The following is a 72089-nucleotide window of genomic DNA, read 5'->3' on the forward strand; positions in this document are numbered from 1 at the left end:
TTCAATGAATGCTCATACCTCTGACCCCAGTAATAAATAAGGCACCAAGGGGCTATTGCTGGCTGTGATGCTTAACTGAGGAACTAATGGGTGTATTCTCAAAGTTCTGCAGCTTGAAACACTCTATGCTCAATAACACTCTGGTTATTGGTGGTATAGTTTGTAACATTATATTTATTCAACCCTGACGACTGAAAAATTAAAATAACCCTAATCACTTAGGAAATTCTAGGCATGGCTTTTCATTTGTCACTATCAATTATTCAAAGAATAGTCTAAAAGAGCTTTTGGTACTCTTTCTTCAGGGGGGTGGTGGTTATAGTTATTTAGGTAGCGAATGTGAATTGAAAGATCTCCAGCTTTTCAATCATACGGTATAAAAATAATGTATGAAACAGTCACATTGCCATCTACTGACAGCTTTTTATAAGAGACCCAACATTTTCTCATTAGTCTAACTGACTGTGCACTTAAAACATCTATTACTTGACACGTGACGGCATAAAAATGGGGTGTGTGGCATATCCCTTCCTCATCACATCTACTTGAAATAATCTCGACATTCAGAGAAGCCATTTCAAGCTATTCAATGCTTCACTTTTATATACTGCAATTAGACACATTTATTAATGACATTATTATATAGTATTTCATAGCTGGTAAAACTGTTTTCAGCAAAGTGACTACAGAGGGTATGTTAATAAATCTGCCCTGCATGTACAGCACACTGAGACTTGCTAATAGGATTTTCATAATAACAGCATTTCTCTCACAGTACTTTCTATAATACCAATCACTGTATTACAGCAGTTGTTATTACATTATGTGAAAAATGGGATTTGTGTTAAGGACATGCATTATACCCCAAAACACAAAAGTACAACTGTAGCTGCAGCACCTGCTTGTGAACGATTTCACTCTCATCTTCTCCTTTGGAAAATTTTTCTATCACCTTCCAGAGATAGTATAATGTAAATATATAGCACATGTTTAAAGGGATCAAGAATTCATATCAGCACCACCAAAGAACTACTAGTTCTAAAGCACAGCATCCTGCTAACCATGACTGTGAGCTATAGAGGGTCTGAATTAAGACATCTCAGGGCCAGGGATCATCAGCTAATGCATGCAGAACCGTCATGTTTCCAGCTTGCTGCCACAGAACCAACCATCTTTTATATTTATCATCTTGACATGTTCTAGGAGGAGTTTTTCTTCCAGTTAATGTTTAGTTTTGGGTGCTATCTTGCCACAAGGGAATGCTCATAAGTACTTGTGCCATTTTTTCTCAAAGAACCATGTGCAATGCATATTTAAATACATGAAAATAGGAAGTGAGGAAGCATAAACAAAGTTTGTAACCAAAGCCATAAGACTCACTTGCAGTATAATATACACACGAAGGTCTGGATACTAACTTTGTGAAACAATATTGGAGCAACCCAAATACTTATACTTTCTTAAAGAACGAAGGCATTTTTCACTTATAACTGGTATGAAAGAGCTTTAAAATACAAAAAATGATGATGAACTCACATTGAAGAGTCTAGAGCTGTATACTCTTCAAGTAAGACATGGAATCACATTGTTTGTTCAAACTTTCTCCGTTCAGATTTATTGTGAAGCACAGTGAACGAAATGTTTCCCTAAACAGAGATCTGAGGAAGAAGTATGCTCTGTTCTCAGAATGCCGGTGGACTATGAAAGAGAAATCAAGGAAGAGAAGATGAAAGGCCAAGATTTTGCTACCTTTCAGCTACATTAACAGTATGCTTAAAGATTCCTGCTTATTTCAAAAGTATAAGATAAAACCAGAGTATATGATCAGCATTCAAAGTAACAATGAGTTTAAATTTTTCCCTTTGAAAATTGAAAGTTGTTGAATTTGAACAGGTTCAAAACATGCTAAAGGAAAGTCATAAATTTAACCTATAATAACTTAATACTGCTTGTATGTAAGGTGAGATATCACGTAAGAGGAGACAATAGTAATGGAAAACTAGTGGGGTTGGGGAAGCAAGAGAATCCTCACTCTATAATATAGCTAAAAACTTTTAATATATGAGTCAAAAATTCTAGCACAACTAACAAGATGCATACAGAGGATCAGGATTATTTATGTATATGGATTTCAAATAACAATTTTATAATAACCTGGAATCATGTTTATTTCTTAAACTTGTTACCAAGTATGGAATTTCCTTTTTCCTAGCTCTAGATTCTCAATTTTTTTTAAGAATTCATGAAATAACTTCTTTCACAGTTAGAGTCTTAATCCTGTGTGCAGGCAAACTCTGACTTTATTATATCAGATGTAATTCTACCCAAGTGATCTCAAAAACCACTCTAGGATCTCTTTTATCTAAAAGCTAGAAAGGGAAGTAGGAAATGTTGCCAATAGAACACTTTAAAGAGTATAACTTAGGAGCTACCAAAAGTATACACCTGGCTTCTGCTTCAATGTACATGACTGTCAGCAAACCCAAGCTCCATACTTACCTGTGTTTTATTTTCCAGTATGCTTCTCTTTCATGAACCTACATTGCTTCAACCTATTTTAAAAGCTCTAAGTAAACACCAATCTGCTTCACACTGTTTTCTCTTGAAATTCTTTTTTACAGTGGAGTTAAGAACCCTGGCTTGGCCTGAATAGAGGTCTCAAAAAAATTTTTCCAAGCTGCTTCCGAAAGCACCACAGAGATGAGATTCTGTCCCTCACCTTAGCTTCTACCAACTGTAGGGCCTATACGGATATAATGAATAATAATGAAACATCAGGGTGATGATGACATCAGGGCCAAGAAGGATGTCAGGAGTTGGGGATGATAATTCTATAAAGGAAAATGACCAAAGCAGGGAAATGGATCAAGAAAGCACAGCACACTCTCTGTGAATTTGGGCAAAGGTTATGTAATGGAAGATTGTACTTTATTTGCCTTTTAGTATCAATTAAAATCTCAATTATCAGAAGCTACATATATTACTGTCATCTGGTAAAGATAGAAGGATATACCTTAGACCTGATAACCTCCAGGATATAGTTTCTACTGCTTTGCCAGTTATACTTTTAGCCTTTGTTTATTATTGTATGCTTATGCACATTTGTATAATTGTTTACAGGTGTATGTGGAAGCCCGTGGTCAACATCAGGTATCTTCTATCACTCATCAGCTTTTTATAAAAGTAGTGTCTTCCATCGAACCTGGATCTTACCTATTTTTGTTGTTGGACTGTCTGCCCAACAAGCTCCAGAGATTATTTTGTGACTCAAATCTGGGATAACAGGCATGTGCCACCGTGAATGGCCCTTTTAAATGGGTACAGGAAATAAACTGAGTTCTTCCTGCATTATGCAAAGCACTTAGCCCCCTATCAGTAACTTACATTTAATCCTTTAAGGATGTTCACATACTGATGTTCTGAAATATTCTTTCCAAGAGTTTTACCATCTTGCTGCTTTTATCATTACTATGTGAGTGCATCACTGACAAATTCCATTCTGTATTTGCATGCCAGTAAATTCAGCTATAAAGGAAACATTAGATGATTGTAGATCTAAACCCATGACCATAAGACTCTTGAACACTTTCCTAAAAGGAGCTATGTGGAAGATCTCTGACCAAGGAATGAGAAGATAGATACTTTGGCTTTTTTAAAGACATAGGTAAACATATAACAAAGACACGTGCTCCACTATATTCATAGCAGCCTTATTTATAATAGCCAGAAGCTGGAAAGAACCCAGATGCCCTTCAACAGAGGAATAGATACAGAAAACGTGGTACGGCTACACAATGGAATATTACTCAGCTATCAAAAACAATGACTTTATGAATTCATAGGCAAATGATTGGAACTGGAAAATATCATCCTGAGTGAGGTAACCCAATCACAGAAAAACACACATGGCATGCACTCATTGATAAGTGGCTATTAGCCCAAATGCTTGAATTACCCTAGATGCCTAGAACACATGAAACTCAAGAAGGATGACCAAAATTCTAATGCTTCACTCCTTCTTTAAAGGAGGAACAAGAATACGCTGGGCTGGGAATAGGGAGGCAAAGTTTAGAGCAGAAGCAGAAGGAACACCCATTCAGAGCCTGCCCCACATGTGGCCCATACATATACAGCCACCAAACTAGATAAGATGGATGAAGCAAAGAAGTGCAGGCCGACAGGAACCGGATGTAGATCTCTCCTGAGAGACACAGCCAGAATACAGCAAATACATAGGCGAATGCCTGCAGCAAACCACTGAACTGAGAACAGGAACCCCGTTGAAGGAATCAGAGAAAGGAATGGAAGAGCTTGAAGGGGCTTGAGACCCCATATAAACAAGAATGCCAACCAACCAGAGCTTCCAGGGACTAAGCCACTACCCAAAGACTATACATGGACTGACCCTGGGCTCCAACCTCATAGGTAGCAATGAATAGCCTAGTAAGAGCACCAGTGGAACGGGAAGCCCTTTGTCCTGCCAAAACTGAACACCTAGTGAACGTGATTGTTGGGAGGAGGGTGGTAATGTGGGGAGGATGGGGAGGGGAAGCCCAGATAGAAGTGGAGGGGGAGGGGTTATGGGGATGTTGGCCCGGAAACCGGGATGGGGAATAACACTCGAAATGTAAATAAGAAATACTCAAGTTAATAAAGATTAAAAAAAAAAGGCACCTCAAGGTCAGTTTGACCACCACATCACCCTTTGTGTCAAGCAAGCCTTCACATAAATCTTCTAAGGTGTCCAAACATAAAATAGCTCTGCACCCCCTCATTTAATTAGCAATAATCTCACTACCAAAATGTTCAAGTCTGTCTAGTTCACGTTGGTTCTATTTAGTACTAATTTTGACCCAAGTCTATCAAAATGCTTCTTGATACGTACAAATGTCATTAAAATACATTTTGTTTTAATTTAAAAAAAATAAAAACATAGGTAGGGCAAATTAATTGGGGGAATTAATTCTCAACTTCCTAATATGAAAATACGAGTGATATTTGTACTATCTATATAATTCTATAACAACTGTCAATATTTCACAGAGAACCCATGTCAGAAAACTTGGGAATAAACACAGAAAACACAGAATAAATGGAAGTTACTGTAACTTTTATTATTAAAATCTACAGAAATGAATATGTAACAGAGATGAAAACTAATGTTCTTTGGAAAATGCACATATTTGAAGCTAAAGAGATAAAAAAAGCACATAGATTTAGATATTTTGAGGACCTATATATATGCTATATACTACAATCTGCAGCCTTTGAAATCTGGCAAAAATAATATTGACATTAAATTATCAAACATTTAAAAGTCATTTAGCTAACTATCAGGAATTAAATGAAGCACAAAATTTATTAACTTTGTTATTTACTATTAGATTTAAAATGCATCAATGGCTTTTTTATTTTCTCAAATGAATACTTTTGTTTCATATATGCACATGACACAGATACCAATTTAAATAAGCATAAGTAATGGATGAACATTAATATATGCATCTGTTCATAAGTTTTACAGATTTATAGCACAGACCATTCAGCTAGGTTTGCTAGCATACATTTGTATGTTTACCATCATAAGCAAAAGTCTGCTTTGACTTAGATGAAATCGTAAATGAAAGTTGAAAGGGAAGTAATATTTATTCCCTTTGGTGCAATGTAATTTCCCTGGCATTGCCAGGGAAAATGTTGGTAAGAAAGGTTAAGTCAAGTTTCAAAGTCAGCAACAAAAAAGTACAAGTAAAGAATCCACGCAACGCCATAGTTTTTACCCCACTGTGTAGGCAACCACAGTCAGCTCCTTAACTAAATTCACTTAGCAATTGTAAAAGGGACAGAAAATGCAAACTGCCTCCAGCTGAAGGCAGTGCCTGAAAAACATTTTTGTTCAGGTCACAAATATGTTCCACATTCTGTTTCAGCACCTTATATTTATATTGCTTTTATATTGAATTATAATTCATTTACCTCTCCTCCACTGTCAAAATGAATTTCAGATTATAGATAGGGAAGAAGAATTGCTCACTGTGTGAAAACAGCTCTTTAGTATTTAATCGGATATAGAATGATAATATCTGTAAAACTAATACTGAAATCCAAACATGCTTTTGTTGAAAGTTCTTTAGCACTTTGTCTTATCATATCTCATTTCTCTGATACACTAGACCTAAATTACCACTTACAATGTGTGATGAACATACAGAAACTTGCATGTTGTTCTTTGTTTTATCCAGAAGCAAGTAGATTGTACAAATAGGCTTGATTACTCTGTGATAGAAAATGTGACCATCTGTAACAATTCATATTGTGAACTTATTACATAGATAATTATTATGATTAGTGTTACAATTCAGCAATCAAAAATCTGTACAGGATCCAAAGGAACACAGCAGGATAATACTCCACCTAAATGGGCTCAGGAAAAATGCAATTTATTTGACACACTCCACAAGAGAGGCAAAATCAATTGGACATATAGAGTAATCATTTTTCTCTCCCTTCATAGCTTCTCAGAGGAGCCTGTTAGAAAACATGCAACAGAGTCATGCTTCTGCATGTGTGCAAGAGCAGAACCACTCTGCTACATTCATGGTACTCATTTCTGGAGTTCTCTTTATCTGGGAAAGGATGGTTTCCCTGAAGACCTGCCCTCATGTTACCACATACTTCTCCTTCAAGTGCTGTCTTTAGGTCACTTGTTTATTAAACAAAACTTCCCTCCTTGTTTCTTGATGTGAAATCCAGCCATTGTGTTTCAATTAGAGAATATATTTGTCAAAGTAAGTGTAGGAGTGGTAGAGGTCAGGAAGCCAGAAAGGGGTAATAAAAGGAGAATTTCAAAAGTCATTTTTATTTTTATCAACATTCTCTTATTACTAAAAGATTCAAGTTTCATGAACTATGCACAGATACCAGAATTTCTTTTTTTTATTCCTCTCTCTTTCAAATTGTCAATCCCATCTTGGTGCATTCAGCAATTCAAGTAGTTCCCTCTACTTGTATTTTTAAGCCACAGATATATTCTATTCTTTATTGTTCATTCACTAATGTGCATTGTCTATGCTCTTACCAAAGGAAAACTTAGGAAATGGACTGGTTTTTATTATCATGTTTTCCTCCAACTAAAGCAGGTACACCTATAAAAAATGCATAAGCATACACACACATAAACACATATAAAAACACACATATTCATACAAACATAACATATACATAAGCACAAATGCACACATATATACTAGCACATACAAATACAAACATTCAGATATATAAATACATGTATATACACATTAATACAAACAACATACACACACATTCACAAACACACATATTTTCTTCCAATAGAATTATATAGTAGTTCATATAGAGTTTGTATTACTTGCATTTTGAAGTGTGTCAGCATCTTTTATATATAAACAATTTCTGATATTCTTTTTTAAATTTTTTATTAGATATATTTCTTTACTTACATTTCAAATGGTATTCTCTTTCCCGGTTTCCTGTCCATAAGCCGCATCCCTACCCCCTCCCCCATATGGATGTTCCCCCCATCCATGTCCCTTACCCCCAACTCCATCATTCCCCTGCACTGGGGGTCCAACTTTGGCAGGACCAAGGGCTTCCCCTTCCACTGGTGCCCCAACAAGGTTATTATCTGCTACATATGCAGTTGGAGCCATGGATCAGCCCATGTATAGTCTTTCGGTAGTGGTTTAGTCCCTGGAAGCTCTGGTTGGTTTGCATTGCTGTTCTTATGGGGTGGCAAGCCCCTTCAACTCTTTTAATCCTTCCTCTAGTTCCCCTATACAGGGTCCTGTTCTCAGTTCAGTGGTTTGCTGCTAGCATTGACCTCTGTATTGGACATGCTCTGGATGTGTTTCTCAGGAGAGATCTATTCTAATGGGATGCTATTGATATTTCATGATTTGCTCAGCTTTCCATGCTTGTGAAAGTTCAGATTCAATGTGGCATCTCTTCAACTGGGTGATTATCAATTCACCCTCAAACATTCTCTCTCACCCTATCTCACCCTATCAATCTCATCATAATCTGGAAGGATTTATGAGATTCATTTTGGATATTTTGTGGAGACTCTTGAAGTCTTCTGTCTTCTACTGGTAGCATGAATAAAACTACCTGCTCTCTCTATTCAGTATTCTGTGGCTATCCTGAGATACCCCTTTCTAGACTAGAAACTTAAGTCTCCTTCCATAGAGAAAGTCCCACTTTTCTTACTTATTACTCCATGGTTTCTTTTATTGTCCTTATTCATGAGATGAATACTATGTATATGCATGCAGACCATGAATATCTAGATGTCTCTTCTATGGCTTTCATGTATGTGTACAGTTCAGATAGTTGAAGACATCTTTTTCCAGATCCTGTGAATGATCTGCAGGCACATTTTATCTTAATTTGTTTTCATTTTCATAGGTGAAATGTGTTGCCTTTTATCTCTAAGAATTTAAGAATTTTACTTTACTCTTATGAAATTTTAAGATTGTATGGGCAATTTTAAATTTAAAAAGAGCAAAGGATAATGAAATATGCATATGAAGATGCTATGACAGAACTCAGCATTTTGTAGATAAAAATGATTTAAGAATCACTACTTATCTCTGGAAGGGAGATTATAAAAATATACTTAGTGCATAATAAAACACTGAAATATGTTGTTATAATCAAAGATTTATTATATATTCTCATATATGGATTCAATTTATAGTTGCATATATCTACTGTTTTATTTAATAAAAATTAAACGTGAGTAAAATATATTTTTTAAAAAGTCACTTCTTACAAAAATCTTTTGGACCTTCTGGAAACCATCATTAAGTTATTGTAAATGTACATCATTTAAAGTATTTTTAATTTCTTTCTTTCTTTGCCTTATTTTTCTGGGATTGTTATTAGATATTGGCATTCCTAGTAGATCCACTAATTATTGTGCAGTGTTCTCCTGAATATATTTCCTTGTTTTGCAAGTTTTTGGAAAATTTGCCAAGTGTGTTTTAGTACACTCACATACAGAAAAAATGTTTTCTTATATTTGACTTTTAAAAAGTCAAATCCTTAATGCTCCTCTTTACTCTTTCTGCTTAAATTTTCTTCACTTTGAAGGCTTTCTCTAACTCTATGAAGATTTTTAGTTTTTTTTTATATGAATGTGAGATACATAACCTAGGTTTTGAAGATTCTCTCACTTTTAATTTCAGAAATCAAATGAAATTAATACATCTCCACTTAATCTAAACAATGCCTGTGTGAGCTTTTATGGCATTATGTAGCTTAGTGTAGCAAACAAATTAAGATCATTGATATTATTATACAGAATTCTCTCCTCTGAAGAAAGGCCATCAACAGATGTCATATTTCACAGAGTCATATTTCACAGCTTGATCAACTCAATACTTTTATAACTTGATGGTCTTTTCACCGTATATCATACCAACAATGATATTCTAACTTTTATTTAATTTCCAAAACTTATTAACTTTAAAAGCCAATTTGAATATAAGTTAGAGAATAATCAACCTAAAACCTTAGAATCAAAATATCACATAACAAAAGCCTACAAGTTTTTCCTTTAATTTTCTTTCATTTCCTTTTAGTCAGGGTCTCCCAAAACCCTTGCTGGCCTCAAATTCAGTATAACTGAGGAGGATCTTCAACTTCTGGTCTTCTTATTACCTTTTTTTTCTTTTATTGGATTTTTTATTTACATTTCAAATGTTATTCCCTTTCCTGGTTTCCCGGACATAAGCCCCCATCCCCTCCCCTTCTCCTTCTTCTATAAGGTTGTTCCCCTCCCATTCCACCACCCTTCCCACCACCACCACTGACATTCCCCTACACTGGGGTGTCCAGCCATGGCTGGACCAAGGGCTTTTCCTTCCACTGGTACCCAACAAGGCCATCCTGTGCTACATATGCAGCTGGAGTCATGTATAGTCAGTCATTGGAGAGTGGTTTAGTCCCAGGAAGCTCTGGTTGGTTGGCACTGTTGTTCTTATGGGGTTTCAAGCCCCTTCAGCTCTTGTAATTCTTTCTAGTCTAGAGCAGTTGAATTACAGTCGTATGAATCCAGTGGAGGTATCTATGGTGCTGAGGAGTCACTAATCTGTTACCTAGATCCATGGAGTCTGTGGCAGTGCTATATCAGCATTTCTGTACAAAACTAATATAAAATTATCATTACTAACATCAATAATTCAGTTATCTCTGAGGAACATGAGCAACTTTCTCTATCTCTCAATATTTTATTAAATATGTCATGGTGAAAATATTTTTATAATAAATAAAATAAAATAAAAAATAATTGTTCAATTAAAATTCAAGAGAAAAATATGAAAGTGAATGAGTAGGGAGTTGCAGCAGGAGCTGAGAGAAATATGATAAAAATATACTGTATGAAATTTTTAAATGCAGAATAAAATATTATTAAAATATAATCCAGATAGTAAAATTTTATTTAATTTCAAAAAATAGAATTGATAATACATTTTACATATTTGCTTCTCCCCATGCTTTTGTCATTGTATTGTGCTTTATGCCAAACTAAGAATTATATATTGTTTCATTTAAAATAAATTCAATAATAAACCTAGATAACCCGAAAGTATGTTGAGTCTACTATGATAGTTCAAACTCATGAATATACACTCTGATTTAGGCACAATAGTGGCAGTCCCTTTAGTCTCTGTGGTTTACAAGGACAGCAATTTATGTTCTCAATTACTTCTCTTTTAAATTTGCTGAAATATAAGAGCATTTTTAAAAATATATTTATTTTTGTTTTAGGTGTAGGAATGACTGTAGATATGCCTGTGTACCCTATGTATGTGCAGTGCCTTTGAGGGCCAAGGGAAGGCATTGGATTCACAGACACTGAACTTACAGACACTGGTATGTTGCTGTGTGGATGCTCCCAATTGAACCATGGTCCGCTGCAAGAGCAGTCAGAGCTCTGAAATTCTGAGTCATTTCTCCAGCTCAAACAAAATCATTTTGAAGAAACCATTTCAAAATTCAACTATGAAAGTTTGGTCCTTTACTGACTACAATTTTTGAAGAAAATAAGCATATATACATATATAAGGTACTCTAAATTGAAATTATTTAATAACTCCTTAACAAGGATAAATTTACATACAATGACACTGAACCTTTGGAAATATCCCAATCTGGAAGTTTGTAGGATATCAAAGAGCTCTGAGGCCATGTCCATTATTACCTTTTGACCATCTTTGTCAATCCAACAGAAGACAGGTGACACACTCTTCTCTTTTGAAAAGAGAGCCAACATGAAAACATGGATGATTTTCAGTCTTTACTCAAAATCAGTTAGCTAAACTGCTTTTTTGTCTTCGGCTGTGCTTCTAGACCAACCATTCACAGTAGTTCTGACGTCACATTTGGGACAAGACATCCAAATGGCAATATTACTACAATATCGTTTCTGAAAATGTTATACTCTTTGGACATTCAATGTCTACTTCTCAAATGTATTTGGTTATGTATACAATGAATGTGGTACCTGAATACATTCATAGTCACAATTCCTCTCTCTGCATCTGGAATTTTACCATGTACTGTTGGAGCACTTGACCACTCAGCTACTAGATGGCCCTGTAACTTGCTTTTACCCATCCTGGTGTGGGCATGTATGCTGCATGGAGATCCCTGAAGGAAGCTAGAACCTGTTCTTGTTCCTGTGCTCTGCTATTGCCATAAAAACATAAACCTAATCTAGCCTGAGTTCCTAGGAGGAATATAAGTTAGATTCAGAGCACATCAATACATGTGAGTGTATGAGCTGAGTGGCAGGTGTTTGATTCACCCTAGCCAAGGTCACTCTGGCTCAGCCAACATCCAACTGATGCCACCTGTGGAAAACCACAGCCAAGAGCATGGGTTCCTAAACCTACTGGCCTCAAAAATGTGAACACTGATGCCTACTGATGAAATTCTACTGAGGTTCTGCACTTTGTTTGTCTATGTGGATAGTAGAAAAGCAATGCCCTAACTCATAAAGAACAGCAAAATATAAGCCATCATTGTTTATTTCTGGAAGTTTAGAAAGTATGTAAGGATATCACATTTTTAAGTAATCAAACCGATTCTTTCTTGCTGTATCCAGAGTTATAGAAGACTCCTCTTTTATTAACTGGAATGGAGCAAATTAGATAGACAAGGGAATTAAGGAAGTCTCTTTGTTGTGGAATAAAGAGATCTACATTCTTCCTTCCCTTCACCCAACAGAGTAGGGATTAATGAAAATACTAACTTATAGAAATTAGATATTTGACCCAGAAAATAATCACCAAAATATTGATGTAGACTAGAAACCAGTGTGTATTGAATAGTTTTTAAATTATTATTACTATTTTAAGAAATAGTAAGTTGTATAATTTACCAACATAGAATGCAGATTATGTATAAAAAGTACCAAACACTGATATTGGGAGCCCTGATTATTCACACACAGGCTGAAAAAGAACTCTCAATGGGTCTTAAATTGTTGTAATTTGTGTTTTGTGGAACAAGACTATAGATTTGGGTTCTGTTGAACAAAAAGAAAAGTTGACAAGCACAACTGAATAAACAAGGAGTCATGGAGCACTGGGCCTCAAGTTAATGACAAACAAAACTCAATGACACAGAATAAGAGAAGAAGGAGAAGGAGGAAAAGGAGGAGGGGGAAGAGGAAGTGGAGGAGAATAACAAAAAGGAGCAGTTTGTTCAAGACTGAAGTCAGAAGTCTGTCAAGGCAAGATTACTATGACTAAGAACATGAAGGTCTGCGAGATGGCAGAGGCTTCGGGATGCAGGAAAGGCTTGAGCCTCAGAAAAGCTGTCATTTATATGTCTTCAATGCAAGAAGTCCCTAGCAGTCTCTTATAATTATCTTAATTTCATCTTAATTTCATTGCCAAGGGCTGAATTGGCATAACATATAATTTTCTGAAGATCTCACACCTTGATCCTGAATCACTAGAGTTATTGAAGGGAGCCAAGCCAGCCCGAGTGTGGCAGATACGGCTTTGGCAGGCCTTGCTTTTCTCCCCCATTCCCTCTGCCTTGCTGAAAACTGTCAGGTTACATTCCTAAATGTAGCTACCCCCCAAGGTTCTTCCTTTATTTGGCCACTTACTCCTCCTGACCCTGACTACCAAGGTCCAGCTTTCAAAGTATTGATGTCTAGCAATCAAAATCCTCTTGGCTCACCAAATCAAAATTGTCACCTAAAACTAAATACCTCATCTCAACCAGAGGTTTGTCCATTTGCATTTATGAACCACCGTTTGCCTATAGGCCACCTCTGCCTATTCTCTACCAGAGACTGTCCTTTGTCTCTCGAGGATAAAAACCCCTTCCCCTCTCACCTGCCCTTCCCTTTCTCTGCTCTTCTTTGATCTCTTTCCCCTACCTTGGTCCCTTCTCCTTGCCCTCGGTTCCTTTGGGCAAATAAATCTTTCTGTTGAGAAATTTGTTTTGTGGTGTTGAGCTGATTGTAAGATTCTCACAGTTACATTATGGCCAAACCAATAGACACTCCATGGTTACCTTGAAACCAGAAAGAAAAAAGGCTGCAGTTGGAGAAACAACAGTAAACCAAGGCATTCATTAAAAGACTTCAGAAGAGAAGCACTTACAAGTGACTACATGTGATAGACTGTTTTCTGATGCTATTTCTGAGGAGATGTTAACAGACACATTTCAAAAGTTCTCACGGAGAAAACGAAGGGCAGACCAAAGTAAAGTAGCACCAATGTCCAGTTTGGTGAACCAGTGAACTTACTGGGTTTACTTATAGGAGCAGGGCTCAAAGGTTATCGCTGAAATCACATCTCAGCGTGAGTGTCAAATCACAAAAGCTGGGATCCCGGAGCTCATTGCCCAGCTTAGGGACAGTTCATTTCAAGCTGCACAGTGTCCATTTCCGGCTGCTTAGTTTGTCTGAGTGACTTTTGGGAATCCGCATTGGGTTCTCTCCTGAGCATTCATGCTGCTTACGGGTGTGGAAAGAGGAGGGTATTTTACATTGGTTCTTTTCCAAGGACTCTCGGAGGCTTCTGAGTTCGAGACTTTAACCTCAACCTGCCTTCCATTAGAACTCCCTAAGTCCTCAGGAACTCCAACAGGGAAACTTTTTTTACAAAGAAGCGGCTGCTAATCTACATGGATTATTTTCTGAGGTGTTTAAACAGATCATACATTATCCAGAGTTTTTGTCTGAAAATGAATATTTCTCATCAAGGATTGAAAACTTGTCATGGATTTTGTGTCTCAAAAATTGTTCTTCTTTAATATTTCTTTTAACAGAACTTCAAAAAATTTTACCCTTTAAACCATTGTGCATAGAACTCAAACAAGAGAGCTTTTAGAAAATGTGGTTATTGATGAATAATTCCTACTTGCATAGGAATTTCTGAAACACTACTTCTTCATTTTGCTTTAGATTATTCATAGATATAAATACATAGTTCAAAATGCTAATCACCCAAAATACCCAGACTGCTTTTCCAATTTCTCAACATCTAAAATGGCCTCTCTTACAATTATGAAATTCAAGATTTGGGTTTAATTCACTGATCCTAAAATTAAACCCTGACATAAGCTTTGCTTTAGAAATATTAAGCACTTTAGATTTTTGGAAAGCTTTTCAGTGCAAAGGTTTGAACAGTTTACAAACACTGTCTTTGAGCGTACATTCCTCTTAATTGGTACTATACAGCCCTGAACTGGAGTAATTTATGGAGCTGCTTAAAACTAATCTGCTGCTAGACTTGACCTGAATCTCCCACTCCAGGGGACCTATAATTTTTTTTATTTTTGTTTTCATTTATAAATTTATATATTTGTATCAAGCTCTAATTTACTTATGCATTGACATAAAACAGACTATGGCTCAGCACATGTCTATAATTTATCAGGAAAAGTTACTTAAAATTTGAGTATTACAAACATTTTGTGATAATTCAAATTATGTATCCAAATGAGTGGTTTTGAAAACTGTTTTTTTTTTAATTTTTACTATAATTTATGTATTTTGTGTGTTTGCTTGTCACAGGTACACAGGTGAAGGTTAAATAGCAACTTACAGGAGCCAGTTACCTCCTTCCATCATGTGGGACCAGGGGATGGAATTTAGGTCATCAGGCTCAAAGGCGAGCATGTTCAGTTGCTGAGTTATCCTGCCTCTCTAAGACTCGTTTTTCTAAAATGTTGACATATGTTTCTTTATATTTTTACATTAAGAATAACATTTTTTATTATTTACAGTAGCAAATTTATTTTATCAATGTCTCCTGTGTGCAAGGGAGGAAGCCTGCGAATGTTACCAATATTCTAGACCCAAAAGTAGTTGCCATATTTTAGCCGACTACATTTCTAGTTTCTAACTTCCTGTGTATTTTTAGCATCAAATAAAACCTGACCTAAAATACTCCCTCGGGCTGCCCATGACATCTATTAAAGTGATTCATAGGCCGAAGGATTTCTGAAGTTAATCATTTTGATTAATTTGTAATTACCTCTACCTGAATTCCAGAAGAAAGGATCAATATTGCCATTTGAAGAAATCAGGCTATGACCCAGCGGAGCTTTGCAAAAGTGTGTGGTTGAGTGTTGACAAATCAGTTTCCATTGCCTCACTGAGAAAACAGTTACTGCTCATTAGAAAGTTTCCTAGATATCAGGAACATAAACCTTTCACCATTGAAGAGACTCTTCTTTCTCCTTGTCTTCCTTTTCCTCCATGCCCTGTGCTGCGACCACCATCCCTTATGCTTTGCTTTTGATGAAAGTATTTCAGAACATCCAAGCCAGTTAGTATCCCTATTGACCACCATAAAAAGAACCCTACCATGTGCCTCAAATTCAAGGGAAATTCTTTCCCTTGAAGATTGATTTTTCTAACAATTTTTATGTATTTAAAATAGAGCAGGAAGGTTTTGAAACCTGAATTTAATTTACCACTCGACACCTTACAGTCTGGTTCTTCTGGCGATCCAGAGCACATGTTTTGGCTGAAGTTCTATAAAGCACTATGTCAGACACTGGAGAAAGGTTAGCAAACACAGTGTACCATGTGTTGAGAATACACAGTTTCCAATAAGAAAACCAAAATCAGCTTTGGAGAATATGTGGAAAGTGAAATTTCATACATCAGCTTTTGTCAACCATTCCAGAGTATACTTCTAAATACATTTGTTTGAGGATTATGTCTTTTCAATATATACATTCCCAAAGCATATAGCATATGTGAGTGCATATGTGTTAAACATAGTTTATAGCAGTTTTCAGAATTCTATAAACTCCAATTAAAAAAACAGAGAACGAAAACATTTCTATGTGATTTATAACATGTTACAAAAATGCAAATTTCAAAAATAATTTTGCCTTCCATTTTAAGCGATGAACTAACCATGATGATTGGATTATATCTTTCTAGAGTAATAGACACTGAAATGCCTGGCGTGACTTCTGAAGTCTCCAGTCATTAGCTCCTGCTAATGATACTGCTGTCTTATCATCAACTTTCATGGAGTTTGCTCCTACCTTTGTCTCTCTTGGGTCTGTGTGGCTTCATGACCCTGAGCATATGCTGCCAGCGACGTCTGTCAACAAAGTTCTCTTGCTTTCTTCACAGACACTTACCTATTGTCTGAAGCTTCGCCAAAACTCTTGGAGTTTGATGAATTGATTCTTAAAGAGAAAAACGCTATCAGAATTCTTTAATTTAGAGAGAAAACCACCTAGTTCATGGCATTCCTGTTTACCGTGGCCATAGAGCCGCCAGACTTGCCATCTGGACAGGTAGACTCACTGATGAATGTTTTGTAATTAGGAAATAAACTAAAAGGTAAAGAAGTAATTTCTTGTTCTCCACAGTCTAGGAGTTGGGGTCTCTTTAGGTTCTCAAGCAACGGTGGCAACTCCTCCATGAATCTCTGCTTTTCAGTCATTTGTCCAAGCCTAGAGAGTAGGCAATAGTTAGGAGCAACTTAACCTTTAGCATAGCCTATAAAGCAAAACCTTTGTTTTCCACAGCAGCTATCTTTTTCTCACAAAGCCACAAAACTCCACTCTATTTGAAGAACGTGCTGTACTTGGGCTCTGCAGGATCACTCTTAGCTCATTTGTTTTCCATGACAGTTTTATCACATGAATATGTTACTTATAGTAGTTTGTATTAATAGAGTCTGTTACTAATACATCACAATTGACCCCAAATTTAGTCTAAAATTAAAAACTTTGGGACTGGGAATGTTGCTTAGTTGTACGATGCTTGCTTAGTCCATACAACCTCAAGTCTAGACTCTGAAAACATGAGAGGTGACAAACAACGTTTCTTCTCCTGTGTACTTTCTGTGGCCAGGAAAATGGAAGGTGCTTAGCTGCTAGTGATGAGGAAGCAAATCAGCTCTCTCCAGAAGGTAGCATTGTTAAACAGCTTCTCCAGTACTGCTCTGAATGTTTCTTAGCCTGATCCTGTAACTGCAGAAAGGAAGGTGGAGGCTTTCAAAGCCTTATAAGAGTCTCAGTTCTTGTCTAAATAACCCTTTCTGGTGAGCTCCTTGTGACGTTTTCTAAATCAAAAGAGGTTGGGTTGCAATGGACACAAAAGCATAAAGACCTGACCTCACATCTCAAACACCACTCCCCACCAAAAACAAAACCCTTGAATGTATCTATGTACTTGTATGTCCTTCTTCCCAATATTATGGGGGAATCAAACAGGAGGATCGTGGAAACTTGTAGACCATCAGCCTTGTCTCAGTTTTCGTGAGACATGGTATATCTAGTGACTGAAGGAGGGAGTAATTGAGGGAGGGAGTAATAGGGAACACTTGAGCTGTCAAAAGTCCACCTCTTCCCTTCTATGGGTGATTATGAGCAAGTATACAGCCACCATAAACACAGACATATACACCAGCACACAGAAAGAGAAGGCCAGACCAAGATGAAAACTACATATTGCATTAATCTGATAATTGGCAAGCTGTAGTACTTTGTTTCATCTCCACTCATTTAACATAATAAATGTGGAAACAAATTACAAAATGACAGGAAACATACAGGGACTATCTCAGAGCCTGGCTTCCACATCTTCCCAGCATATATTTCTCAGACTTATAAGCCCAAACTGTTAAATATAGTTCTACCACTAATCTAAAAGTCAGAAATCTCAAAGGCATTACACTGTACTATGAATCAAGTATGTTAAGTACAGTGAGTTAAAATAGACACATGAGTATATGTGGATGTGTATATTCTATACACATAGATAGAACATGAAGTCAAAATGGATATGGCATGAAATCATTTAGAAGGTTCATATGGAGGTTAATTCTGTTTTCCTAGATTGTCTTGGGGAACAGTAAGGAACTGAAAATTAAAGGAATTTATGGAGAATTAATATTGACCATAAGAAAAGAGTCAGAGACAGAGGAGGTGCTGTGTGTTTATACTTATCTTATGTGAAGTGACAGGGAACATATAACTGAAAAATCAAAATGAATGATTAGAAAGTTGAAACATTAGAGGGTAACTTATATTTATAAGCAAAGCAGGGATGAAGGAAAGAAAGAGCAAAGACTGGGGAAGGGAGAAAGAAGACTTTAATGTGAAAAGGAAAAAAGATAAATCATTATATATATAATAAATGATTTTGAGTTCAAAGAAAAAAATTACATACATCATAAACACACACACAGACACACAAACACACACAAACACACACACACACTCGGGCGCGCGCGCAGAGACATACACACACACTCTGACATATATAAGAAAACTAATTCCTTCTCAAGAAAAGTCATCATAAAATTTGTGCTACTCCTCCATATATCCAAGATCTCTACCATAATAGTTGTAAGTTAATCTTCACAAAAATTTGACCCAAAGTTGTTTTTTTTAATCTTTATTAACTTGAGTATTTCTTATTTACATTTCAATTGTTATTCCCCTTCACGGATTCCAGGCCAACATCCCCCTAACCCTTTCCCCTACCCTTCTCTATGAGCTTCCCCTCCCCATTCTCCACCCATTACCAACCTCCCCCCAATAATCACGTTCACTAAGTGTTCAGTCTTGGCAGGACCAAGGGGTTCCCCTTCCACTGGTGCTCTTACGAGGCTATTCATTGCTACCTATGAGGTTGGAACCCAGGGTCAGGGTCTTTGGGTAGTGGCTTAGTCCCTAGAAGCTCTGGTTGCTTGGCATTGTTGTACATATGGGGTCTCGAGCCCCTTCAAGCTCTTCAGTTCTTTCTCTGATTCCTTCAACAGGGTCCCGTTCTCAGTTCAGTGGTTTGCTGCTGGCATTCGCCTCTGTATTTGCTGTATTCTGGCTGTGTCTCTCAGGAGAGATCTACATCGGCTCCTGTCAGTTTGCACTTCTTTGCTTCATCCATCTTATCTAGTTTGGTGGCTGTATATGTATGGGCCACATGTGGGGCAGGCTCTGAATGGGTGTTCCTTCTGCCTCTGTTCTAAACTTTGCCTCCCTATTCCCTGCCAAGGGTATTCTTGTTCCCCTTTGAAAGGAGGAGTGAAGCATTAGAATTTTGGTCATCCTTCTTGAGTTTCATGTGTTCTGTGCATCTAGGGTACTTCAAGCATTTGGGCTAATAGCCAATTATCAATGAGTGCATGCCATGTGTGTTTTTGTGTGATTGAGTTACCTCACTCAGGATGATATTTTCCACTTCCATCCATTTGCCTATGAATTTCATAAAGTCATTATTTTTGATAGCTGAGTAATATTCCATTGTGTAGATATACCACATTTTCTGTATCCATTCCTCTGTTGAAGGGCATCTGGGTTCTTTCCAGCTTCTGGCTATTATGAATCAGGCTGCTATGAATATAGTGGAGCATGTGTCTTTGTTATATGTTGGAGCATCTTTTGGGTATATGCCCAAGAGAGGTATAGCTATGTCCTCAGGTAGTTCAATGAGCAATTTTCTGAGGAACCTCCAGACTGATTTCCAGAATGGTTGTACCAGTCTTCAATCCCACCAACAATGGAGGAGTGTTCCTCTTTCTCTACATCGCCAGCATTTGCTGTCACCTGAGTTTTTGATCTTAGCCATTCTCACTGGTGTGAGGTGAAAATATCAGGGTTGTTTTGATTTGCATTTCCCTTATGACTAAAGATGTTGAACATTTCTTTAGGTGTTTCTCAGCCATTCGGCATTCCTCAGCTGTGAATTCTTTGTTTAGCTCTGAACCCCATTTTTTTTAGTAGGGTTATTTTTTTCTGGCGGTCTAATTTCTTGAGTTCTTTGTATATTTTGGATATAAGCCCTCTAGCTGTTGTAGGATTGATAAAGATCTTTTCCGATTCTGTTGGTTGCCGTTTTGTCCTAACAACAGTGTCCTTTGTCTTACAGAAGCTTTGCAGTTTTATGAGATCCCATTTGTCGATTCTTGATCTTAGAGCATAAGCCATTGGTGTTTTGTTCAGGAAAATTTCCCCAGTGCCCATGTGTTTGAGATGCTTCCCCACTTTTTCTTCTATTAGTTTGAGTGTATCTGGTTTGATGTGGGGGTCCTTAATCGACTTGTATCTAAGCTTTGTACAGGGTGATAAGCATGGATCGATCTGAATTCTTCTACATGCTGACCTCCAGTTCAACCAGCACCATTTGCTGAAAATGTTATCTTTTTTCCATTGGATGGTTTTGGCCCCTTTGTCAAAAATCAAGTGACTATAGGTGTGTGGGTTCATTTCTGGGTCTTCAATTCTATTCCACTGGTCTGCCTGTCTGTCTCTGCAGCAATACCATGCAGTGTTTATCACTATTGCTCTGTAATACTGCTTGAGTTCAGGGATAGTGATCCTCCCAGAAGTCCTTTTATTGTTGAGGATAGTTTTAGCTATCCTGGGTTTTTTGTTATTCCAATTTTGCAAACAGTTCTGTCTAACTCTCTGAAGAATTGGATTGGTATTTTGATGGGGATTAATCTGTAGATCACTTTTGGTAAAATGGCCATTTTCACTACACTAATCCTGCCAATCCATGAGCATGGGAGATCTTTCCATCTTCTGAGGTCTTCTTCAATTTCTATCTACAGAGGCTTGAAATTCTTATCATACAGATCTTTTACTTGCTTGGTTAAAGTCACACCGAGGTATTTTATATTATTTGAGACTATTATGAAGGGTGTCGTTTCCCTAATTTCTTTCTTGGCTTGTTTCTCTTTTGTGTAGAGGAAGGCTACTGATATATTTGAGTTAATTTTATACCCAGCCACTTTGCTGAAGGTGTTTATCAGATTTAGTAGTTATCTGGTGGAAGTTTTGGGATCGCTTAAATATACTATCATATCATCTGCAAATAGTGATATTTTGACTTCTTCTTTACCAATCTGTATCCCCTTGATTTTCTTTTGTTGTCTGATTGCTCTGGCTAGAACTTCAAGAAATATATTGAATAAGTAGGGAGAGAGTGGGCAGCCTTGTTTAGTCCCTGATTTTAGTGGGATTGCTTCAAGTTTCTCTCCATTTAGTTTAATGTTAGCTACTGGTTTGCTGTATATGGCTTTTACTATGTTAGGTATGGGCCTTGAATTCCTATTCTTTCCAGGACTTTTATCATGAAGGGGTGTTGAATTTTCTCAAATGCTTTCTCAGCATCTAATGAAATGATCATGTGGTTTTGTTCTTTCAGTTTGTTTATATAATGGATTACATTGATGGTTTTCCATATATTAAACAATCCCTGCATGCCTGGGATGAAGCCTACTGGATCATGGTGGATGATTGTTTGATGTGCTCTTGGATTTGGTTTGCCAGAATTTTATTGAGTATTTTTGTGTCGATATTCATTAGGGAAATTGGTCTGAAGTTCTCTTTCTTTGTTGGGTCTTTGTTTGGTTTAGGTATAAGAGTAATTGTGGCTTCATAGAAGGAATTCGGTAGTGCTCCATCTGTTTGAAATTTGTGGAATAGTTTGGATAGTATTGGTATGAGGTCTTCTATGAAGGTCTGATAGAATTCTGCACTAAACCCGTCTGGACCTGGGCTCTTTTTGGTTGGGAGATCTTTAATGACGGCTTCTATTTCCTTAGGAGTTATGGGGTTGTTTAACTGGTTTATCTGTTCCTCATTTAACTTCGGTACCTGGTATCTGTCTAGGTATTGTCCATTTCGTGCAGATTGTCAAGTTTTGTTGAATATAGGCTTTTGTAGTAGGATCTGATGATATTTTGAATTTCCTCTGATTCTGTAGTTATGTCTCCCTTTTCATTTCTGATTTTGTTAATTTGGACACACTCTCTGTGTCCTCTCAGTAGTCTGTCTAAAGGTTTATCTTTTTGTTGATTTCTCAAAGAACCAACATTTGGTTCTGTTGATTCTTTGTATGGTCCTTTTTGTTTCTACTTGGTTGATTTCAGTTCTGATTTTGATTATTTCCTGCCTTCTACTCCTCCTGTGTGTATTTGTTTCTTTTTGTTCTACAGCTTTTAGGTGTGCTGTCAAGCTGCTGTTATATGCTCTCTCCTGTTTCTTCTGCAGGCACTCAGAGCTATGAGTTTTCCTCTTAGCACAGCTTTCATTGTGTCCCATAAGTTTGGGTATATTGTACCTTCATTTTCATTAAATTCTAAGAAGTCTTTAATTTCTTTCTTTATTTCTTCCTTGACCAGGTTATCATTGAGTAGAGCATTGTACAACTTCCATGTATATGTGGGCATTCTTCCCTTATTGTTATTGAAGACCAGCTTTAGCCCATGGTGGTCTGATAGGACGCATGGGATTATTTTTATCTTTCTGTATCTGTTGACGCCTGTTTTATGACCAATTATATGGTCAATTTTGGAGAAAGTACCATGAGGTGGTGAGAAGAAAGTATATCCTTTTGTTTTAGGATAGAATGTTCTATTAATATCTGTTAAGTCCATTTGTTTCATGACTTCTCTTAGTCTGTCTATGTCTCTATTTAATTTTCGTTTCCATGATCTGTCCATTGATGAAAGTGTGGTGTTGAAATCTCCTACTATTATTGTGTGAGGTATAATGTGTACTTTGAGCTTTAGTAAGCTTTCTTTTATGTATGTAGGTGCCCTTGTATTTGGACCATAGATATTTAGGATTGAGAGTTCATCCTGGTGGATTTTTACTTTGATGAGTATAAAGTGCCCTTCCTTATCTTTTTTGATGACTTTTAGTTGAAAATTAATTTTATTCGATATTAGAATAGCTACTCTAGCTTGCTTCTTCAGACCATTTGATTGGAAAGTTGTTTTCCAGCCTTTCACTCTGAGGTAGTGTCTGTCTTTGTCTTTGAAGTGTGTTTCCTGTAGGCAGCAGAATTCAGGGTCCTCATTGCATATCCAGTTTGTTAATCTATGTCTTTTTATAGGGGAGTTGAGACCATTGATATTGAGAGATATTAAGGAATAGTGATTACTACTTCCTGTTATATTCATATTTGGATGTGAGGTTATGTTTGTGTGCTTTTCTTCTCTTTGTTTTGTTGCCAAGATGATTAGTTTCTTGCTTCTTCTAGAGTGTAGCTTGCCTCCTTATGTTGGGCTTTACCATTTATTATCCTTTGTAGGGTTGGATTTGTAGAAAGATATTGTGTAAATTTGGTTTTGTCATGGAATATCTTTGTTTCTCCATCTGTGTTAATTGAGAGTTTTGGAGGATACAGTAACCTGGGCTGGCACTTGTGCTCTCTTAGGGTCTGTATGACATCTGTCCAGGATCTTCTGGCTTTCATAGTCTCTGGCGAAAAGTCTGGTGTGATTCTGATAGGTCTGCTTTTATATGTTAGTTGACCTTTTTCCCTTACTGCTTTTAATATCCTTTCTTTATTTTGTGTATTTGGTGTTTTGACTATTATGTGATGGGAAGAGTTTCTTTTCTGGTCCAATCTATTTGGAGTTCTGTAGGTTTCTTGTATGTTTATGGGCATCTCTTTCTTTAGGTTAGGGAAGTTTTCTTCTATGATTTTGTTGAAGATATTTACTGGTCCTTTGAGCTGGGAGTCTTCACTCTCTTCTATACCTGTTATCCTTAGGTTTGATCTTCTCATTGTGTCCTGAATTTGCTGTATGTTTTGTGCCAGTAGCTTTTCTGTTTTATATTATCTTTGACTGTTGTGTCAATGATTTCTATGCAATTTTCTGCTCCTGAGATTCTCTCTTCTACCTCTTGTATTCTGTTGGTGATGCTTGTATCTGCAGCTCCTTGTCTCTTCCTTTGATTTTCTATATTCTGGGTTGTTTCCCTTTGTGCTTTCTTTATTGCTTCTATTTCCATTTTAATTCCTTCACCTGTTTGATTGTGTTTTCCTGGAATTCTTTCAGGGATTATTGTGATTCCTCTCTATATGCTTCTTCTTGTTTATTTATGTTTTCCTGCGTTTCTTTAAGGGAGTTCTTCATGTCTTTCTTGAAGTCCTCCAGCATCATGATCAAATGTGATTTTAAATCTAGATCTTGCTTTTCTGGTGTGTTCGGATATTCAGTGTGTACTTTGGTGGGAGAATTGGGCTCCAATGATGCCATATAGTCTTGGTTTCTTTTGCTTGGGTTCCTGCACTTGCCTCTCACCATCAGGTTGTCTCTGGTGTTACCTTGTTCTGCTGTTTCTGACAGTGGCTAGACCTTCCTATAGGCCTGTGTGTCAGGAGTGCTGTAGACCTGTTTTCCTGTTTTCTTTCAGACAGTTGTGGGAACAGAGTGTTCTGCTTTTGGGCGTGTAGTCTTTCCTGCCTACTGTTCTTCAGCTGTTTCTGTGGGACTGTGCTCTGAGTCCACGAGGCAGGTTGCTTGGAGCAGAAAAGTTGGTCTTACCTGTGGTCCCTTGGCTCAAGTTGCTCATGGGGGTCTGCTTTTGAGCTCCCCATGAGGCCGGCACCCAGGAGGGCCTGCATTGCCTTTTCCTGGAGCCCCGGTGCACTGGGGTCCCAGATGGCATTAGGTTGTTTTCCTCTGGAGTCAGAAATGTGGGCAGAGTGCAGTCTCTTCTGGCCTCCCAGACGTGTCTACCCCTCTGAAGGTTTAGCTCTCCCTCCCAGGGGATTTGGGTACAGAGAGCTGTTGATCATTCCCTTTAGGTCTGGGCGGCCAAAGATTTTTTTTAAATAATTTATCTACAACCATCCTTCTGTTAACATGTTGCTTTCTTCAGCTGTTGAACTAGTTGATGTGATTATAAACAGAAAATGCTACATGAGGCTGAAACAAAAAGGGAAAAAATATTTGAATGTAAATTCAAAATACATGAGAGTACAAGTATCTTCAAGTATATAGTTCTGATTAACAATGTTGAAATAAGTTAAGGTAATAATAGTATTTTCATTTAAATGATAAACCTCTTTTTGTGCCTGCCTGTTACAAAAGACTGCTATTTAGTTATCCCTTTGCTATGTAAATTCACCTTGTAAAGTTGCATAGTGGAACAACTGCTTCTGCCTCTGATGTCCATCAGGGGTGAACTCGGCCTCCTTTTCATTGTCAACACATTCAGATGTCCAGAAGATATCTCATACTGGTGTAGGTTCATGAATTCTATTCAATTAAGACACAAAGAATCTGGGTGTCTGCAGGTTCCTCCTTATCTGCTGAAGTGGCATCTGCATACAGATATCATCCAATACCACCAACATGAATCAGGGTACCTCACCTGAGACATATGAGTTCATGTTAAGTAGGGGACAGCAAGGGAGGAACTACAAAGGTGTATGGTAATGGTGATTTTGCAAAGCAATAATTTGGCAGGGAGAAGAACCAAATCGGTAGGTGATCCAGGAGTCCTAATCAGACGAAAGAGAGAATATCAGAGCTGATAAGAAGGCTCGTGAGATAAAGGCACCTGCTATTAAGTCTCATGACCTGAGTACAGGTGGAAAGAAAGAATGGCCTAAAATAGACATTCCTCTGACTCCACATGTTTCATAACACACACACACACACACACACACACACACACACACACACACACACTCGTACACTCACTCATTATTGCATATAATCTTATACTTAAATGCAACCATGCAGTGTATAAATTAATAAAACTAATCAAGGGAATCCAACTGAGAAAATTTCTGTTCTGGCCCTATGCCTGAGAGCTGCATCTCAGGTCAGGATGCAACAATCAGTGTAGTATTTACTAATGTCATCTCAACAAGATCTCAAATCACTCTGGAGATAAATCTCTTTCCTCTCTCTGAGGGAGTCTCTAGATTGAGTTACCTGAAAACCCACCTCAACTAAGAGTGTCATCCTTCCATGACTTTTAGAGCCAGACTAAAAAATGAAGGCATGCTAACCCTGGTACCCACCATTCTGCTTTTCAGACTGGATGCAATGTGAATGTCTTCTGCGGCCTCCTAGTCTTGCCATGATGTTTTCTTCTCCAGGATGGACTCTACCCTGAAAGTGTGAGCCAGAGCAAATTATTCCTTAAGGAATTCTTCTTGGATATTTTGTCTCAGTAATGAAAGAATTAACACAGACCTCCAATTACCATTGTTATTGTCCACAAATAATGAATCTGTAATAAATGGTTATTTACAAATAGTAAACTATATATTTAGGAGCATGGTTTTCTAGTCATGGAAATCGTGCAAAGGGTGTTATTCTACAATGAGATATTTGTTCAGGTTACCCTGAACTTTTGACTAAAGTACATATTTCATGAGAAAATTTATATGTATAAAATTTTCTTATCATCCAATAAAACTTAACTTTTCAGAGGAGAAGTTATTCAATTAAAATCAACTTGCATTGGAGTTTGCCTACCACATATATCACTATGAAATTAATTACGTGTTAGCACAATCAGGACCAGACCAAAGATGGAGGCATCAAAAAAACAAATATGAAGGTATTTTGGGTTGGTTCATACCAATTCACACATCTACACATAGTCTGCTGCATGAGACACCAGGTTGTTTGTGCCTCAAGAGACAAGGAGAAATGGTGAGGTTTGAAAACCTGTGCAATCTTAGTTTAGTAACACATGCACATGCCAAGTGTTTCTTGTCATCAGAGACCACAGAAAAACACACTTGACTGACCCTGAAGTCAATAGGGAGCCCAAAACCTTGGTCACATTAGCACCATGCCATAAGCAATAGAGCAGATTTTACAGCTAGCACATCCCAGCATGTAAACTGTAAGTACTCCTTTACCATCTAAGGTCATTTGCTGTGTAGCCTATGCACCCACATTCCTTTCTGTCACAGGTCCCACCATCGACCATCACAAGTCTATTTTTTCTTTTTTCTTTGCTAGTTTATGTATTTACACTTCAAATGTCATCCCCTTTCCCAGTTCTCCCTCTCCCATCCCCCTCTACCTGCTTCTATGATGATGCTCCCCTTCCCACCAACCCATACCCACCTTAACACCCTGGCATTCCCCTACACTGGGGAAAAGAGACTTCATAGAATCAAGGGCTTCTCCTCCTATTAATGTCAGACAATGCCATCCTCTGCTACATATTTGGCCGAAGCCATGGGTCCTCGGTTGGTGGTTTAGTCCCTGGGAGCTCTGGGGAGTCAAGTTTGTTGATATTATTGTTCTTCCTATGGGGTTGCAAATCCCTTCAGCTCATTCAGTCCTTTCTGTAACTCCTCATTGAGGTCCACATGCTCAGTCTGATGGTTATCTGCAAGCATCCTCATCTATATCAATAAGGTTCTGGAGGAGCACCTCAGGAGACATTCATATCAGACTTTTGTCAGCAAGCACTTCTTGGCATCAACAATAATGACTGAGTTTGGTGACTGCATATGAAATGTGGGAAAAGAGGAACAATCCCTAATTGTTCATGGGATTACAAGTTGGCACAACCACTCTGGAAATCAGTCTGGAGGTTCCTCAGAAAATTGGACATAGTGCTATCTGAGGACCCAGCTATATAACTCCTGGGCATCTACCCAAAAGATGCTCCAACATATAACAAGGACACATGCTCCACTATGCTTATAGCAACCTTATTTATAATAGTTAAAAGCTGGAAAGAACGCAGATATCCTTCAACAGAGGAATGGATGCAGAAAATGTGGTACATTTACACAATGGAGTATTTCTCATCTATGAAAAAAAAAAGACTCCATGAAATTCTTAGGCAAATGGATGAAACTAGAAAATATCATCCTGAGTGAGGTAACCCAGTCACAAAAGAATATACATGGTATGCATTCACTTATAAGTGGATATTAGCCCTACTGCTCAGATTACCCAAAATACAATTCACAGACCATATGAAGCTCAAGAATAAGGAAGAACAAAATGTAGATGTATCAGTCCTTCTTAGAAGGGGGAACAAAATACTCACAGGAGGAAATAAATAGACAGTGAGTGGAGCAGAGACTGAAGGAAAGGGCATCCAGAGACTGCCCCACCTCAGGATCCTTCCCATATGCATCACAAGTCTTACTCAGGAGTTTGTACTTGTCCTGAACTTTACAACACCCAACCTTTCTTGAAGATCTTTTCAGTTGGAAAGAATAGGTACAGGTAACATTTTATCAGTGAGAAACCCTTAGCTATCAGGGTCCACCATTTTCTGTGTCTATTTTTTTCTTTCTCACTTAAATGCTTTTGAAACTATAAGGGTTTATATTTAAGCTATACAGTATGACATTTAAGTAATATGCATAGTGTGATTGCTATAGCCAGTGATCTACAAATTTAACATAGCCACCTTATTGTGCAGCTACTTTTCAATCTGCTCCTCTTCCCCTCTGCCTCCCATTCCCCCTCTACCCCATGGCTCTTCCTTTCCTTCATCTTCTTCCTCATGTGCCTTCTCCCTTTCTATTGCTTTATTTTGTTTATTTTACTTTGTGTTTTTAGTTCCTCCACATTTCACAAATAGCAAAACTGTCTCAATTCTCCCGAATTTCTGTATTTAGCACTGAACATGAATGGTATAATTTAAATTAGTAAGCACATATAATGAATGAAAAATTGGACAGAATTTTCATATATGGTGGTTTGACTTAGCTTGAAGAGCAAAAGGAGTCTCCTATTTTCCTTACAGACCTCAGTCCAATTACAGTAGTCCAGCTATTTATTTCTTTAACAAATGATATGAAAACAGCAGGCATTTCATATTGCAACATCTGCTTTCCTTGGGGCTTTGTGTCATTGATTTAAAATAATGTAATGGCTGTTTTTCTATTTATGAATTATATCATATTAGCCAAACATGACTACATTTCAAAAGGAAACTGAAAGTTGGAAGTTTCACCTCAGTGTGGTAGTGTCACTTTTAATTTTTTTATATGTCTGAAGTAAATATATGCAATCCTTCCAAAAAAAAAGGAAATGCCAAGACTGATGTTATTAGACAACCAATTCAAGTGTCCTTTCCAGGACATAACAGCATGAACTACAAGCCAGCACTCTACCTTGTCCTTGACAAAGTGAATCCCTGTCTACCTGTCTCTGCCTGTGTCTCTTTGTCTCTATTGTTGCTTTCTGTCTCTTTTGTCTCTCTCTGTCTTCCCACGGCCCACCCTCTGACAATCTCTATATCTCTTACTCTCTAGCATGCTACAGTAAGGCAATTGATTCCCATTGCTGCAGGAACCAACATAAAGCAGGCACTGAGCCTCTTTTATTTATTTATATTTTTAGTTTTTTAGTTTTATGGCAAAAAGGGGGGAGGGAGGAAAAGAGAGTCCATCTAGTACATTGTATTGTATCAAGATGGAGACAAGTAGAAAGCTTCACAAGGTTTCTATTACTTCTTCTTAATCATTTTGATGGCACTAGAATTGCTTGTTTTCACTGCAGGGAGCAGCACAGGCTGATTGTGCAGTCCTATGTAAGGCATCAGAAAGTGCCATTATCAACATTTTGCTTTATCATAAGGAAGTTGAGAAGCTAGTATTTACTGAATTGTTTTGAACAGTTAAAATAAGAGTGTTGATTTTCGTAAGGTATTGCTTGATTTTCCCTAAGATTCTGAACCTTTGATCTGTCCTTACTTTGAAGATATTGCTGAAAAGAAATTGCAGCTATATTCAGGTAAAAATATTTATATGAAGACTAAGAACTCTCATCTGAAAGATGTATTAGTTTAGTTTGGAAAAGAAGCAAAACAAAACTTGTATTTCAGAAAATATATTCATGCCTTCTCAGGTAATGATTATAACCCAAACTTACAACAACCCCTTTCTAATTTGTCCATTATTAATTTGCAAATTTTTTCAAACAGGTTTTAATTTAAGTCAAAACTAATGCTCAATACATATGTAGAGAGTTTATAGTTAGTAATAAAATAACTTAGTATTATACTTTATATATATTAAAGTTAAAAACTTAGCCAGGCAGTGGTAGTACATGTTTTAATCTCAGCATTCAGGAGATAGGGGCAGGTAGATCTCTGTGAATTTGAGGCCAACCTGTTCTACAGAGTGAGTTCCAGGACAACCAGAGCTATATAGAGAAACTCCATCTTGAAAGAACAAGAAAGAAAAGGATTAAGTTATAACTCAGGTAGAGGAATTTTCTGGTAGAATTTTTGGGGTTGCTTATGTATATTGTCTTATTGGCAAATAGTGATACCTTGACTTCTTCCTTTCCAATTTGTATCCCTTTGATGTCTTTTTTGTCCTCTAGTTGCTCTAGCTAAAACTTTGAATACTATATTGAATAAATAAGGACAAAGTGGCAGCCTTGTCTTGTACCTAATTTTAGTGGGATTGCTTCAAGTTTCTCTTCATTTAATTTGATATTGGCTGTTGATTTGCTGTATAGTATTTTTATTTATGTTTAGGTATAGGCCATGAATTCCTGATTTTCCAAAGATTTTTTAATATAAAGCGGTGTTGTATTTTGTTGAAGGCTTTTTAAGCATCCAATGAGATGATCATGTAATTTTTTTCTTTGAGATTGTTTATATAGTGCATTACAGTGATGGATTTTTAAATATTGAACAATCCTTGCATCCCTAGGATTAAGCCTACTCAATCATGGTGAATGATGATCTTGATATGTTCTTTGATTTGGTTTACAAAAATTTTGAGTTATTTTGCATTGATATTAATAATGGATATTGGTCTGAAGTTCTCTTTTTTGTTGGGTCTTTTTGTGGCTTGGGTATCAGCCTAAATGTGATTTCATAGAATGTACTAGGTAATGCTCCTTCTGTTTCTATTTTGTGGAATAGTTGACAAGTATTGGTATGAGGTGTTCTTTGAAGGTCTGATAGAATTCTACACTAAAGGGATAGGACCAGGTATAGGAAAAGACAGGAGAGAAGTCCAGAGGGCCAGGAGAATGAATAGAAATAAGTAGCAGTGTGGAGTGGAAAACTTGGGGAACCACTAGAATGTCACAGACAACAGGAATGAGAGAGGCTCCAGTGGAGATGACATTAGCCAAAACGCCCAACAGCAGACCACCTCCTGTAGATAGACATGACCCCCATTGGAGGGATGGGACCACCAACCCATTGAAACATTTTTAACCCAGAAATATACCCCTCTGTAAAGGAAGCATGGACATAAATTGGTCAGAGGCTGAAGGAAGGCCATCCAGAGACCACCCCACCATGCAATCCATTCCTTCTGCAGGAGCCAAACCTGACACTATTGCAGTTGCCAAGATGTACTTACAGATAGGAGCCTAGGATGGCTGTCCTCTGAGAAGTTCTACCAACACCAGACTAAGACTCACAGTCAACAATTAGACTGAACCAGGAACTACAACAGAAGAATTAGAAGGACTGAAAAAACTGATGAGGATTGCAACCACATAGGAATAACAACAGTATCAATTAACAGAACCCCCTCAGAGATACCAGGGACTAAGTCACCAACCAAAGAGTATATATGGGCTAGATCATGGCTCCTGCTACATGTGTAGCAGAGGATTGCCTCATCTGGCATCAGTGGGAAGGGAGACACTTGGTCCTGTGGAGGCTCGGTGCCCCAGAGAAGGGGGATGCTAGAGGAGTGAGGCAGGAGTTGGTGGGGCTGGGAGAGTACCCTCATAGAGGCAAAAGCGAGGGGAGGGGATGAGGGTTTGTAGAAGGAGATAACATTTGAAATGTAAACAAATAAAATGATTAGTAAATAAAAAGTTATAATCATTAAGTTAATCTATCACCTTCTAATATAAAAATTTAATTTAAATAAATATTACCAATGAGAAAAGTGCAGATGATATCCCTATTATATAATTCACTCTAAAAATTATTTCTAAAATACGACAGTTGTCTCCTTTCTCATCAAGTAAAGCTTAGCCAAGTCTCACAAGATAACTACCTGTTGCAGAAGCTTCACAGACACCACTCTCTATTAAGAAGATAAAGATATGGAAAATTAGGATCAACTGCTTTCACACGTTTTCCCAACTGTACTAATAGCTGACTGGAGTCTGTAGAACATGCAGATTGACTTGGCAGTTCACTGAGCAGAGGGCTTAACACCTCACAATAACATTACGAATATCAGTGAATATATACCTGATCATCAGATGTTAGAACATTAAGAGGACCATATTGACAAATACATCCTTTCTTTATGCTCCTCTTATTTCAACCTTATGCAATACAGCAAGTTAAGTCAGAAAATGATTTTTAATATTAACTAGAACAGAGTCCATGTTTTTACCCAGAGGAGGGTCTGGTGGTGTGTACTGTGGTGTCATTAAATTACAAATAAACCAGCAGGCATAAAGAAGCACATGGAAATTTGGGGATCTTTAGCAGTAGATTTGCCACATTTATTAGTCTTTAATTTAGAGCTCTTTTACAAATATTTAGCTGTAGTTTGAGGAAGTGATGAGAGAGAAGTCTCTGCTGCAACAAAGGATAGGAATTTTGAAGCTAGGGACCCTGTTTATAGTGGTGATACACACAAGTCAAAGAGTCTGACCGTCTTGAAATTGATTTTTATGAACAGATGGTGTACCACATAAAATACCTAAGAGTAAATACTACAGTGGGGAGAAACTTGTATTAATCACCAAAGTAGCTACACTTGAGCACCATTGCTCATATGTAGACTACTGTATTCTCAGACTGCGCTTCATCAGCCCTACTTTGTGAACAGTGCTGTTACTAGCTGTGAAGTGGAAGGTGAGACAAGGGTCTTTGCCTTCCTAATTTAATGGTGACAGCCCACCAGGTTGTCAGCTTCATTAGAAGCCCAATGCAAGAAATGAGGCAGACATGCTCCAAATATTAGAAATTTCTGGCCTCCAAAATAAGTTCAGAAATTAGTTATAAGTCAAAGAGCCAAGGTAAGATTTTAGGAAAGAAAACTATAATGTATTCGGGTCACATTTAAAAGGCTTCCGGATTATAAGAGGAAACTAAACCTCAAGTGAAAAACCATGGTTTTCTTCCTTACATTTCTGCATGTTTCAAATTGTAAAGCATAAAAATAGTTTCTGTGATAGAAAAATGAATTAGAGTTCTGTACAGCAGAATAACAAATAAAGGGATAAAAATTAATTTAGGTATAAAGACCACATTTCTGTGTATTTATGAAAGAATGGAAGACAAGAATATGGACAGGAGGAAGTCCCGAATGATATAATGAAGGTGTTAGTTCCCAGGCCCACTCGGCATGCAGGCATACATACACAAACACACACACACACACACACACACACACACACACACACACACACACACATTTACACCGTAATCAGAAGGATATGTTGCAGCAAGGTCTACCTCACAGATATCTCCATTGCCCTCCTCTCTCTCTCTCACTCTAAAACACTCAGAGACTGTTATGTATATGACTCCTTTTTACCTCCCTCCAAAGAACGTTAGTGTGTGACAGCTTTCTTTATGGTGAAAGTTTTAAATAACTCAGTTCTCACTTATCTTTGTTATGTTTCACATTAAAATGTGCATAATTTTTAGAATAGTGATGACTGCATGGAAATATCTCACATACCAGGATTTGGATTTTGTTTATTTGATTGGTTGTTTTGTATATAAGACAGAGTCTTATGCAGCCCAGGCTGGTTTCAAAATAACTATTTAGTCAAAGATGCCTCGAACTTTTGATCCTATTCCCTCCCTTCTTCCCCAGTACTGGGATGATAGACATGTGCCACCAGACATAGATCACAATAAATTTCTAATTAAAATAGAAAGATATGCATGGCAATATTTTAAAGAAAATTATATATTACAGAATTGGAGAAGTGGCTCAGTGAGTGAAGGAACTTGACCACTGCACCTTCCTGCCTGGGTTGAGTTGTCAGAGGCAATTACTGCCTTCCTTTCTTATTCCCCTTCTCTTCCACAAAGCAGAAGCTCTGTAGATGGATAAGTATTCTGTCCTTATGTCAGAGCGGGTTCTTAAGAAGGAGTTCCACTCATAGAAGCCTGTAATAGTTACTCTTCCTCTCCTAAGGTCCGCAGGGGACCAAAAGGTAGAAGCTTTGACTTCTTCAAGCATTCATCAGCAAGCACCAGTAAATCATCAATATTAAGACTAAAGCCTTCCTCCCAGTCTCTGGCCCTAGGATCTTCTGCTTCAGCTGCTCAGCTGTGATTCACTGTTTGGGGACTGTCTCTCCACGTAGCTGTGTCGTTCTGGGCCTCATGACCTCAATTTTCTGATGAATTCTAAGATGTTTATTAATTTTCAGTGATTTTCCCTTTGTGCTAGAGAGGACAGGAGTGACAATTTCCAACCCTTTAAACATCAAAGCTGAGGCTCAAAATATAGTTTTGAAAGGAACATTTTGCCCAATATGAAAGTTCCCATAGATAGTTACTGTAAAGAGGAGAAAAATAAAAACTGTCATCAAATTCTCTACTTTCTATTCATTCACAAAAATAAAAGCATTTATAGTCATATTCTAATTTTGGACATACAATTTTCTCATCATACGACATTGCCACAGAACTCTCACAAAATAATCCTGACCAATACAAATGACGATCACATAATGTAGTCATTTATCATACATTGTTGACAGGTCTGCTGCCAATCAACAATTTTATAAAGTTAGGGTTCAAGAGGTATGTTGACCACATTATTTTTGTACACATATAAAATGCATAATTGGGCAGATTCTTGGAAAAATTTCAGTTTTTAAGAGAGCTTAAGTTATTTTAAAAAATTCAAATTTCTATTCAATTTTCTCTACTCCATGGCAAATTTCTACTTCTTCTATATTGAGTATGACATATTATCTGTCTGCTTTGTACTTCAGAGTGCCCAATATTTGCCTTCCCTGGGTCATTAGCCTATGAATGAATCCCTCTGTCAATGTTCTCTAAGTCTTCTATTCTCTATTGTATCTATTTAGAAAATTCCAAGAGACTGTGTATTGGTATTGTCCCTTTTCTGATTTCTTCATTCTATGTCTTTGGAACACTGTAGAGATGCAGACAGTGGAGTCCCTTCTTTTTACAGACCATTTTAGTTTAGAACTCACATTGCCCATAAGTAATTGTGTGCTGAATTTTGGAAAACATGTTCAGACATGTTTGGATAGTCTTTCAGTGCTCAGTGTATAAGACAACTTGGGATCTATGCTCTTGGGTTCTCCTTCCTTCTTCCTCTCTTCTTTCCTTCTTGTGACACCATGCCTTTCACTCTCAAAAATTCTGGTTTTTTTATTCATATTGACTGCTAGTCTCTGATAGGTAGCACGAATTAAAAGAAATTTCCATGCATTTCACTGGTAACTACTCAGCAGCCTATTTCTGAGAGAACATGCAATCTGATATAAGTAGTTACACATGCAGTGTTTTGCTAACATATTCATGTTTGGGGCTTCCTTTATGTATTAGACTTTCTGTCCCATAGACAAATATCTTAAAGAATCCATACTAGGGAAGAGTAGCATATTTGGTTGATGGTTTCAGACATCCCTACAGATGATATGCTGGCTCCATTGTTTTAGGGAAGTAAGATAAACACCATGAAGGTAGGGACATCTGGCAGAAGCTGCTTTTTGTTCTTGGTAGACAAAAGTCATAGAGAACATAAGGGACAAAAGAAAGTAAACATCTCTCCAGAGCATGACTTCTGCTAATCACACCTCAACCCTACCTCCTATCTCTTCCCAATGAAGCCATTAAAGGATTAATTCACTGATCTGGTCAGAAATCTAAAACTCTTAAGTGCTTTAACAAAGCCCATTGACTGCAAACCGAGCACCCAATGTACTGTTCTTTGAGGGAACAATTCTCAATCCATAAAGATCTGATATGGTCCTGGATTTTTTTTGCCATTACTTAACATTTTCCTAGTAATCATACCTACCATACACTGGTCTTAACTGTAAACATCCTGTCCACCTAAATGATAATGTTTTCTTCTAGAGAAGGTTTGCATCTTCTAGGAAACAAATGTCACCTCTGATCTGGGAATCTTCCACTCCACAGAAAGGTAGGGAGTAATTATGAGATCAGTTATAGCTTTCAGAACTGACTGTCCCCAGAGAAACTGCATCCCTTCACACAACTCTCTCATACAACTCATACCTTCAGCTTAGGGAGAAACTGAGGAAGAGACAAAAGCCAAGAAAGACATAGACAAATTTGAACTCTCAGTTACACTTGTAACTTATCATCGCATTAAAACAAATGTGAGATTAGAACTTACGGTCATTTACTTATCAACACAAAAATTGTATATATTTGTTGGATACTGTGTGCCAATTTGATACAGGTATATAATGGTTAGTAAGCAAATGAAGAAAAGTGAGTTTCCTTAAATAAAGTATTAGTTCTTTATGGAGAAAACATTTAAAATCCTCTCCTCATTGATGTTTGAAATGTTGTCTTTTATCACTCTACATTTCAAAAGCACAACAGAAATTATTTGTCTTATCTACTGGTAACTTAGTGCCTGTTTACCAAATTTCCTTAGTCCTGTTTCCCCATCTATACTTTCTATACAACACCATTGTGTTCTCAATTTCCATAAAATCAACCTTTCAGATGCTACATATGAATGCGATCTTATGGCATATACAGTCACAACTAAGAGGCCTTCATTATTTTATAGGGGAATAACGTTCTACTTGGTATATGTATTACATTATCACATTGATCTTATTCATGTATCAGTTTATGGATGATTACTGTGCTGATTTCTTTTCTCATAGCTGGGACAAAGTTTGAAAAAAAAAGCAAGAATCAGGAAGGCAGGAAGAAAGGGAGGGAGGGAGGGATAGAGAGAGAGGAAAGAAGGAAGGGAGGGGTAGAGAGGGAGGAAGGGAGAGGTAAAGAGGAAGGAGGAGAAGGAGAGAGAGAAGGAAAGGGAGAGGGAGAGATAGCTTTAGAGGAGTGGTATAGCAACAGGAACATGAGGTAGATACATTGTATCTACATTACTGTAGCGGTGTGGATTCTTTTCATACAGAAGCAAATAATGTGGGTACTTTGCTTTTTTTCTACTTAATCTTCATGCTAAGACTTCAGTCAATGAGATGATGCCCTCACTTTGAGTGGATAGTTACACATTTCTGGAAAAACCCTCATAAGCCCTATCTAGAGATATGCTTTAATGGTAAATTGTTAGAGTGACAATGAAGATTGAATAATAAATTTTCTTAAATTTTATCTCTGTGATGTTTAGACATGAAAGTTCATGTACTTATTCAGGGCAATGATTCCATGCATTCCATTCATGTAGAAGTGAGATCACTGGCCCATGTGGGACCGTGATATGATATTTAATATGAGAAACATCTGCATTCCTTTATATTAAATAATGACTTTATTAATTAGCCTTATTTGATGCTACAGATAGTTAAATAAGAACATCTAGTTGACCATCATCTGATAGCCTAAAAGATTTTTTAGAACAAAATTCATCGCAATCTCTTAGAGTAGACATAAAAGCTACCTGAATATTCCTAATAATTTCCTAAATTCCATACATAAGTAATGGGATCTTAATTATAAATACATTTCTCAAATCTCAATTTGTATTAAAATGGGGATTACTGCCCAGTTCAATCAAAATATTGCTTATACTCCAAAAAAAGAAGTAATAATCATTCGTAGAGTTCATTTGCCTATAAATTTGATAACTTGATTAAAAGAGGCCTCAAAGCAGCCTAGACTACTTATTCCATCCCATACATCTTTACCAGAAATGCTACAAAATTAAACAAGAAGACTGTAATACTGGAGTAAAAGCTTTGGAAAATCCCTGCCAGAGCACTATGACCAAGTACCCTCAGGCAAAGTAGGGCAGGTTAGCATGAGGGAGCAGGGAGTAGGCTTTGATTTATGATTTTCTTTTTGCTATATTGCCTTTGGTGGGTGATATTTCTAGATTTATATGCCTATAATAGAGAAACACATCAGAGAAACTGAATACCTTGACATATGAAGAATGAAATGATACATCATGATTAAGTCCAATGTTTTATAGGAATACAGTAAAAGTCAGCACCTATGGTATAGTGCATCATGTACGGATGCTATTTCTATGCATGAGGAACTAGAAGAAACAGAAATCTCACCTATATGTACATTCTAAGAAATAATAATAATATTGACAATCACAGTAGCATTTAAACTATATAAATGATCAGGTACAGTTCTAAGAGTTTATGTTCATATTTGTCTACATCTATCATCTATTGATACTTTTCACAGAGTGCATGTGAATTCTGTTAGTGTGAACAATAATGTGTCAAGAGCTCATGTTAAGCAGCTTACATAAGCCATCAAGTGTGTACATGTAAACACAATTTTCAACTGCACAGTCTCCAATGTGACTGTGTTAGAATATCAATGCAGATTGATGGCAGTATTTTCTTTCTAATAACAAATATTTAAAAGAGGACTGGCAGAATGTACATCTGAAGAAGGTGGGCCAATGACCCACAGCAAGTAGACTGTATCAGTCATTCTGGAATGCTGGTTTACCTAAAGATGTGTGTTCTTCATGGTGTACTGCAGCTGTGGCAACTCTCTGGAGATTGATCCTTGGCTGTGTCTTCATGTCTCCTTTTTTTTGTCCACAAGATAATTTCTTCTGCCTAGGAGATTTTTCCAAGATTAGGTCCCTTCTTTTTTTCCCAGAATTGTTTAAATTCTAAGGAGAAATCATATTCTAATTATTCAGGCTTAAACTGCTAAAGGATCATTTTTGTGATTTGCAGAATCCAAAATGCATGATGAATGCAGAGACTGTCAGAGTGCAGAGTATAGAGTGCAAAACAGCCCTCAACCTTTTTGAAAACGTGCCTCAAGGAACATAAAGCAAACACAGTTCTGTGTGCTTTCACTTGCAGAACATCATTTAATTCATCTAAAGAAATTCAGTTAAAAAAACAAAACAAAACAAAACAAAAAATAAAACACAACTTTAGGATGCCAAGGTCCATTGTAATATTGTAGCCTCAGAAAGAGGGAAAAAGAATAGAGTCCACTCAGCAGGTGTATGATATCTACCCAGACATCCATCTTAAGGTCCTGAAACAAGACATTTGAGGATGATAGCCATAGCCTCCAGTCTGGTTCATTTTATTGAGTCTCCAGACTATTTACTTTCAAGAGCCATGAGTAACAAGGAACTGTGTTTGAAGAAATTTGAGCTTGTACTCTAGTGTTTCCACATGAATGTGTGGGTATGTTTAAAGTGGTGTACAGGCACAAAAAGTTGAAAAAAAAAACATGTCTGTCCTTAAGTAATAATAAGTAAAATAAATCGAACATTCTTGAAAGCCACACACTGGTGGAGCATTCAATAATGCCCAGGCCTCAAAGAGGGTTATAAAAATATACGGAAGTAAAACTAGTCATTCTTGATTAAATTAACATGCTCATGGATACCCTGCAGACATGGAAGGCATTTATAAACATTAGAAGTGGTATGGCAAATACATTTGAAAGCTTTCATGGGAACAATACTAAGACCAAGAAAGGAAAGCATTACAAAATAGAACACGGAAGAGATTTGCGGAGATTCAGAAGAACAATGAGCTCTGAGCCAAAATGTGACTAGGTTTGCTTTTTCGTTGACTCTCAAATGAAATAATCAGTCAAGGAAAACTAGACACATCAGTGGGAATCACTTGGAAATGAGTATAAAGACTTAGGTATGTTTGTACCTGCCTAGAATACCAACATTTAAGAGGCAGAGACAAGAAGATTGAGAGGTCAAGGTGAGCATACATACAGCAAGAATGTGTCTACAACAAATAATAATTAATAAATCCCCCTAGTCAAACTCATCACTTTCGTATGGTTTCCTGTTCTTTCTCCATGACTTTTCACCTAACCTGAAAATCTGAGAACATTAACTGGACATCTAGAAATAATTTGTGGAGAAAGTGTCATTGAAAAGTAAAGGAGCACCCTGCAGCACTCTAAGCATTTCTTATAGCGATGCAAATTCTCTTCATTCAAAACACGCCTTTTAATATTTTAATTAGGATACTGTGGTATGTGAAAGGAACATCTGATTTTAGAAATGCAAATGAGGCTGTGCTATGAAACAAAGATGCTGAATTAAAAGGTAATATGCAGTTTAGCAACCACCCAGGAAGAGACTGGATGAGAAAGTGATCTTGTGAAATAACCTGATTCTTAAAAATGAAAATTATAGCAGTGTTTTTCAAATTTAGCAATTTGACAAGGTTAATGACAATTTTAATACACCTTTTACTTACAATTGCAAAAATTATCTTGACTAATAAGTCTGAATTCCATCAAACTGATTGCATAGTGATAGTAAGTAGAAGTGGCTGCCCCTGTGTTTGCAGGATGGCCAGAAAGTGGAGAGTTCTCCCTTCACTTCCTGTCTTGGCTTCCTCTTTCCCACTCCCTTTCCCTCAACTGCTCAATGTCATATAATTAAACTCCATTTGCAGACTGTGTATGGGATGCAGCCAGTTTTTCATCCTTCCTATTTTAAATACAATGAAATCAAATATCTAAAAGGTTAAAGAAAATGGTTAGTGACTTGCAAGAACTTAAGTCATATACATAGTCAAAGCTTCGGAAATCAACAACCAGGATTCTGTAATTTAGAAGATTAGCTTTACGATTTCTGCTGCCTTACAGAAGTATTTTGTTTAACCTTATAGGGTTCAAAAGAACTGTGTGGCTTTTCTCAAGAAACTAGAGACTACTTACCCATTAGAGATATATAGTAGTCATCTAGACAGAAATAGAGGAAGAAAGATGCATGATGAAGCCATAAAAACCAAGAGACAAGGTAAGTAGGAAAGCAGGTAAATTCTTTGGCGTGTACAAAAAAGATAGTGGTACAAACCATGAGGCTAAGAGTCAATTCGGATGGTGAAGGAGCCATATGGCTGACGTCCTCCTGCTTCTCTGGAACTTGCCTACCAGTATGGTTACATGAAGTTCTGTTTCTATAGAAATTTTAGAACTATTACCACATTGGATGGTGTAATTTACAATAACCTGATTGTGAGTTTCTGGGCCATGGTGATTCATACTTGGCTTAAAATAAACATTCACTTACTCCTTTTGATAAGAGTTGATGATGACAGTATCTCCTGCAGTTTCTTTTGGGTGAGAGCTAAGAAAGGTAGAGGGAACGTTAAAGTTTACTTAATTAAGGAAGACTAGGTTTCTAGTTAAGGAAGGAATTGCATGCTTCATCACATTGCAAATCGTCTTCTTCACAGGGTATTGCCAAACAGTTAGACCTAAGTGCTATGTTGGATTTTGAATTCATTATTAAGAAAAAGCAATTTAGGAGCTGCTGGAAAATGCATTCTGTTTGCGGTGTATGGATTGTATTATAGCCATAAAGGCATTAGCAAATTACTTAGTACCCAAGGAAGTCACCTGATTTGATTGTTTGCAGGGAAGTTCAGAGTACCAGTCTTATAGAACCTTTAAATTAACTTCAAAGATTAATTTGAACAATGTATTTATATCATATTGTACATAAACATACATGTTAGAAAGCATGTTTTTAATAGAAGTTGAAACAATTACTGTAAATGTCCATTGAACATTGCTATCCATAAGAGGGATATTTATTGCTTTGTTTTAATCATTGGGAACAGATTTTTGATTATGTAGTATTTTTCTCATTCACAAGTCATTCACCAATAGTAAAAATTATATGTAAACAAAAAAAAGGTTCAATCCAGGTGGATTTCAATACAGGTTGACATGAGACTGACAAGAGAGTATTAAATACTATATTCCAGATATTGTTCAAAGTTTGATGAAAATAAATTAAAGAAAATGCATACACATAAACAATGTTTGAAAAGAACATGTTAAACAAAGCCCTACTACTCCAAATTGATGAAATCACTAAAATAATAATGGATATTCTTGAGTCATCATGGGAAGAACATGGCTGCCTACTTAACCTGCACAATTATAATATGAACAGGTTGAAAATGAGTTGAACCGAGTCCAACTTTGGACAAAGAACTAGGGGCAATTATTGACTGCTATAAGAGGGAGAAATATCCTTTCGTAGTGATGAGCCCCCTAGTCAGTCTTGTCATCATATATACAATGTTCTACTAAATGGACTCAGCAGGTTATATATATATATAGATAGATAATACTAAAAAAAAAAGAGGCCATCAATTTGAGAGAGGGGAGGAGATGGGAGATGTGAGAAGGTTGGGGACATGGAAATAGTTACAAAGGGAGAGGGAAGAGAAGGGAAATAAATTATTTTTTTAATTCTAAAAAACATTAATAAAAAGGAAAATAAATAATAAAACCACTTGAGAAAGATGGGGAAATAAGTAAGGGACCAGCAGTTTAAAAAAAGTAGAGACTTCATTATCAAGTAATTAGGTTGGATTTTTTATGAGGAAAAAAATGTAATGATATTTTTTGAATTCTTGGATTTTGGAGCTGCTTTAACTATAAATCTAAACAATGAAAGAATTTTTCCAATGAAAATTATAAGCTAGATAGTAAAAAAGACTTTGAAAGACTGTGTACTATAATATGTATAATATTAATTTTCTCTACAAGTTACTTCATTAAAACAGAATTTATGATAATGAAAACAGAAAAAAAATCAATGTTTCCTAACAAGGAAAGGGAGAGATGAATTAGATTACATCTATCACCAGACTATTATGCAGCCATTAAGGTAATGGTTTCTTCATAATTAATTACACAGGAAAATTTTCAATAGCACTTTCACATGATAAATGGATGATTAAAATTCATGTGTACTTTTGCCTATGCACATATACATATGCAAACTTTCATATATGTTGAAATGCAAGATATATATAATTGTGCTGATTCAAAACTAAAGTATTAATTAAACAATTATTGATAGGCTCTAAACTGTAAGATTGCTTTCTGCTAAGCATTTGTAAGACTTTTCCAAGTTTCTAAATCCAAAGCTTACTTTGAAAGTAAAGGAAATATTATTTTCAAAAACACATTTGAGTTCTAATGGACACATTTTAACATGATGTCAAGGAAAATGGTTACATGAGAATTACTTTTTTCAAATAGCTGCTACTATTTGATGACTAGCATTGACCATCACTGAGCAAAACTGTTCCTTTATGACAACCTGATTCATAATTACACAACTCTCTTACGGCAGTCCATACTAAATGGGCTACATCATCGGTAAAAGTGTGGCTTTTCAAAAACACATGGAACATGATTTTCAGAGAGACATACCCCATGCACGGTAAGTTGGCTATTAACACTCAGTATTGATATGAATGCAGCAAAACTGTACATTACTTCCCATCTCCCATAATCTTTCTCATTCCTCCAGTCATATATGATCTTCAGCAAAGTCTTTTACAAGTGTAAAGAATTATACTTCTGTGTATAATAGTCAACCTCAATGTAACAATTTGACATTATATGGTGAGAGGCAAATGCAAGAATCTAAGCAACAGAAACCAAGACTACTTGGCATCATCAAAAGCCAGTTCTCTTACCATAGCAAGTACTGGATATGCCAACACACGGGAGAAGTAAGATTAGTATCTAAAATCACATTTCATGATGATGATATAGGACTTTAAGAAGGACATATACATATTTATAAATATATAAATCCCTTAGAAATACAGGACAACACAGAAAAGCAAGTAGAGATTCCCTAAAGTGGAAACACAAAAATCCCAGAGTTACAAGAAAACACAAACAGGTGAAGGAATTAAACAAACCATCAAGGATCTAAACATGGAAATAGGAACAATAAATATATCACTAAGAGAGACAACCCTGAAGATAGAAAATCTAGGAAAGAGATCAGGAGTCTTAGATGAAAGCATCACCAACAGAATACAAGAGATTAAAGGGAGTACCTCAGAAGCAGAAGATACCATAGAAGACATTGACACAAGAGTCAAAAAAAATAGATAAATAAAAAATAAAAAAATAAAAAAGCAAAAAGCTCCTAATCCAAGCATCCAGGACATCCAGGACACAACGAGAAGACCAAACCTACAGATAATAGTCATAGAAAAGAGCAAAGATTCCCAAATTAAAGAGCCAATAAATATCTTCAACAAAGTTAAAGAAGAAAATTTCCCTAATGTAAAGAGATGCCCATAAACATATAAGAAGCCTACAGAACTCCAAATAGATTGGAAAAGAAAAACAATTCTTCTCCAAAACCCCAAATGCACAAAACAAAGAAAGAATATTGAAAGCAGTAAGGAAAAAAAGGCCAAGTAACATATAAATGCAGGCCTATCAGAATTACACCAGACTTCTCAACAGAGACTATAAAAGATAGATGATCCTGGGCAGATGTCATACAGACCCTAAGAGAAAACAAATACTAATCCAGGCTACTATAGGCAGCAAAACTCTCAATTACCATAGATGGAAAATAAAACAAATAGTACATGGAAAATTCCAATACCAGGAGGGAAACTAAACCCTAGAAAAAGAAAGAAAGTAATCTTTCAACTAACCCAAAAGAAGATAGCCACACAAACATAATTCCACTTCTAACAACAAAAATAACAGAAAACAATAATCACTATACCTTAATATCTCTTAACATCAATGGACTCAATTTCTCCCATACAAAGACATAGACCAGCTCAGCCAGAGTGTGACAAATACAAAGGCGAATGCTTGCAGCAAAACATTGAACTGAGAATGGGGTCTCAATTGAAGGAGTTAGGAAAAGGATCGACGGAACTGAAGGAGATTGCAACCCCATAAGAACAACAATATCAACCAACCAGAGTTCCAGGGACTAAACCACTACCAAAAGAGTACACATGGACAAATCCATGACTCCAGCTGCAAATGTAGAAAAGGATGGCCTTGTTGGGAAACAATGGAAGGTGAAGCCCTTGGTTCTACCAAGGGAACAACCTTTTAGAAGAAGAGGAAGGGGGATGGGATAGGGGACTTATGAACAGGAAACTAGGAAAGGAAATAATATTTGAAATATAAATAAAAAAATCCAAAATAAAGACATAAACTAACAGACTGTATACATAAACAGGACACAGAATTTTGATGCATACCACCTCAGTGACAAAGACAGATGCTACCTCAGAGAAAAAGGCTGAAAAACTTTTCCAAGCAAATGGTTTCAAGAAACATTCTAATTCTGAATATCATTCTAATTCCATTCTAATACTGAATAAAATCGACTTTTAACCAAAAGTCATCAAAAAACAAAAAAGGACACTTCATACTCATCAAAGGAAAAATCTGCCAAGAAAAACTCTCAGTTCTGAACATCTATGCTCCAAATGCAAGGTCACCCACATCCTTAAGAGATACTTTACCAAAGCTCAAAACACACATTGCACCACACACAATAATAGCAGGAGACTTCAACATACTACTCTCATCAATGGACAGATTATGGAAATAAAAAATAAAAAGATACACAGTAAAACTAACTGAAGTTATGAAACAAATGGATGTAATAGATAACTATACAGCATTTCATCCTAAAACAAAAGAATATACCTTCTCAGTACCTCATGGTACCTTCTCCATAATTGATTAATTATGGAGAAAATCAAACTCAGGACTGAAATCAACCAAGTAGGAAAAAAAAAAAAAGAAGATGTATACAAAGAATAAAAAAAAAAAAACAGGACCTGGTTCTTTGAGAAAATCAACAAGATAGATAATAGATAAACCCTTAGTCAGACTAACCAGAGAGCACAGAGACTATATCCAAATCAACAAAATTAGAAATGAAAAGGGCAACATAACAATAGAAACTGAGTAAATTAAAAAAATCATCACATCCGACTACAAGAGCCAATACTCAATAAAACTGGAAAACTGGAAGAAATGGACAATTTTCTAGACAGTTACCAGGTACCAAAGTTAAATTAGGATAAGGTAAGCCATTTACACAATCCTATAACCCCCAAGAAATAGAAGCAGTTATTAAAAATCTCCCAACCAAAAAAGAAAAGCTCAGTACCAGATGGATTTAGTGCCAAACTCTAACAGACCTTCAAAGAAGACAATACCAATGCTCTTCAAACTATTCCACGAACTAGAGAAAGAAAGAACACTACCCAATTCATTATTCGAATCCACAATTACACTTACACCTAAACCACACACAGACCCTACAAAGAAAGAGAACTTCAGACCAATATCCCTTATGAATATCAATGCAAAATATTCAATAAAATTCTTGCAGACCAAATCAAAGAACACATCAAAACAATCATTTCCATGATTGAGTAGGCTTTATCGCTGGAATGTAGGAATGGTTCAATATGTGGAAATTCATTAATATAGTAATCCACTATATAAACAAACTCAAAGGGGAAAAAACACATGATCATCTTATTAGATGCTCAGAAAGCATTTAACAATATTCAACACCCCTTCATGATAAAAGTCTTGGAAATTACCAGAATTCAAGGACCATACCTAAACATAGTATAAGCAATATCCAGCAAACCAGTAGCTAACATCAAACTAAATGGAGACAAACTTGAAGCAATCCCACTAATATCAGGGACTAGACAAAGCTGCCCACTCTCTCCCTAACTATACAATATAGTACTTGAAGTCATAGCCAGAGCCATTAGACAATAAAACAAGATCAAATGGATACAAATTGGAAAGGAAGAAATAAAAATATCACTATTTGCAGATTATGTGATAGTATACTGAAGTGACCCTAAAATTTCACCAGAGAACTTCTAAACCTGAAGTTTAACCTTCAGCAAAGTGGTTAGATATAAAACCAACTCAAACAAATGGGTAGCCTTCCTCTACTCAAAGGATAAACAGGCTGGGAAAGAAATTAGGGAAATGACACCCTTCACAATAGTCACAAATAACAAAAAATACCTCAGTGTGACTCTAACCAAGCAAATGAAAAATCTGTATGACAAGAACTTCAAGTCTCTGAAGAAAGAAATTGAAGGAGATCTCAGAAGATGGAAAGACCTCCCATGCTCATGGGTTGATAGGATTAATATAATAAATGGCCATTTTGCCAAAAGCAATCTATAGATTCAATGCAACGTCCATCAAAATTCCAGCTCAATTCTTCATAGAATTAGAAAGAGCAGTTTACAAACTTATTTGGAATATCAAAAACCCCAGAATAGTGAAAACTATCCTCAACAATAAAAGAACTTCAGTCTGGAGGTTTCTCAGAAAATTGGACACTCCACTATCTGAGGACCCAGCTATAGCACTCCTGGGCCAACATTCTTCAACATAACAAGGACACATGCTCCACTATCTTCATAGCAGCCTTATTCATAGTAGCCAGAAGCTGGAAAGAACCCAGATGTCCTTCAACAGAGGAATGGATACAGAAAATGTGGTACATCTACACAATGGAGTGCTGCTCAGGTATTAAAAACAATGACTACATGAAATTCTTAGGCAAATGGATGGAGCCAGAAACTATCAACTTGAGTGAGGTAACACAGTCATAAAAAACGCACATGACATGCACTCACTGATGAGTGGATAGTAGCCCAAAAGCTCAGAATACCTAAGATACAATTCACGGACCATAATGAAGCTCAAGAAGAAGGAAGACTAAAATGTGTATGCTTCAGTTCTTCTTAGAAGGCGGAACAAAATACTCATAGGAGGAAATGCAGGGATTAAGTGTGGAATAGGGACTGAAGAAAAGGTCTTCCAGAGACTGCTCTACCTGGTGATCCATCCTATATATAATCACCAAACCCAGTCACTATTGCTGATGCCAAGAAGTTCTTGCTGACAGGAGCCTGACATGGTTTTCTCCTGTGATGTTCTGCCAGAGCCTTACTGATACAGATAATGATACTTGCAGGTAACCATCATACTGAGCATGGGGACCCAATGGAAGAGTTAGAGAAAGGACTGAAGAAGCTGAAGGAGTTTGTAATCCCATAGGAACAATGAAAATATCAACCAACCTAACTCCCCAGAGCTCCCAGGGACTGAAACAACAACCAATGAGCACACATGGAAGGATCCATGGCCCCAGGTACATATGTATCAGAGCATGGCATTGTCTGGCATCAATAGGAGGAGAAGCTCTTGGTCCTATGAAGACTCATTTCTCCACTGTAGGGAAAGGCCAGGGCAGTGAGGTGGGAGTAGGTGGGTGAGAGTGGGAGAATCTTCATAGAATCTGGGTGAGTGTGGAGGGAGGTTGGAGAGAGAGAAAGTGGACAACATTTGAAATGTAAATACATAAAAATATTAGAAAAAAGGAATACAGAGAAGATATTCAAAGAACAATAACAAGCAGAATGCTCCCAGTCTCTCCTCAAAAATTAAAAAAATAGATAAAATAAATAAAAAGTAAACTTTAGACTTAAATCTTGGAGCAATTTTTAAAATTCCTAAGAATAAAGAAGCTGTGCATCAGATGTCTACAGTAGAGTTATAGGAATAAAATACGATATCAATATAAAATAAGTTATCAATCTTATAGACAGAAGCTACACTGGTTAAGGTAGAAAGTAGAATTATAGGAATAAAATACTAATATCTTATAGACAGAAGCTACACCGGTTAAGGTAGAAAGTAAAAGAAAGACATCTCAAAGTCAATGAAATGTATTTAACAGAAATTAAATTCTCAAAAAGAGAAAATGAAGAACTGACCTATAGATCCAGCCCTCACCAAGGAAACTCTCTGCAACATAGACAGTTATCGAAAACCACAAATAGTCGAAATCCAGAGTTGTGAAACCCAGACGCAATGAAGACATCTATGATACAGCTACCTCACCTCAGATTAAGAAGCCATCATATAAAATAGGAGAGAGGATTGTTAGAGCCAGGAAAAATGATAATAAGCTTGCTGTAAAATTTTCTGTCTCTTCTGTGTTTTCTAGTAAACTCAGAAGAGACTCATATACATCCTCACCAACATGACTGCCCAAATCATGAACTTAACAAAGAGAACACCAATGATAAAATGGACAGGGGAAAGCCCAAGAGGTCACAACCACAGGCAAAAGACTGCACGTAAGTAAGAAAACTGGATGTAGGAGAAATCATCTTCTCCAATGAAGAACACATCAATCACTTGTCAAATACTAGATAAAACATTCATGAAATTGTACATACATGTAACATGCGATTGAACAGGGTATACTTTTACATTTGAGACTATGTGTGTGCACATGCATGCATGTGTATGTATGTCTGTATGCGTGCATGCATGTGTGCATGCATGCATGCATGAGAGTGTGTGTGTGTGTGTGTGTGTGTAACAAAAAGTAATGAAACAAAGAAGTTATGAATCAAAAGAAATCAAGGAGAGGTTTATTGGAAGCTTTGGAAAGATGAAAGGGAAGGCGAAATGATTGTCCTATAATTATACACAATCTCAAACAGAAAAGAAAAAACAATAAAGAGTTTAAAAACTTTATTGAAAAACATGTATTGTTGTTGATGATGGTGATGATTTTCACTGCTGAATTTAACCCGGTGAATTTAAACTCCTGGTAGAGTAAGTAAGGTAGAGTATTTGGAGTTTAAAATTTGTTTGCAGAGTTATGTTCAACATGACTTAATGTATTAAAATAGAGGAGTAGATGATAACCCAGAAGCTCCTGAGAACTGGTAAGTTAATGTTAATAGGAAGATAAGTTGGAGTAAATATAAGGAATGATATTTGATAAAGAACATAGAGCTATGAAAATGAAAACCTGTTGTGATTCCCACTTCTGCTAGGCAGCACTTTCTTTGCAACTGAGTTTTATTGATATTCAACTTAGAGTGACACAATTCAATGATATTTACAATTTTATTGAGGATTTTAGAGCCCATGGAATGCCCCTCAGGTGATAAAAGTATTAGAATGCACTTCCATGGTACTAATGGGGTAACTTTTTCTTTCTCCAACTTCAAGGCTATAAATAAATTTTATCACTTATGTAGCATATTATGGAAAGATAAAAAGGTTTTAGTGCCAAGAAAATTTTTGTATATTAGGCAAATTCTTATCCAAATGGAAATATTTTTTATTGATCGGGTAAGTTATTACTCATTTTTATTCCTTTATCTTATTCTCTGAAGAAAATGAAAAATGAGGAACCATATCTCTTTTATGAACCAAAGAATGGAAAAAAGTCATCATTCTAAGATATTTATAAAGATAAAACCTACTATGTAAATAATAATCATGAGAAATAATGACAATACATGAATATGAGTCATATGTCTGACGTATTCAGCGTTTGAATGGAAATAGTCAATGTTAGCAGGGACTCTCTTCCTTGAATGTTTTTCTTGTATGGAAAGCAGAAACCCCACAACACTATCGTCTCAGCCCAGCCGCTCGCGACCATACTTTTTATGTTCTTTAAAATGGGAAGATAGCTTCCTCTGGACTCTCTAAACTTTTAAGCCCACAAGTCCTCTCTTCCTTAGTAGTTCAGTCTAAAAATATATATCGTATGATCTTTCCTGGGGAAATCTCAGAATCAGCATCAACACTAGACCAAAGACTACTTCCACACATCTACCTCTAGAAACTATTGACTTCATTTATCGAAGCACGTGGAACTCAAAGCAAAATGTCCACCCTAGGGTAGTTGCTGACTCATGAAAAGTACATCCATGGAGTTCTTTACATAGTGTACAACCCAGAAAAATCTTCAGAGAGAGAGAAAGAGATAGAGGAGGGAGGGAGGGAGAGAGGGAGGGAGGGAGGAAGGGAGGGAGGGAGGGAGGGAGAGAGACAGAGAGCTCTGCACCTAGTAAGTTTCCTGAACTTCATGAGCTGATCTTCATGAGTCTTATCCATCTCAAGGACAAATCTCTGCCATGTATTCTCTGGGTCATGTGTGCATCTCTCTTAGGAAGATTTTCTTTGTGAAACTATTTTTAATTGCTCATGGGGACAATATTACAAGGCCTTCTAACCTACTAGGCTTTTAAAATTTAAAGGCTAAATCCTAGAACAGTTAAAGATAATGTAGAAGCTGGGTGTGAAAACATATTACCTCATCATCGCCATCAGCATCCTTTCCCTTGTCATTGTCACTGTGGCACTTGAAGATAATGAATTTATGTTGTAACTTTTTCTTCCATCCTTAAAACACAGAGTGAAATGAAAACTTTTTTTTTTGTTTTTGTTGTTGTTGTTCTTAGACTCTCCAGTATCTACCCTTGGAATAGATGGAATTCCCTCCTGCAGTCCTCTAACTCATTGCAGACATGGAAGACATGCTTTGATTACCATGATGTCACCAACTGTCACTAGATGGACATTGCACACAGGTGGGTAGTCTGTCACTGTCATTAAATTTTTATCAAATGTACTAAAAACAGTGTATGCTGAATAGGTGCAATTGTTAAAAATGAGAAAGAAAGACAAACTTACCTCAACTCAATGTGAATCAAGGCTGCATCCAAGTCCAGTTAACCAGTTTGAGCCAAGCCTGGACAACAACCTTGTAGGTTCATACTCAAGAAATGCAACTGCAAGCCCTTGAGGTTTGACTTCTTATAATACAATAAAATCATGGGAGCAAACAGAAATAACTGAAAATAAGTGAAATGTAATGCTTTTCCAAACAAGACCATATGTCTTAGAGTCGTGTTATAAATATAAGCTGATATAAATATACACCACGGAAGAAAAGAAATCTATTTGATTGCTTTGAACTAGGTTAGAAAGCTGGAAGTGGAAGTGGCAACTAGGACTCTGCTGGGGAGCAGAGCTGGAGGAAGACCTTTGTTTGACATGCCCTAGGGAGAACTGGTAAAAGTGTTGCACATATCCTGCTGGTTATCTGAAGATGGAAGAATTGTGTGTGTGTGTGTGTGTGTGTGTGTGTGTGTACGTACATGATCCGTAGAAAGTGTATTGATCTCTACATGGCATGAGACAGTAGCTCCACATTATAGAACAAGAACAATTGAGTTTAAATATCAGATTCTATGATTATTACCTTGTCTTTGTTATTTTTCTATTGCAGTGACAAAACACCAAAACACAAGGATCATTGATAATTTATAAAAGGGAATATTAAATTTCAAGTTCATAGTTCCAGACAGTTCTAGTTCAAGACAAGGAGCATAACAGGGAGTCGGCAGACATTCTGCTAGTGCATAACCTGAGGGGTTACATACTTATATGAAAGAAGAAGGCAGAGGGAGAGAGACAGGGAGAAAGACAGAGAGAAGTGGGGAGGGGGATGGGATAGAAACAGAAACATAAAATATATAATGTGATAAGATTTTTAAACCTCAAAGTCTGTCCTCAGTGACACATACCCCAGCAAATTCACACTTTCTAATCCTTCCCAAATAGTTCTAGCAGCAGGGGACCATGCATTCAAATATGAGAGCTTGTGGGGATCATTCTCATCCAAACCACTGCATACGTGTTGTGAGCAAATAATGATGTTTTACATCCAGGATAAAAATAATCATAGCAACTGGATCAGTTCCTCAACCTCCATCTTGAGGATCCTGGATCTTTCGCTTTGTATAAAGATGCAGCCACCTAAAGTAGATGCTACCATCCAATTGGAGGACAGACTCAAAAGAAGAAAGCCAACATCAGAGGCATATCTCTTTGACTGACCAATCAACGACAACTATGACAATATCAACAATGATGACAATGAAAAGACCATTGTGGTTTATATACCCAGGAGACCTACTTTCTGGACTCAGAGAAATGCCAGTTTGCATAGGAAGGAAAGGTATATCTACTAAGCACATAGAACCTCAGGGCTTGTGAAACTCATGAATTGATATTAATGCATAAAACCTTGAGGAAATGTGCAACACTAAATCTATCCCTGAATAAATTTAATTCATTTCAACAAATATTTATCTAGCATTTTCTATGTGTGAAGTGTTATATATAAACAAGAATAAAAATAGCTGGCCCGGAGCAGTCTAACTTAGTCTCTGCTTGTTCTCTATGCCTTCTGAATGGCTTGAAACCATGGCATATTCTTCTATCATTCCACCATACAAACTATTCTCTTGGTTGGCAGAACCGAGAATGAGGTACAGACGAGATGTTCAACTTCTTTATTTTAGATTTTTTTCTTTCATTATTATGTGTGAGAGTTTAGGGGTTTGGAGATCTGAGCATAAAGGAGAATGCATGTAAAAATCAGAGAACAACTTGTGGAGTCCATTATTTGCTTCTACATTGTGTGTCTCCTGGATTGAACTCAGGTCATCAAGCATGAGGGAAATGCCCTGCCCTAACTGGTAATCCCATCTCCGTGGCAACCTGATGTGTGTTTGCTGATGGTTGTTCATATCAGCTAATCCTTCACTAGTCATCCACTGGTTCTCTGTACTACCATTAGAAGATGTTGTCATTTGTTTGTTGGTTTGTTTTTTTCACCATATGATGACACATTTAACCAAATCTATTCCTGGATTATTTTCATTAGACATAAAACTTCCTAAAGTATAATCTCAGTTTTTAACTGCTGTGTATTTTACATAAACATGGAATGTGTACATGAAATAGAGCAAGTAAATAAGAGAACGCCACATGTTGATCAAGAGAATAAGTGGGCAATTAGTCAAATGAATTTATCTAGATACAAAAAGAAGGGTGAAAACTCACCAAGGTAAATTATTTTAAATTTGCAGTGGACCAAGAGAAAGGTACTTTGCAGTCAAGATAGTGCACATATTGTTACATGCAGTGTGTTTGGATGAAGAAGCGAGGTCTGAATTTTCACTTTGGGAAAAAGCTACTTAAGCAGGTAGTAAACTTGATTTTTTCGATTTTGTTAAAGATTTTTGTTTTTCAAACAGCACAGCAGATACGAGGTTTACAAGAAGGTTTTTTAAAAAGAAATAAAAGACTCCCTAAGCACACTCTGAACATGACTTAGACAAAGTAGGACTTATTAGTACTGTGTAGATACCAGACCCCAATCACATCAGAAGAGTTTGACTATCGAAGAAGCCGCACATCCATATTGTAATGAAGTTGTACCTCTGCTCTCTAAGCCTCTGGCTTCTTTTCCTTAACCTGCCCAGCCATTAGTTTGAAGTTTTCTTGGCTTTACCAGACTTACCTGGAAAAAGCTACCATAATTGTAGTTACTAAAAATGCTAGCTGTTCTAAGCCTAACAAAAATCAATAATATTTGAAAGGCTGAATATCTCAGATTGAGTAGAATACAGTACTGAATAAAACTTGCTACTGGGTCTATTTTTAAAAATAAGCCTTTTCTAAGCTACATGTGTATGATGATTAAAATTTCAAATTTTTACTTTTTAAAAGATGTTAATTGTACAATGATTTTAATTATATTGTGACTCACTGAGACATACAATTTGTGCTCCAAGAATAAATAATCAACAAGGAAACTTTATTTATAGTTTCTGTCACATAAACAGAGGAGCCACATAAATTTTTGAAGCATAAAAATATCTTCTCATACTTTAGTGTCCTTCCTTCTATATTCATTTTTGTTTGTTTTTAAGTCTTATTCATTGCTAATTTATTTCCCATTAGCTTCTTGACCCTTCTGTAGCATTGCTGAAGAAAGTTTGCTCTCACTCTCCCTCCCTCCCCCTCCAAGTCTTCCTCTCCCTTGCTCTCTCCCTCTTCTGCTCACTCTTCCTCTCCCTCCCATCCTCCCTCCACATCCACTCCCCTCCCTCTTTCTCGTCTTCTCCTGTCTGTGTGTGTAATAGAACCATTCATAATATTTTACACAAGCTTCCTTAAGAAACCCAAGTAATTAAGTTTATTCAAACAGGAAAATTTCAAACAAACCTGGATCAAATATCAGAATAACACATGCTTCTTATCGGTTTTAGCACAAATGTCCCTCTCTACAGTATTACCCACCTCATGGGATCATTTCATATCATGTTATGAAAAGACATTAATGGTATAATATCTCTACAACGACATTGAGAAAAAGGACTAAGAACATTTATAAAACAAACATTTCATATCCTTTAAACAGATGACTATGCCACAAAACAAATTTGACATAAATGAGGCATATCACTTACTTTCTATATACAGACTCTATACAGAAAATATGCATATCAACAAAAAGATGTTATTTCTTATAAATATTTTGAATAAAGTACTAAGATAATCAATTTATATTCCAAAATGAGTTACCACTATAGAGTCAAACTATTGCAAAAGAAGATGAGAAAACCAGATGTGTAAGCTTTAGGTCCTTTTGCCAACAAAATAGATATGAATAGAATTAAGAAATGTTAACCCCCCCTTAAAGAGTAACCTACTTAATTCTGTGTAGAGCATCCTGAACAAAATACAGTGGGATACAAGACTATTCTACAAATATATTAGGACTTTCCTTCTTTCCAACATACACTTGAAGACTCAGTCTGGGCTATCACAAGGAAACAGAGTAAATATTATAAGCAACATAGAAAAACAACCAGAAGTCAGCTTTAAGGCTTTCAGTTTTACACAACTGGATACTTTAAACTTAAAATTGTTGACTCAAACTTAAATGACTAAAGAACAGAGGTCACCTAAAGCTAATTGTAGGAAGCATATGACTGAAGAATTTGACTTAATGGACAAAATTTTACTTAGCACACAAAAAGCAGTTGACACAATATATTTTAAGTACAAAGAAGCTATAAAATTGCCCTGTGGATTACTCCTCCCTATAAATACTGTTATGAAATAGAAAGAGTAGTCTAAGCCCTGATATACAAATTCAAAGTGCAGTTTTTAGTGATTTATCAAGTTGTGAGGAATCAAAAGGAATTTTTACTATGATGCTATTCTCTGTCATTGTCAGACTTTACATACATTGCAGCTCCCTCTTAAAGATGATGCCTTCTGCCTAATTCCAATCAGAATCAGCTCCCAGAGAGGAAGATTTTATTTTGTTAAAATGCTAACTGAAAATTTGTTCCCACTATGGAAAAAAGAAAGATTGTGATATGCTATGAAGCCATCTCAAATAATAGAATTTGATTTATTATATATTTGATGAAGCTTTGCTCTCAGAGTCATTCAGAAGTGTGAAGTCCTTCTAAGACCATGGGAGGAACTGAGAAAAGACAGCTTGTTACATTTGTAAGGTAATATCATGTTGAATTCTTTCAAAGAGGATTCTCCCCTTAATGGAACAGGTTTTAGCCAGTACAAAACCTAGACCTATTCTTACAGGTTATGAATCTTATTTCCTAAGTGTAAATATTATACAGAAAACTCTAATTTGGATTCAGTACCTAAAATGATAAAAGGCATTGTTTTTTGATTATATGATATGTTTTAAATCTTTGAATGATTTTTTTAGTATTTATATTGTAGAACAGAGATTCTTTGAGGTGCACTGACATCCATTACACTATATTGTATGCTCATCACCCATTTATTTACTTACTGCTGGTTTAGTTAATGCTTATTTAATTGGGGAGAGTTGATTTATAATGCAAGGCCACACTAACAACTGATTTGGGTAAGCACTCCCAAAGGATGCCTTCACAACTATACAGTAGAGAGAATGGCTCACAAAGCAGGTGATGTTAGAGCATTTTTAGGGCCAGCTGTATCCCAGTAAACATGCCTCTTGACCCATGCTACTTTCCTCATGGATCTATGCATGACTGTCATATTTTACAAACTATATTTTCAGAACTTATAGTTTTGCTTTTTCAAATACGATTTCATTTTTGTTTTCCATATGCAAATATAAAATATTCTGTGTACACTTCCATCTTGCATTTTAAGTAACAGGAGTCTAAAATGTTTAGCATTTCAGATGTCATGAATCTCTGTTATAAACAAATATCATCTGTTTAATAATATCAGACAGTAAATAATTCTTAACAATCATATGTTTTATAATAAAATGCTATCTGGATACCTATTTTCTAGTACAGGAAAAGATAAGGATTGTGATATATTGTAGATCAATTCAGAATCCTAAAGTACTCTAACAGGACTCTGTAGCAGAAGATGGTTGTGTAGATTTATTTTATTCCTCAAAACCAGCCTAATTTCATTGCCCTGCAGTTAAATCTCTATGGTGTCACTGGATATCAGCAATGAAAAAATAAAATTAGTAACAATAGTAGCTGATGTTTGTCTTCTCATTCAATGTCTCATTTAGTCTTTACAGCATCAGGGAACTGACTATCATAGACCTACGAAGCTTTAAGAGAAGAGCTGGGTCGTTCAAGTTGACACAGCACATACTGACAGTTCAGTTTATACAAAATTTCTAGAGTATCCCTTGATACACAAAGTGAACCAAGCTGTCCTGATTAAGTTCATATCATGTAATCTTCACTACAGAGATTTACTTACATAGAAAGTTCCACATAAGTTCAGATTTACAACTCTTCCCTAGCAAATGTTTAGTTAGTGGAATTCACTCTACACTTTGGGGTGGTAAAAACAATTACAGACATTCTAGGGAAGGGTAAACAGGCATATGGGACCTCGTAAATATAGGAGTAATCATGTTGAGAAGAGAATATAAGAAGTATATATTACACCACAGTATCAAGTCACGTGTAGTAACATGAACAAAAGAGAAAAGGTAACAGTGATATAAAAAGCACTGAATGTTTTTCAAGAATACATATAATTTTAACAAATAAAATTAACCTCATTTGGTGCTTCTTAAGGAAAGGATAAAAAATACAAAGTAAGATGAATTCAATTTAAGCTAGAAAGAATTTTTCACATCTGTCAGAATGGCAATGTTCCCCCAAACAGAAATAATAATAGTTCAAATAATTGACTTGGAACCTTGAGGATTCTGATTGAGTGCTCTATCTAAGATTGTTGGGGCCTCTGATAAAACACCAGGAAAGGGTGAAAATACAGTGTAAAATAAGAATTAGTATTACCATCCCAAAGCCATCAATCAACCCAAGATAGTCCCCTCCAGTCATCAGACACCAGTGATCTCATTTAATCACATTACTTACTGAAGTAAGACACTTAATTAAATTCTCACTTGAGTAGCTAGAAGAGGTAGAAAACAAAGGTGTAAGCACTGTAGATAAACCAGTGCACTGAAGGGCTGTTTGCAGATTGGTATGATGTAAAGATGAATCTTACAACATTTGGCTAGCCATAAATAAGGAATTACATAGGTCTCTTTTCATATTCATCTTTATATGTGACTCTTCCCTTTTTGTCCCATTGTCGCTGTATCTCTTATTCTCTCTAAATATACATATTTTATCAATATATAAAAATATATTATTAATGAAAAAGCCTTGGTTCTTCTTCCACCAACAATATTGAAGATTAACAGCATAGAATGTTTATAGTTACCATGTGGCAGATGTTGTGTTCTCTGTTGAATTTAGATGACTTACTTAATTCTCACATCTCTGGATTGACTATTAGCATACATCAGCTGCCAGCACAGAGTTTGATAAACTTTTTAAAAACCTATACTCTAGAAATTGACAATAGAGTTTTATAATGCAAGAGCTGAAATCTAGATAGACATTTCAACAACTGTTTCTATATAGGGAAACATGAACATTATGCATTAAAACTGCCACTTTCCTTTGTGTTCTTGCAGTACCCGGTGCAGAACCACTAACATTATTCTGCACTGTCTTTCCCTGTGGAGCCTGTATTTTCCTTTCCTATCTGTTGCTTATCTAATTATTGGAAAAACCATGGTTGATTCATGTTATGGTCATATGTACTATGTTGTTTAAATGAGATAGGTAGGGGAATACTATTTTTATCTTCACAATATATTTCCATCAAAAGCCCAGGAAAGTTCGTCAGTGGACAACAGAGAAAAAAAAAGCTTTATGCTTTATTTTCACTCACCTGAGGATATTCAAATGAATAAAACACCATAGATTTATGGAAGTCTATTAATAAAAGACACATTTCAGTGCCAGTGCTTTGGTTCAAATTTCTTTCTTTAGATGCAAATTATCAGGCACCAGCAGTCTCATCATAGCTGAACATTAGGGCTTGCTCAGTTTGCATGCTCTCACTCTTCAAATTGGAATATTTTCAGGTCTAAAATCCCTATTTCCGAAAGCCTATGTGAATTGGTTTGGGTAGGAGAGATAACCGAGCAGCTGCGAAGTCATTGGTAATATCACTCATTCCTTTCAAAATGCAAAGCATAATTAAAATAAAGAGCTGGAAACGCCGATTGCAATATTCAGCCTAGACTTCAGGAAACAGAATTTTACTGTATTAATCCAGACCCAGTTTGCTGTTGGACACTTAGCATTATGAAAGGTGCAATTCATTTACTATTAAGAAAGGCATCATGGATGCAACTAGACTATAGCTTGTTTGGGATCCTTCAGGATTAGCAATTACCTGTACCCTTGAAACATAGAGGGAAAGGCAACTGGAGGGTCAGCGAGGGTGGACAGCTGGTCAATCCTCTGGGCTGGAACTGTATAAAGGCTCAGCACAGTGGTTTAAGTGTGGATTGTCATTAAATTGGCATTTAATTGAACACTATAAACAATGTCAGTAGTACAACCCTGTTGCTAACGATTAACTCTAAAGTAATAAGATGTTGTTATCTGTCTTCTGGTGGCTTCTTGAAATGTCACTAATTCAAGGGCTGTCTGGGGGAAAATAAGAATATACCAATGCTGTGGATGGGGATGGAATACAACTCTACCTGTATCAAGTGAGAAAATAATTTTTTACACATTTCACCTATAGCTATGTTGTAAGATGTATCAATGAGATACTGTAATACAGCCCATGTAATTGTATTCTAAAAGCCTTACTAGATAAGTGTTTGATGAGTAAAAGTAAAATACGTTGATAGCTTGTGTCTTGAAATTATTTGCCATGAGCTTGATTTACTCTTGATTTAAAAGCCCTGGTATTTGAGATACCAGTTAAATTTTACAGCAACCTAAAATGGTAGCTGATGACTTTGTGATCTTCTCTGCTGACAATAATTGCTAACAGATCACCTGTAATCTTGTCTATATCTGCTATTTCTGAGAGTCCATGTCTCTCTATATATGCATAAATACATTGATCTTTGTATAAACCATTTCCCCTTATATCCATTTTTACATGAGATACCTAAATAGATTTACAAGTGGAATTTTTGAAGCCTCAGATCTTGACTAGAAAACAACTGTTCTGAGAAAGCCTCATTCTGTATGGATATATGTGAATAAAAATGGGAATGATGAGGCAGAAGGTGAAACCCAAGGATAAAGACAGGCAAAAGGAAACGAGAAGGCAGTTCAAACACAGGCTGAATGTGTCTGGAGAGCTTGTTCAGGAAAATTTCTGAGTGAGAGAGAAACACTGTAGACATTTAAGATAGGCAAAGAGTCTCTGAAAAGCTGGCTCAGGAGAATCTATGACTGAGGGAGACACAGTAATCAGCTTAATATATCATATACTCGGTTATTTCAGGATAAGCCAGTTTTGTGCCTTGAAAATCATCTAAAATTGATGTTGTTACATTCTCTTTATCTAAGGCAGCTAAGAAGGATTGGATTGGAAGGATGTTATCCCAATTTCAGTTTACTGAATACTTTCTACTCTGTGCTAGTCTTCAGCCTAAGAACCAGACTACAGTAATGAACCAGAACTGGACATGGGCCACAAGGAGCATTTAAAAGAAGTAGGCTGCCCCATAGACATACAGGTACCAAACCCAGATAACATTGCTGATGCCAAGAAGTGCTGACAGGAGCCTGATAGAGCTGTCTCCTGAGAGGCTCTGCCAGAGCACGACAAATACAGAGGCAGATGCTGGCAGCCAACCATTGAACTGAGAACGGGGTCCTCATTGGAGGAGTCAGAGAAAGGATTAAAGGAGATGAAGGGGCTTGCAACCCCATAAGAACAACAATACCAACCAACCAGACCTCCCAGAGACTAAACCACCATCCAAAGACTACACATGGACAGAACCACGGCTCCAGCTGCATATGTAGCAGAGGATGGCCTTGTTGGGCACCAAAGGGAGAAGAAGCCTTTGGTCTTGCCAAGACTGGACCCCTCCCCACCACCTCAGTGTAGGGGAATGTCAGGGCGAGGAGGCCGGAAGGGGTGGATGATTAGGTAGGGGAAAGGTGATAATATTTCAAATGTAAATAAAAAATATCCAATTAAAAAAAAGTGGGCTGCCACATGACCTCTTCGAAAAAAGTCTAAAGTAATTCCAAATGTTTGAAAGGACAAGCAGTATAGTCCCTAAATTAGTCTAAAGTGAACAATGCAAGTGGAACTGCAAGTGGAAAGTCACATTCAAAATGAAATTGGAGGTTTCAGAAACTTGCCTAATGACTGAAAACAGGGCAGAAATGATGACCAGCTGAGGAGTTTACTAGTCTAAGACCTGGAATCAAAGACACTGGTGTTGAGTGGGAGAGCAAAGAGAGAAAAGCGATAACAAAAGGCGCAGGATATTGTACAGAGCCAAAAAGAACTAAAGGACTTTAAAGAGAGATGGTGCACCAGAAGACTGGAGAATACACACTAGCTGAAGTACAGAGAGAGGCATTAGGAAGCACAGCATGAAGGCCAGCTGGGGAGTGTGCACAATCCCTACGAGGGCTGGTGATCCTGAAGAAAGCTAGTGCGTCACTGGGAATGGGGAGGAAGAGGATTTGAGAGACACTTGAATGAGAACAATAAACATCTGTTGTGAGTCCACCTGAAGGGAAGTTAATCAACTTAGCAATTACATAGAATACCAGAAACGTCCAAGAAAGTTAGTTAACACAAGTTGACTTCGTTCATATCCTGTATAACTGAATAGTTGCTACATTTAGCTTCTGTTTGCTACACCTTCCAATATGCAGGGATGTTTCACATTGAGGCTATAGCTAAAGCAAACAATTGAAGAAGTGCAGACTAGAGGAGAGTCGGCTTTCAATCCCTGATGTTGACAGAAAAATTTACAGGTAGTGTATTGGAGTCTTTCATTTAGTTGATCTTGACAATTTGCAAATCACTGCAGAGTATCTCCACGTATTTCAAGCCGTAAAAAACCATAGCATTCTCATGTGTGCTTAACAACCTCCAGCTAAATCCAGAGATTTCTGACAAGTCATTTTAAGTACAAGGCCTCAAACATCATCCTGAAAGGAAAATGCTTTATCACAGTGGTAAACCTATTATTCTATCCCTGACTGACTCATCCAAAGAAAGCACAGGCTAATGGTTATAACCACATATTTAGCATCACCAAAGGTAAAATCCTGTCATCCCAACATGCTAGCCAGGCCACACACAAATCTTCCTCCTTCAGCTTCCAGACAACAACCAGTTTTGGCATCCTTCATGTCTATGAAGGATGATTACAAAAACAGACTTCATTTTTTTTCTGGATTGCATTTCACAACACACTCTAAGTAAACATACCATCAATGAAAAGATACCTTATTTTGCACTTTTGTATTATAAACTAGTTACTTCAAATCCGTAAACACACACACACATACACAATCATATTTATGTATATTTAAGGCAAAGAATGTGATGTTAATGAAGAAAGCTACAAATAATAAAACAATGTCCCCAGGGAATATAATCACCATATCCATCACCTCCATCATTCCCTAAAGCAATAATAACACAATGGTTTTGATTTTATGTTAAGGTCTGCTCTGTGTGAATAACCTGAACGATACAACTGAACACCTATGGTCACATTGTTCATTCCCCTTCCAGATTTCTTCATCCCACACAGCTTCTAATTGCCATCTGCTCTTTGGCCTGCATACCTTCTCTTCTTTAAGTCTTCTGGGTATTGTTTAAATGAGCACCCTTACTCTTAGATGTTCAGTTCCTTTCTTATTCCATCATCCTCCAGCCAGTTGTGGTTGATGCATACCAGTAGGAAGTCTGTACCAAAGATACCCTACTCCTTTGAAATCTATTTATCTGTCTTCAGTATCCTGAACTTCCTCTACAGAAGAATCATAGATGATATAGAAAACTTTACAACCATGAATGCAAAAGGACCAATTTATAAACAACTGAGCTTTCATGAATTACTGTTCTGCTCTATGAAAAAATTTATTTACACAATAATACTAAGAAAGAGAAAATTCTAAGATCCCAATAAGGCAGAGAAAGGGGTTGAGTTGATGGCTTTCTATACATGAGGTCTTTTCCAACTATCTTTTCCCCTGACAAAGATATTGCTGAAGGGAGAAATAGTTTACAAACTAAACATTCAGCAACAGCAGCACAGTTTAAGCAAAACCTGTGTTTGGCAGGAAAACAATCACCTGTGAATTATAAACTAAGACAAGTCAGACAGCAAACAGAGTTGTGCTCCATCCCATAAGCATTCAATCTGCCTGTGTCACTTGGTTCCGTCCTTGGTTCTCTAGATTTAGGAAATATAAAGGCTCCAAAGTTTTAAGTGTTTTCCAGTACCATGAGAACTAATTATTATAATGAGTTTTATGACATGAACTTCATAGCTTAATAAATTTTCTTAAAAAAGCTACATCTTGGGGATTAGAAAACAAAGCATCTCTCTATGCAATCCAAAAACCCATAAAATACCTTCTTATTGAAAGATAATTAACACTGAATTTAATTTTTATCTCTGTCCTTTTGTCTTTTAATCCAAAGACACTCTTGACAGAGTTTGTCTTAGTAATAGCTGACTGTTCTTTTTGATATAATCACTCCTTTCTCCTCCAGACAGGCCAATATCTTTGGTGATTAGCAGGGGACAGGCTTGTCTGTCTCGATTAGTCATGGATACTTAGCAGTTCACTACATACATTGCCACTAATTGCAGCAAAAAGAATTCATCTAGTTTCCTTTCCTTTTTATGTTTTCTTTTCTCCCAAACAGAACAGGCAAGCAGTGCTATCCCAAAGAGGAAGTCTGAAATATGTAAAGATGCCTATGCCAATTCATAATCACTATTTGAAAATCAGGGTTACTTTATTTCATAAAAATCACACACAGCCTAAATGCTCATGTATGGCCTCCACATAAAAATATTAATGTGTTTTAAGTTAGTAGCTACAATAAATAGTAAATTAAAGTCTATCATGTCACAGACATAGTAATATCTAAGTGTTTCAGAATTATTTTTGAACTTTTATCATTTGGCTATTTTATTGGTTAATTTCTTGTTGTTATGATAAAATCCCATGAGTGAGACAACTTATAAAAGAGAATTTATTTTGCATGACATTTCCAGAAATACAAGCGCTAGGATTCTGTAAAGTTGAGGCATAGCAACCATTAAGTGGCACACTTGGTAACAGAATCAGGAAGCTAAGAGTTCACGTCTTCTACAGTGAGGACAAGGCACAGAGCGCAATTGAAATAACATAAAGACCACCCCAAGTGATGGGCTTCCCCCAGCAGGCTAAACCATCTAAATGTCCTCAAATATTTCAACCAACGGATGATCAAGTGTCCAAATGAAAGAGACTGTGGGAACCACATTCACACCACAACATCTACTAAACTATTGCAACTCATCTAGGAACTAGAGTACAGATTGTAGGATGTATTCAATAATAATGAAAGCATAATATTAAATTGAAATTATAGTCAAATGACTATAATTTAGAAATACTGATTTCAAAAACTAAACTAAATGCTTGTCCTCAGATATTTCAATTCTATTTCCTTTCTAGATATAATGATGATTAAGAACTCAAAATCTTAGCAATTCATGAAGTAAAACAGCATACAGAATATAGTTGATGTTCTTTGAAGAATAAATCAATTATTATCAATAGTATACTTTTAATTTTAACTCCCTTTGAAGAAGTAGAATAGCAAACATGTAATGATGCTTATATATTAAGTCTGGGATTCAGATAGAATATATGATTAACACATCTACAAAAAGGCAATAACAAAAGGCTATGGCCATGACTGTAACTCTCACCAGGGTCAGTGTTCATTGTAGATAATAAAATCACAGAGGTCAGTGCAAGACAGGAAGTTAATTGCAGTGCAAAAGCTATGAGCCCTTTATGTGTCTGTCAGTCAGTAAAGATCAGGAAGGCAAAGTTTTAGAAACACAAGCAATGAATGGATGTAAACTAGTGTTCAGGATCATGGTAGCATGGAAAAATATTTATGTTTTAGTGTGATAGTTTGTTTGTATATATGTATGTACATGTACATTAGTGCATTACAAAAGCCAGAGAATAATGTCAGGTGTTCTTTTTTAACTCGTCCAACCTTTTTTTTCTCTTTTGGTGAGATGACATCTCTCACTAAACTTAGAGCTCACTTTTTTTCCCCGCTCTGTGTGATGGCAGCCATCAGTCGTCAGTGATGATCTTGTCTCTGCCTCCCCTCTTAAACTAAATTTTGGGATAAGAGAAGCACTTCATCATTCTCAGCGACTTACATCAATGCTAGAGACTGAACTTAAGTCTTTATGCTTACTCAGCAAGCAGAGCCATGAAGCCATTTCCCAAGACCAGGAATATGCATCTTTAAGCACAAATTTGTAATTCAGGCACTTTGCCAAATCTCCAAATAATATTTTAACTATTACTAATTCAGTAACTATTACTTGTCCATAGCTTCACCATGACTAAAATGATCATTGTGGGCACACTTAAGAAATAGGACAAATGAATGTCAAACTCCCTTCTGTGTGAGCCCAAGGCACTTCCTTAAACCACAGAGGATACCACCCAACATAAGGATGACACTTTGGAGATGAATTGTAGCTAAAGAAAAAGTAAAACAGAAATATAATCAATACATTAAAACAGAAACTATGGAGATAAAGTTTTTTAAAAAACATGTAAATCAGAATAACATTATTTTTCATACAATGCTAATTTAAGAACACCTATAATATCAGTTAATAAAACAATCCTTTTTGGTTCTAGATTTTATACAGTTACTAAGATAACAAGAGAAAGAATGGGTTTGAAATGCCACAAACAGATTTGAGTACTGAAAAAAAAAAAAAAAAGAGCAGCCCAATCCTCTGTGGAAAAGCAGAGATAAATTTTAACACATGCAAATGTGATATAAATAAAACTGACGAAGAAAAGTAGAAGCACTTTCAATGTGCAGTGTTGAAAATGCCTGTCGGAAACTCAATAAATGAATAAACACAAGTTCTGTGCTGCAAGACTATCATCACCTCCTTGTTCATGGTCTGGGTCTTCATCACCCACACAGAGATTCTATTCATTTGTGTTTTGGGGTGTTAAAGGGAATGAAGAGTAGCCATATAATCAAATCCTAGCATAATTAGTGAAATCAGTCTTTGCATTTTTACATCATAGAAAAATGGACATTGCAATGAAAACTGTCTGCTACATTATCCTCTAAAGAGCGAGTCTAAAAATATATAGCTGGCTAACAACCAGTGAAATGACTTTCTGCTAGTTCAAGGACCAATTATCCCTGACCAGACATAAAGTGGCTGTATTTAAGTAGATTATGATACAAGACAATACTATGCAAAAGAATGGTTTTTAGAATATGAAGAAAGGGATGTGGGGAGGCTCTGTGAGCATGAGATGTCAGTGGTCTGAGGATGATACTGATGGAGAATAAAAGGTGATGACCGTGGTTTCATTTCTTTCTTTCGTAACAGAATTCTGAAGGGTTGTTGGGGGTGCATATGATGGTTAGAAACAAAAACAGATGAAGCAGGCTGATATAATGCCAACTATGTGTTCTCATTAAGTCGTGATTCTTGTATTCTTAGCAAAGATATGGCTATGTGGACAGTGCAAGCTTAATAGCTCTTTCATGGAGACAGTGTACATTGTGACATACCATACCAATGAAAACTTTATGCAGGCAGATATGCATGTGAAAAAGTTAACTCTGAGCATCAAGACAAGTGTGAATTTAATTTCAACATGGCTATCTTTAAATCGGTTCTAATGAGTATAATATTTGTGTAAGAACCTGCAGCCTTGACAATGTCCAACACATTGATTTGAGCAAATGCATTTGTGAATTCATCTGCACTATCAAGCTGCAGAATATTCCCATCATTTCCAAAGACCACATCTATACATGTGTACATGTACATATATTCTAACTGATGTTGAAAGGCTGTGACTTATAGACACTTAGAAATTTCTGGCACTTTATAGAATTGTATATATATATGGAACCATCTGAAATATTTGTTGGTGGTTTTTATTTGGTTTTGTATCTGGCCTCTTTAATTCAACATAACAAACTTCATATCCATCACTACTGATCATAATCTTGATCATTTTTATCAGCAAGTGCCATGGAGATAGCTTGTGCTTGACCTGTAGATTAGTCACTGATAAATTTACACTAATCAACAATAGCTAATAAAGCTGCCACTACCAATCATATATGAGTCTTTTCTATATATGTGCGTACATTTTTTATATATCTATGATTATATGTATTTGACTAAGTGGTAGATATGTGGTTTACCAACCAAGAAAATACCAAACTCCAAAGTCTTTGACCAATGAGATGAGGGTCTTACAAGAACACCATATTTTTGCCATTCAAATGTTTGTGTGTGGGAGCGGGGGTGTGTGATATTTCCCTGTGGTTTTAATTTTAAAGTTTTGGTGAATAGTCATATTGATTTTACTTGATAGACATATTGACTACATATCTTTTTTTGAAACATTCACTCAAATCTTTGAGTAATTATATAGTCAATGAGTTGTATTCATATCTTGACTTGGGAGAATTACATATTCTACAGAAAATCCTTCATTAATTTAATGTCTAGGGCATATTTCTTCTCAGTTAATGATATCTTTTACATTTCTTTATTTATATTGTTATTGTTGACACTCAGTTTGCTAAGAGCCCAGGCTGGTCTCAAATTCTTCACTCTTCATTATTAGGTATATTACTCTTGGGATTGTAATTTGTTAACACCTACACCTTCCCAGTGACTTGTTTTCTAGTTTCTTAAGGCTCTTCATGGAAAAAAAATACAAATGAATTTTATCAAATTCTAATATACCCTGTTGTACTTATCATAACTGTAATACATACATACATACATACATACATACATACATACACACACACACACACACACACACACACACACACGTACTGTTCCAAGGAAAAAGATTACCTAAGCTCTCTAATCTGCTGAAGGAATGCTCTAGAATTGTTAAGAAATGATTTTGTGATTTTTAAATACAAATCTTTCTTTTCAGGTGTGTTGGGATATCCAATGCTTGCTGTGGTGGGAGAACTGGGTTCTGATGATGCCAAGTAGTATTTGGTTTCTTTTGCTTAGGTTCTTTTGCTTGCCTCTTGCCATCTGATTATCACTTATGTTAGTTGGTCTTGCTATCTCTGACTGAAGACTGTCCATCTGTGGGCCTAGGAGCCTGTGATCCTAGGAATGAAAGCATTCCTGGAAGACCAGTTCTCTCCAGGCAGGTTTTGGGTCCAGAGGGCTGTGGAACAGCCTTAACTCTGGGCACAGATGGAAACCGGAAGGATCCTGACCAGACTGTTCCAAGGTTTCTGTGCCCTGTGCACTCCTGGTGACTCCCCCTGTGGATAGTCCATGGACTAAAAGTGGGGTCTCACCTGTGGGATTAAGAGTGAAATGTTCCTGGGAGACCAGCTCTCTCCAGGCATGTTTTGGGTCCAGAGGGCTGTGGAACAGCCTTAGCTCCAGGGGACAGAAGGAGATCTGAGAGGTCAGACATAACTTTGTAAGGCAAATATGAATATTGTACTACGATACATATTCTATAGGTTCTGTCTATGTATTTGGCATATATATCATAAGAAAGCATAGATATACATATATATATACATATATATGTACATATATATATACACACACATATATATTATATGTATTCCAAAAGAACACACACATACACACATGTATGTGTGTGTATATATATTTATCTTCATCTCAGTTAATACTAAACTTTGACTTAGAAGTTATATAATATTGGTCCATTTTGGTTGCCAACTTTATTGTATTAAGGGTAGCCTAGAAGTTTGGAGTCAAACTTGATACAAATGCATATCCAGAGACATTTGATTTATAGATAAGCAAGTTAAGTGAAGAACATATGTACTAAAGGTGTGTAGCTCCATCCATCTGTTCATCTGTTCTAGAACCTTCATAGATGTCTTCATAGAACCAAAAGTAGAAAAAGAAGGAATCAGCTATTTTAGCTGCTTCAGTTTCTGCAGTAGGAACTTGACTCAGATGTCACTGTGTCTGCAATTAGGAAACAAAGTAAAGTAAATAAATACATTATCCCTCCTGTAAGAGAAGAAAGCAGAACCTACCAGGCTATTATCTCTAAAATATAGTGATCTAGAAATAATAGGAAATATAGTAAATGACCAAGATCAAAGTATAGGTCAAAAAAGACTGAGAAGTGAGGATAATGTTTTGGCTGATTGGAAAGGTGAGTCAAAATGAAGGTGGTGTTTATAGTAACCACCCTTATTGATAATAAATCACATACTAAGACTGAAATAAATAAAAGATTTGATGCCTACATATAAGTGTGCCCTTCGGATCTAAACCCTAGCAAGTAAGATATTTTCAAACCCAAATAGACAGAGAATTTGTGTTATTACATTAGATTTTCCCAAAGGACACAAATTGAATTTTGATCTAAGTTAGCCTTTGAGTCACAATTGACATGTTTTTTCATTCTGTTGAAGAGATTCAAGTTCCATCATGACTTTGCTCCAACTCTCCTAAAGAACAGCGAGGTGAAAGCAGTGACAACCAATACCATCAATCTCCACCATCTGAGAGTGACACGATAAGTCTTGTGGGATCACCCCCAGAGTGTCTAACTTGTTACATAGGTAATTGAGTAAAAAATAAAAACTTATTTGATCCTACCTACTAATGGTCAATGTGGTTACAGTCTTTGCTGTTACATTTAATATGGACATTGAATTTGTTCACCTTCTAAAGCTCACTGTCACTGGGATGGTACATCACTCATCATCCGGAACTCAGTTTGGAACAGCAATTAACCAACTCTTGATACAAGCAATGGATAAAAGTAGTTCCAGCTCAAAGAACATTCTATATTCTGGAATGGGAATGATTAGAACTAAGGACAAAACAGATTTTAAACAAAATATGTTTTAGCCCATACTGAATGATTTTGATAATTGTGTTCTAAGACTTGATCTTGACTAAATACTTTTAATTTAAGTTGTTAAACAAAGCAGTCTCACTATGTGAATACCTAGATTTACATACATCCATACATTGTAAGGATGGCATAGGCTGGTAAAAGTTAATGCAGAGCTGTTATTTTTAAAATTCTATGACATAAAATAAAATTTATAAGGTAAAAACTGTTAAAAATAGAATTAAATAAGTATTTTGAATTTTCTGAGTCTTCTAAAAAGAGTCTCTTTCTAAAGCAAACCAAATATATCTGCAGTAAAAACTTGCTTATGCAGGTAAGACTTAGCATGAGTTTCTTTCTTTTCTTTTATCACCCACTCTCTAGAATCATTGCTTTTCTTGTCTATCTGCTGATCTAGTGATATATGTATTTAAATTACATGACATTTAACTTGATCATCTACCACCTTGAAGATTAATACACTTTTATTTACATTTGGTTTTATTTTTATAAAGTTAAAAAAAAACATTGCTTGTGTTACTAGATGACAGGTATTTTGTCCCACAATTTATCAGAAAATACACCATTGTTCTATAAGGATCTGGTCTACTCTGTTCTTCTCTTATTCTGTTGCTCAAGCAGCTCAATACATGTAGTCTATAGTTAGAACATACTAATATTTGCCATTATGTTTTATTTGAGTTACTTTAATGAGGCAAAATAATATAAATTATTCATTAATATTGAAGCTATTTAGACAAAAGGGCATCATCTATCAGCCAGGAACTGAGTTACATATTAGCTACATGTACCAATAATATAAATTTAGTACATTTATTCCCAAATTCACCTTTTATAATGTAAAAGGAAGAAAATACATATCTATTAACATTATATATGTATTTATGCATATACCCACTGATTGAATACAATGTCTCATCTGTGAACTTACCTAATTTTAATGAATATACATCATATCTAAATTTCAATCAATTTATATCTGCTATTCCAAGACAAACCCAGAGAACACACATTTCCCAGAATTCAAATTCCTAAAAGCTAACTTGGGAATGGACAGGGAAACAAAGATCAAAAGAAAAAGAGATGATTCTAAAGAAATGTTGAAACTTTCAAAATATCTATCAACCATTAGAAAGGTCTTAAAAATGGTAAGATTTAAATGCCAAGCCCAGATTTAAAGGGTGAAAAAAATAAGCTGCAAAAATGAGACATATTGTAGACTATAGAAATAGGAAAAGACGTTAAGAGGAAGAGGAAGTGTTGGGGAAGAAGTGGTAGGGGGTAAGACTTGAGTAACCCAAAGAAGTGGAGGGACGAGATCATACAAACTTCACTTTCACCCTCATTTCTAATCGCATTAATTTAGAAAATTAGCTCTTCTACATTTGATCCTTCTCCCACGACCCTTCCCAAAGTGGTCTAGGGCACGTTTTGGTTTTTGCTTTTATAAATATTTGCAAATTTTTATTAAGTATTGTTTATTTATAAAAGTAAAATATTAAAAATATAGTAGGAGATTAAAATAAATACAATTTGATTTATCCATAAAATGGACTATCATGGAGCCATTAAAATATTTTCAAATAACTTTATTAACATATAATGTTATTTAAAGTAATGAAAGAAAGCATATTATATGTGAAAAATATGGATAGGAAAATGGCCGATGATAAAATTTCTATGAAT

The sequence above is a fragment of the Rattus rattus genome, chromosome 3 (assembly GCF_011064425.1).
Source record: "Rattus rattus isolate New Zealand chromosome 3, Rrattus_CSIRO_v1, whole genome shotgun sequence".
In the NCBI taxonomy this organism is placed as follows: domain Eukaryota; kingdom Metazoa; phylum Chordata; class Mammalia; order Rodentia; family Muridae; genus Rattus; species Rattus rattus.